At 39.4% G+C, this 72089-nt stretch overlaps 2 protein-coding genes and 1 long non-coding RNA gene across 3 annotated transcripts in view; all 3 read right to left on the bottom strand.

Moving 5' to 3' along the window:
• The window catches only part of LOC309491132, a 1281-nt gene extending 921 nt beyond the window's left edge, over positions 1–360 (bottom strand). The window contains exons 1-2 of the long non-coding RNA XR_014202925.1: positions 151–360; positions 1–64 (exon numbers count right to left, since the gene is read on the bottom strand). The exon at positions 1–64 is cut by the window's left edge and continues 17 nt beyond it. This is a non-coding gene — a long non-coding RNA (uncharacterized lncRNA). The remainder of the gene's footprint in view (positions 65–150) is intronic.
• A 20627-nt stretch (positions 361–20987) lies between these two features.
• On the bottom strand, positions 20988–46799 carry LOC309490740 (harmonin-like). Its single transcript, XM_082159980.1, has 21 exons — positions 46669–46799; positions 43772–43839; positions 39949–40092; positions 38815–38953; positions 38241–38349; positions 37983–38007; positions 37810–37867; positions 36828–36931; positions 36568–36652; positions 36410–36469; positions 36270–36326; positions 35811–35953; positions 35052–35117; positions 34533–34678; positions 34252–34283; positions 28586–28627; positions 28385–28438; positions 28193–28292; positions 27819–27928; positions 25195–25250; positions 20988–21249 (listed from the first exon to the last, which is right to left on the bottom strand). Exons 1-21 carry the CDS (start codon positions 46702–46704, stop codon positions 21237–21239), a joined length of 1647 nt encoding a protein of 548 aa, XP_082016106.1. The 5' UTR covers positions 46705–46799; the 3' UTR covers positions 20988–21236.
• LOC309490741 (uncharacterized protein) lies at positions 30453–34239 on the bottom strand. Its single transcript, XM_082159981.1, has 6 exons — positions 34022–34239; positions 33695–33859; positions 33315–33431; positions 32572–33213; positions 31945–31998; positions 30453–31441 (listed from the first exon to the last, which is right to left on the bottom strand). The coding sequence occupies exons 2-6, from the start codon at positions 33827–33829 to the stop codon at positions 31241–31243; spliced, it is 1149 nt and encodes a 382-aa protein (XP_082016107.1). The 5' UTR covers positions 33830–33859; positions 34022–34239; the 3' UTR covers positions 30453–31240.
• Positions 46800–72089: the final 25290 nt, after the last annotated feature.

Consider the following 72089-nt stretch of genomic DNA (forward strand, 5'->3'; position numbering starts at 1 on the left):
AAACATTCAGCAACTACTGCTCTTCCAACTCATTAACACGTGAAGGCTTTTAAAGTACACTTCTCTAAAAAAAGAGAATAATTTGTCGTGATACATACAAAAAGTTTGCAGCTAATCATTTCATTCGATTTTAATACATCGTAAACTCACGTGCAATAGTTCGTGCCAAACATTCAGCAGCTACTGCTCTTCCAGTCCAAATAATAAGTTTTCAGCACACATCTACAATCAACTAGGAAAGAAAACAGCCAAAATGATTACAGCTGTGAATATCCTGTGCTGTTTGCATCAAAGTATCAACTCAACATGGTCAAACACTAAAAGCACAAAAAATCTACTCAGTGTCACTTTTCATTAAAAGAGACCTACCAGAACTTGTTCTGCCTTCAAAGGAAGTGCTGTATTTAAAGGCCCAGCGTACCTTTTAGGGCTCTTACAGAGTCAAAGAATTGATACGCATACGTGCCTGCAAGTCTACGCATCGCTACGCTTCGGCCGCCATTATGCGTCTATGCGTAGCAAAATGTGTCGTCCCAGTTTTTGATACGCGACGCACCGTTGCATGCAATACTATGCGTTGTTGGTGGGGGCGATACTGCAAGTTGCTTGCGTCCTACGTGTAGACTATGAAAGGGAGCACGTCGCTCAGGTTGCTCGTGTTGACTCTGTCAGAGCCCTTACAAATATGCCCAGCAGCGCCCCCTGTTGACTTGGCTACATATTACTTACTGCTTAGTTAATATTGCTTCCATATTAGTTAATAGTATTAAGTTCGGTGTTAATGCAGTACTACCTATTACTTCCTGCATAGCTACTTGTTAACTACGGACCATTATTCTAAAGTGTTACCCAATTATCCAGATGTGTTGTCAACAGACGCTTCCAAAATAACCTGGGGCACTGTATGCAACAGGTGTGCAGCCTCGGTGTCCTGGACAGGCCCCGACTGCACTGACACATAAACTGCCTTGAGTTGTCGGCCGTGCTACTAGCCCTGAGGAGGTTGCTACCATTGATCCAACAACACAGCATCAGGGGCGTATATAAATCACCAGGGCGGGGTCCGCTCTCGTCACATGTCACAACTTGTAACTTGCAGTGAAGATGCTGCAAAGCCACTCACATCCCGGGCAAAACTCAATCTTACAGCCAATGCACTTTTGCGACAGGCTAAGCTTCGTGGAGAGTGGAGACTCCATCACCAGGCGGTTCAGCTGATGTTGAGTCAATTCGGGGAAGCACAGGTAGACCTGTTTGCTTCCCAGGAATCCTTCCACTGTAAGAACTGATTATCCTGCTAAAAAAAAAGCTGAGATAAAATTCACCATGAAATAAAGCAATAGAGCAATAAAATACACCCTGGACAGAAGATCGCAAAGAAGGACCACAGGACATTGTCTTGTCCAAACTTATCTCCTTGTTTATATATGCATCCCCCCTCTCCCGGAGTCGAGTAACCAAAAGTTCACTGAGATTGTCTATATAATCACATATGATGTACCTTGTGAATCTATTGTTTTTCCTTTTCATGTTTGGTATCATTTTAAATGATTGGTAAAATGGTTTTAATTTCATTGCAGTCATTGGTATTATGAGAAAGATTGAAAACATTGGAGAATTCTGTCCTCCTCTTTGGGTGATGTCTCTTCAAGATATTTCCCCTCTCCCCCGAAACCAGGTGCTACCCCCTGGGGTACATGAATTGACCCAAAACAACTCTAAAAAATATTGGTATAACCCTTTGTTCTGGTCTGGGTGTTTAAGGGTAGGTGACAGAGCAGTCTGTGGAAACCTGTAACCAGGGAAAAAACCCATGCAGTGCTGTGTCAGTGTCTTCCACACTCACACACCACTGTGTGTCTCTGTCAGGAATGCATTGCTTACTTTTAGAGTCATCTTTAAGTAATTGATGTCATGTATTTATTATTTCTGAATTGGCTTTTAATCATTTACTTGTGTAATTGGCATGGTACATTTTTACCTGACAAATAAATGTTACATCTTGATTTATTCTGAAGCATTCTGAAATCATTATTTTAGTAGATAATAAGGAGGCTGTGCTACCGCAAATCTTAGTTAGGGTAGGTTAAACTAAAGGTGCATGTATGAACGGAGCAGTAGGCACGTCATCGGAAGACCTTTGATTTCTGTCTATCACTGATTTAGCAAGTTGTATGGAAGTGGCTAAAATAAACTACACTTTTTTGTACGAGTGAGCAGTAGGCAACCATTGACCTCATTGCACAGACACTGCAAAATCAGGCAGGAAGAAGAACAAGTTCTAATGGTTGCGCCATACTCATGCTGATGCCATCACGTTACCACCTCAGAGAGGGCGCCCATGCCAGCGCTACATCCAAACAGATGTCTGAGTTTTACCTGTTATTGCCCAAGACCTGAGACAAAACTGGTTCCAGGCAGAAATTAAAAAATCTCACTAAGGTGTTCAATGAAAATAATCTGACAAAAGAGACTTTGACTGATGGACAGACCTCCCTGGCTCATGCCTGGACCAGTAGAGGGCCTTCTTACAGTCTTTAATTGCAACATCCTTAGGTGTTGTTTATGGGTTGAACATGTCCTGGCCACTTTTAATAAGGCTGTTTATGCATTTCATGACTTTGTCTAAAGCAAGGCAGGTTTGTGCAGTTGTGAAATTCTAAGGTTTGTTGACATAGATTAAGACACAAGCTATGTTTCCATCCACACGTTTTTATCCGAATTAAGTGATATCGAATGAAAAATGCCTTATGGAAACAGTAAAATTCGATTGAATTTCATGAATATCTACTCAAATGAAATATGTTCGGTCTCATCGGATTTTATCTTGATCGATATACGGCTTATGCGATAAATGCGATTATTTGTATAAATCCATTTTGTCTAGCAAAACTTTGTTCGCAAATGTTTGCTTGAAAGTTGTGCGATTCAGTGCGAAAATGAATGGAAACACCTTAAAATGTCTCAAATCAATTCGATATACCAATTTGATCGCAAAACAGCATGTGACGTCATTACGCACAGGTTTTTATTCACTTTAAAGCCGTTGGATGGAAACACACTTTCACCAGCTTTATTCACATGAGGTTTTTTTTACTGAACTTCAGATAATTCGATTGACAAGTGGATGGAAACTTAGCTACTGTTAAGCAGTTTGTCTTAGGTAAATGTAAGAGATTAGTCCACTTTAATAAGCAAGCAGTTATTATGCAACACGAGGAGGAAGAAAGATCTTTCTGAAGAAAAAAAAGAATGAAATTGTGCAATGTCTTGCAAAAGTCATGACAATAATTAATATTTTGCCAAAACCGAATGGAGATGATTGAACTTCCAAAATATTTGTGAGGGACTTAAAGCAGAAGAACTCGGTGAGTTAAAGACTCATTAAGGGAAGTTTCTGTCAAATAAAAGAATTGTGTTAAAGCTATAGGTATTTGATTTTACAGTCTTACTGTCAGTGTTGCTTCGATCATACCTCTGTGTGCTCCGGCACTGGTGATGGGTCCCATTTCCTGAAAGAGCAACACGGGTGTGTTTGCGTCTTTTTCAAGATGCCATTCCATCCGTGTGTTTCTGGGTAAGGTAGAGTTCTGTCCCCCTCTGACACTCACAATAGTTGTGTCACGTGTTTGGACTAAAAGCACGCTGAGGCAGCTGGAAATGACCCACTGTGGGAAAATGGCCAACTTCCCAGAAGAAGGCTGGAGTGCCATGTGGGTTGGGTGATCTGAGGATCACAGTGAGGGGTTCCCCGCCTGGCAAAGCCCTGTGGGTCCCTCACTCCTCCTTCGCACCACAGCAGGTGGAGCTCCCCGATGAGCGCGCTGGTCCCTCTGTAGTGGACCGACCAGCCATTTCGTTTGGGGCCCCTCTAGAGGACAGGATGTCCATCACAGCATTGGAGGGTGAGCTTGGCTCTGGAGATGACGACTCGGCTGTGCTGCCTCCCTCTGGGAGAGCAGCGTTGCCCGAGCCAGATCCAGAGATTTCCAGTATGCTAAAAAGGGCAACCTAGGCGGTAGGACTCGTGTGGAATCCTCCACCGTGTTCTGAATCGTCTTGATTGGCTGATTGGTTTCTCGGGGCGGGCCGGGCTGGTTCTCGCCCTCCGGGGCACGAAGGTTGCAGCTTGCGCGATCGGTCTGGCGATGTCCACCTTAGTGGTCCAGGAGCGCCATATCTGTACATACTTTGTACAACATATTTAGATTTTTCTATCTATTGTCATTTGCTAGAATCCATGATACCATGTATCTGAACAAGATGTCCAGGACCTTCAGCAAAAAATAGGCCCCACAACATTAAAGATCCAGCAGAATATTTAACGGTGGGCATGGGGTATTTTTTATCCTGCAAAAAAGCTATTTTTTTGTTTCATCTGATAATAGAACCAGGTCCCTTTTAAAGTTCCAGAAGATCATGAGGATGCATCATCACATCATGCACCAGCAGTGCTTCCGTGAACGGAGAAAAATAGAATAAAATCACATAATGGGCCCTATCTTGCACCCAGCGCAATTGACTTTGTACACCGACGCATGTATCATTCCTATTTTGCCCCCGCGCAAAGCGGACTTTTCCCTCCACAGAAGCACGTCGGTTAACTAAGAAATACACTTGCGCTCCCGGGGGCGGTTCAGCGCAAAGAGGAGGCGTGTTCCGGCGCAAACGTTCCTTCTTGCTATTTTGCAGGTTTAGAAAACAATTGCGCCACTAACCAGGAAAAAAATAGTTTAAAGTCAGTGGCCCGTTGCGCATGTTATTCATATGCTATTTTAAGGGCGCATGCTTGGCCATAATCAATGTAGCGTGTGCACAACGCGCACTTTGATTCTCTCATCTACACAGAAGCAGCAGTTTTCATTTTTGCAAATCATACATTATTACGATAGATAGATAGATAGATAGATAGATAGATAGATAGATAGATAGATAGATAAACAGACAATTTATTATAAAAGCATACATCTAACTTACACATTTACCCAAATTATCATACGCCTGTTTAACCGAAGTTAATTTGGGTGGGTTTCTCCATCCCCAATGTCCCTGACGAGAACGTCGGTCTCCTCGGCTGTGAACCGCTGCTGGCGCGCGTCTGGCAAATCTGCCGTTATAATAGGAATCCGCTATAGAACAAGCGTGCCTGCTCTTAAAGGGAATGTGAGATGTCACTCTGATTGGTTTATTTCACGTTACGCCCAAACCACACCTATGAATAATGAAGCTACTTCAGACCAACCCATTTTAGATTTGCGCCGGGCGCAAGAGGCATTTATCCCGCCGGTATAATAGCAACAGCGCCGAGACCCGCCCACAAAGTTACTTGACACTTGCGTTTCAGATCGTTAAAATAGGGCCCATAGTGTGCTAGTTTCTATTTATGGAAAGTAATGCATTAAGTTACTTTTGCATTACTTTTTTTCTCACCTGGGCTGCTTGCTTTTTTTTTCTTTTTTTTATAAATAAAAGTTCTGTCTTTGTCAAATGTGTACATTGTGTTCCAAATGATTATGCAAGTGACATATCAGTAGGGTTTCAGTAAACGTTTAACTAAAAGTTTAACTTGTTTTTGTTTTATTCCTCATATCTTTTGGAAAAGTAGTATCAATCTCAGACAGGTTTGTTAAGCAGTTTGTCAGTTAAGCATTTTGTCTTAGGTAAATGTAAAACCTACTGAAAGAGGTTAGTCCACCTTAAGCAGTTATTATGCAATACGAGGAGGAAGAAATATCTTTCTGAAGATAAAAAGCATGAAATTGTGCAATGTCTTGCAAAAGTCATGACAATAATTAATATTTTGCCAAAACCGAATGGAGATGATTGAACTTTCAAAATATTTGTGAATCATGCCACAGCAGCTGTCTTCCAGTTCCCTGCACAAGTCTGAGCGCCCTGTCGTGAACTAGCAAGGACGAAGGGCTAGGCTTAACGCAGGAATACCAAGGTACACTGAGGAGCATATCCCACGTGGAATTATGCAACACAATGCCTGCCCGCAGGGAAGTCTTACAGAATACACATATGATCCGCAAACGGGATACATATGGAACACTCTGAGGTATCCAGCCCGCAGGGTGGAATGTTTCAACCCCAGGGGTGGCAAGGTGGTCTTGCCAAGGGAAGACCCCTGAAGATGTCCGATCAGAGTCGTGCTTTCTTTCCTGCAAGATGGGTTGGAGCGAAGGCTGTCTCCCTCCACCCTCAAAGTGTGTGTTGCCGCTATCGCTGCACATGATGATGCAGTTGAAGGTAAGTCGTTGGGAAAGCATGACCTGATCGTCAGGTTCCTGAGGGGAGCGAGGAGACTGAATCCGCCTCGCCACCCCTCTATACCCTCTTGGGACCTGTCTCTGGTGCTCAGCGCACTGCAGAGACCTCCCTTTGAACCACTGCAGTCAGCTGAGTTAACCCCCTGGGGTCGGCGATCACGCCGGCGTGACGAGCTCGCTTTTTTTCTTATCAGTGCAAAAGAGACTCAAAATACTAAGAGACTTAAAATGCGTCTGAAAATTAACTGTACCTCAGCAAATACTTGTCACACAGGCACGAGAGATATGTCTTTATAAAGCTTGAATTCTCTTCTTTTAGATGAAGTAATTTATATAAAAAACAAATATTCTCAGTTTATGTAATCCGTTTGAAACCAAGGAGAGGTACAGTTTTTCATTATCTCTAATGAGCTGAGGCCGCCACGCACCAGGCGCTTTTCACATGGTAAATAGTTTAGCTGATCTATATGCATCGTACACACGCCCCCGATCAATGCCACAAAAACACAAAGTTCCTTCATCAGATTCACGGATATTTCATAGCGTTTTGAGGATGGCATGCTACTCCGGTAAAGAGGCCCTTCAGATGATTCTGGACAGTGAGGAAGAATTCACCTTTTCCGCAGAGGAAGATTGCAACTCAGATGACGAACGGCTGCATTTTGAAGAGCGAATTGATCCCGCCGGGGATACAAGTTCAGAGTAAGTTGTTTAGTTCTTTTTCTGATAATATAGAACTTTCAGAATTTGCAGACTATATTTTGCTTAGTTTTGGCTAGCTTTTGACATCTTACAGGAAAGGTTGCCTTACAGTATCATTTGTGTATATGCTCAAGTGTAAACTTTTTCAATGTGATTTAACTCTCTAAACATTTGTATATTAAATACATTTCACTCAGTTTTGATTAGCTTATGACACTGATTATCATGCAAAAATACTGCCTTATGCGTAATGTAGCTTATTTGCGAATATCTGCTTAGGTGTAAATATAATGTGATTTAGTGCAAATATATTTCAGCCTCCGATAAAATATGTGATACTGTCTAAATACTAGACATTATATTTTTATATAGGCTATAAACGTTCAGTTTTGGTTAGCCTATGACACTGCTTATTTTGCTAAAATACTGCCTTATACACAGATGTTTGTGAATACAGGCTTAAATGTTTGAAATGGTCTAAATGCGTGCGGTCTCTATGGCCCATCAACAGATACTCGCGGTGACACGGTCTATGGCCCATTAATAGATATTTCTACGTCCTATGGCCCATCAACAGATATATGCATACATTCTGCGTCCATACCCATTAATTGCCCATCAGTTTACTTTGGAGAATGTATGCTAAAAAAAAATCTTTATTTTTTTTAGGAATGTGGCTGCATCAAGCTCGCCTACACCAGCACCTCGAAGAGGGGCACGCAGGTGTCGTTCAGTTCTCAGTGCGATCGATAATCATACTGAGTAAGTGCACAGACGTAATATTTTACAGATGAAATGTAGCCTAATTGTGTTTACATCGTCATAATATATAAGTACCTATTCTTGTGTGAAATTACAAAAACCGTTGTCTTTTTTTATCCATGTCCATTAATTGTGTTATCAGCATGCTCAGGTTTTTTTTTTTTTTTTTTTTTTTTTTTTTTTTTACAGATGTGACAATGAACATGTCCAAGCACCTGTCCCGAAGAGAGCCAAGGCTAACAAGCAGGCAAGCAACAGGCAGTCCACTCTGTCATGGAAAACAGAGACTGATGTTGACATGGTTCCACAGACTGTGCGATTCCTTCCTGCACTGGAAACTGGACCGCAACTGAGCTCTGTAGACTCACATTCGCCCATGACTCTCTCCAAACAATTTTTTTCTGAAAATGCTGTGGCAACTCTGTGGCACAACACCAATGCTCAGGCTGCCAAGGCAACTGCAAAGTGCTGCAAATATAAATGGACAGATGTCAGCATCAGTGAGATGTACCGTGAGATTGGCCCTGACAATATTACACGATCTACGAGGAAGATGGCACCATGTATATGTGACCTGCCATCTGTCACTGCCAGTGCTGTGTGTGTTTATGCTGTTTGTTTTGCTTCTTGCTCTGGATGTCGACTCTTTACTGGTGTATGATCGCCAAACACTGCTGGATCTTCGATTTTCTGCCGAAGAGGTAGTCAAATTGGATGATGGTGGACGTGAAACTTTGCCCCCGCTCCTGGCAAGGCTCCCGTCTCACCTTTGGCGCAACCCGGCCCCACCTTCTCGGCGTAAGCGCCGACGTAAGCGCCTCCGCCGCCGGGGAAAACACAGCGGCCGGCTGGTGAGGTTGAAGGCCCATCTTGGGAGTTGTTCTATGCCTTCTTGGACTGAGTTTGGAGCCGTGTCTAGCCTCGTTATTCCTCGACGCTCGCTGGACCCTGTCGACGCCTGGCTGATACCTGTCGTCGGCCCGGAAGAGGTGTTCCAGCCCCGTGGCCCCTGCTCTCCTCGTCCCCACTGACGCGGGGAGCATCACCGCAACTTGCGGCCTCTGTGTAGGGCTTCCTGTGTTTTCTCCATACCCTTTCCAGCTACAGTCATGTCTAGGGACAGATACCGCACCATTTCATGGAATGTGCACATGAGTCACACAGAAGCAGATAAGGATAATGACAGAAAGAGGGGCTGAACATGACCGTCTTTTCAGGGTCAAACCTCTCATGGACACTATTCATCATTTATCATCCTAAAGGAGACTTTTTTTGTAACAGTATACACTACCTTTCTTTCTTTCTTTCTTTGAAAGGATGTAAAAACTTGTATTGTTATGAAAGTTCCCTTTCAAGGGAACTCGTGTTGCGTCGAGATTTGACGCTATGGGAACGCTTTGCGTGATGATGTCTTGAAGCACATGTAAAATCAGTCCAATACGTGGCGGAACGTCAGATGCGGGTGATGTCACGTACCAGGAAACTATAAAGCCTGCTTGAAAACAGAGAGCGGCAGCTTCTGTGTCTTCAGTAGCGCTCTATGTGAAACTGTCCACGTTATTTGGTGTTGTCTGTCTATATCTCATTATATATATTCAGTATAGCGAGCAAGCAGCAGTATAGGTTGTGTGTGCACCCCTGCCCGCGTTATTTAATGGGTGGGGACACTCACATCCTTTGTGTTGCCTGTTTGGGTGAGGAGCATGCCCAGTCAGCACTCGAGGGTGCTGGCTGTTTGCATTGTGACGCGCTGCCTTTGCGTACGCTCCGATCCCGCCTGGCGTTCTTCCAGAGCGCTCAGGATCGCGTTCCCCAGGGCTCTGGTCCCGCCGCTGCCGAGGCACGGCGTCGATCACAGACCTGGGGTTCGCAAATGGATCTATCAGTGGATGCTGAGACGGGCTCTGCCTTATCTCAGTCTCCTTCTGATAGACCCAGTGCCTCTCATCAGGGTTCGGAAGCACGCGCTGCGGTTTCTTCCGCCCCGATGGAGGCACCAACACTGCAATTGTCCAGCTCTGAGGAGTTGGATGTTGTTAGTGTTCACGCTGAGTCTGAGGATTCGCCACCTCAGTCTCATGCGTTTGAAGAATTATTAGAGGTTGTGACGAGAGCTGTCGAAAGACTATCTATTGAGTGGCCAGAAGATCAGCAGGACGTTCGCTCGAAAAGCAAGCTCGACGAACGTTTTCTGCCATCTCGTGCACAGCCTCAGCGCAGATGCCTTCCGTTTTTCCCCGATCTCCACACCGAGGTGTCGAGATCGTGGGGGAAACCCATGTCATACAGAGTTTACAGTGCACAAACATCACACTACTCCACAATTTCCAATTATAAACAGCATGGTTATGGGGAGATGCCGAGGGTGGAGGAGACGCTTGCGAGCTATCTCTCTCCAGCAACGGCATCTTCCCTGAAGGCTCCTATGTTACCCACCAAGCCAGTCAGAGTCACTTCTTCCCTGGTTAATAAAGCATATTCCGCCGCTGGTCAGGCTGCAGCGTGTTTACATACAATGTCTTTGATGCAAGCTTACCAGGCAGAATTACTGGGTGATTTAGATGAGGGCGGGGGGATTGGTCCCGATGTGGTTTGCGAACTGCGTAGAGCCACAGATTTGTCTCTCAGGGCCACCAAGGAGACGGCTAAATCCATCGGCCGCTCTATGGCAGCCCTGGTGGCCACTGAGAGGCATCTGTGGCTCAACCTCAGCAACATCAAGGATAGAGAGAAACATTTTCTGTTGGATGCGCCTGTTTCCACTTCGGGATTGTTTGGTGATGCGGTGAATAGTGATGTAGACAAGTTTCAAGAAGCTTCTAAACAGGCAGCCGCCCTTCAAAAACAACAACAAAATCCAGAAGCCAGTCTCGAGAGGCTGGTACCTCTAGTAGAATATTTGACAGCGTGGAAGCTACTGCCAAATGTTTCTCGATGAGTCCTGCAGACCGTAGAAAATGAGTATCAAATACAGTTCAAGAAACGCGCACCTCGGTTTATGGGGGTCCTTCCCACAGTGGTGGACTCCGAGCAGGTTCTGGTTATGGAACAAGAAGTGAACACTCTGTTAGAGAAAGGGGCCATAGAATATGTACCTCCCTCCAACAGGGAAACCGGATTTTACAGCCGGTATTTCATAGTTCCAAAGAAGGACGGGGGATTGCGTCCCATTTTAGATCTTCGAGTTCTGAACGAGTCAGTCATGCTGCTCAAGTTCAAAATGTTGACGCTGAGACAAATCGTGCCGCAAATCAGGTCCGAGGACTGGTTTGTCACGATAGATCTCAAGGATGCATATTTCCATATTTCCATCCGTCCGTGTCATTGGAAGTTCCTGAGGTTTGCTTTCGGGGGCAAAGCATACCAATATCGAGTCCTTTCATTCGGTCTAGCTTTATCACCCCGCACTTTCACCAAATGCGTGGATGCAGCTCTGGCGCCCTTGCGCCTTCAGGGTATTCGCATAATGAACTACATCGACGATTGGTTGATTTTAGCTCAGTCGCATCAGTTGGCGATTCGGCATTGAGATGTCGTCCTCGCCCATATGAAAGAGCTGGGGTTACGGCTGAACACCAAGAAGAGTGTGCTTTCTCCACTTCAGAGGACCACTTTTCTAGGCGTGGTTTGGGATTCAGTGTCGATGCAGGCGCGCCTGTCACCGCCACATATAGAGTCCATCCTTACAGCAGTAAAAAGGATAAAGCTAGGCCAGCTTCTCACTGTCAAACAGTTCCAGAGACTGTTGGGTCTCATGGCAGCAGCTTCCAACGTGATACCTTTTGGACTGCTGCACATGAGGCCCCTGCAGTGGTGGCTCAGGACCAGGGGGTTTTCCCCAAGGGGCAACCTATTTCACACAATCAAGGTCACGCGGCGATGCCTACGTGCCTTGGTTATGTGGAAGAAACCTTGGTTCCTGTCCCAAGGCCCAGTGTTGGGAGCTCCTTGTCATCGCAAACTGCTAACGACGGATGCTTCCCTCACGGGTTGGGGAGCGATTCTAGAGGGTCGCTCATCTCAAGGTCTGTGGGAAGACCATCATCGTGCATGGCATATAAATCGCCTAGAGATGTTAGCTGTCTTCCGGGCTCTGAGGAGCTTTATCACAGATCTCAGGGGACACCATGTGCTAGTACATACGGACAACACGTCGGTAGTCGCCTATATAAATCACCAAGGGGGTTTGCGCTCACGCCCATTGTGCAATCTGGCACGCCATATCCTCTTGTGGTCCCAGGGGAAGCTGTTGTCACTCAGGGCAGTTTACATCCCTGGGGTCCAGAATATAGGAGCAGACACTCTGTCGAGACAGGGGCTGAGGCCCGGGGAATGGAGGCTCCACCCCGAGGTGGTGGAGCTGATATGGAGGGAGTTTGGCCAAGCACAAGTGGATCTGTTTGCGTCTCGAGAGACGTCTCACTGTCCACTTTGGTTCTCCCTCACGCATCCAGCTCCTCTGGGACTGGATGCTATGGTACAGACGTGGCCGAGGCTACGTCTGTACGCCTTTCCCCCAGATGCTCTGCTCCCGGGAGTTCTGGAAAGAGTTCGCAGGGACGGGGTCCATCTACTTCTTATAGCCCCGCGCTGGCCGGGCAGAGTATGGTTTCCCGATATTGTGTCTCTCCTCGACGGGCCTCCTTTGGAGCTACCTGTCAGGAGGGACCTTCTGTCCCAAGCAGGGGGCTCGATAGTTCACCCCCGACCAGAACTGTGGAAGCTGTGGGCTTGGCCTCTGAGGGGGCCCAGCTCATAGAGTCAGGTCTCTCAACTGAGGTTGTTGAAACCATTCTACAGTCCAGAGCTCCCTCCACGAGGAAACTTTATGCCCTGAAGTGGAGAGTATTCACTTCTTGGTGTAGTGACCGTCGGTTGGACCCAGTTAACTGCTCAATTGGTACAGTGCTGGAGTTCCTGCAGGACCGGTTCACTGCAGGTCTGACCCCGTCCACTTTAAAGGTTTATGTGGCGGCCATAGGTGCTTACCACATTCCTTTGGGTGGAATGTCTGTGGGGAGAGACCCCTTGGTATCTCGTTTCCTTCGTGGCACCTGGAGGCTGAGGCCTGCAGTTCGCTCTAGGGTGCCACCTTGGGATTTGTCCATTGCGCTGCAAGGCCTTTCCCTGGCCCCCTTTGAGCCTATTGAGGAGGTTCCTGAGAAATTCTTGACTTTGAAAGCTCTGTTCCTTCTAGCTATTTCTTCTCTCAAGAGAATAGGGGATCTTCAAGCATTGTCGGTTGCTCTGTCATGCTTAGAGTTTGCACCGGGTATGTTTAAGGCTTTTCTGCATCCAAGACCGGGTTATATCCCCAAGGTCCCCACTAATGTGGCTAGACCTATTGTTCTGCAGGCCTTCTGTCCTCCTCCCTTTCAGAATGTGGACCAGGAGACGAATAATTTGCTTTGCCCAGTTCGGGCGTTAGACGCTTATGTCCACAGAGCTGCCCTGTGGCGTAAAAGTGATCAGCTGTTTGTATGCTTTGGGTCCCCTAACAAGGGATCTCCAGTGTCTAAGCAAAGTATGAGCAAGTGGGTGGTTGAGGCTATTTCGCTTGCTTATGAAGCGGCCGGGCAGCCTTCTCCTATGGCTGTCCGGTCGCACTCTACAAGGAGTATGGCGGCCTCCAAGGCCCTTATTTCGGGAGTTTCTCTCCAGGACGTGTGTGATGCGGCAGGCTGGTCCTCACCGCACACCTTTGTCAGGTTTTACTCCTTGGACCTGGACTCTACACCAGGGTCTCAGGTCCTGTCATCCTAGTGCTGCTCTTTATGATTTCACACAGGACAGACACTTGTAGCTATGGTGGCGTTGGTATAGACGTTCCCATAGCGTCAAATCTCGACGCAACGCGAGTTCCCTTGAAAGGGAACGCCTCGGTTACGACTGTAACCTCGGTTCCCTGAAGAGGGAACGAGCGTTGCGTCACCTTGCCATATCTCCTTCATGCCTGTCAGCTGCTACATCAGACTTTACGAAGCTGCCGCTCTCTGTTTTCAAGCAGGCTTTATAGTTTCCTGGTACGTGACGTCACCCCCGCATCTGACGTTCCGCCACGCCATTGGACTGATTTTACATGTGCTTCAAGACATCATCACGCAAAGCGTTCCCATAGCGTAAAATCTCGACGCAACGCTCATTCCCTCTTCAGGGAACCGAGGTTACAGTCGTAACCGAGGCGATTTCTATTTTGTATAAATGCTGTTCTTTTTAACTTTCTAATTATCAGTGAATCCTGAAAAAAGTATCACAGGTTCTAAAAAAATATTAAGACCTAATATTAAGATAAATAATATTATTTCCAACATTGATCATACCTGAGTATCAAATCATCATATTAGAATGATTTCTGAAGGATCATGTGACACTGAAGACTGGAGTAATGATGTGGAAAATAGCCTACAGCTTTGATCAAAGAAATACATTATATTTTAAAGTATATTAAAATAGAAAAAACATTATTTTAAATTGTAATAATATTTCACAATATTACTGTTGTTTTTGTATTTTTTATCAAATAAATGCAGGCTTCTTTCAAAAATGTTAAAAATAGTAATGTGTTCAAACTTTTGACCGGTACTATGTGTTTATATATGTAGCACTGTGGTCTTGTGAGGCACAACATTTAGTTCCTCCGCATAGAGGAATTACAATAAAACAGATTGAAAAACAAAACCTTTGAATCTCCTCTCATTCTTTGTTCAGGCTGCCTCACAGGACCTTGATGGGACATTAGCCATTGGGGGAGTGTCTTTTGTCTCCATTGGTGTGAATCACATTAATATTCATGGGCATCAAAACTCCCACACATACAGTGCTCCTGACTGCTTTGGCTTCCATCAAGAAGGAAGGGGACCTGCAAGCATTTTCGGTCGACGAATCGTGCGTAGAATTCGGGCCGGCCAACTCTCTCGTTGTCCTGAGACCCCGGCTCGGACACATGCCCAAGGTTCCTACTACTCCGTTCAGGGACCATGTAGTGAACCAGCAAGCGCTGCCTTCGGAGGAGGCAGACCTAGTCCTGGCTTTTCTCTGTCCAGTCCGTTCCTTGCGGTTATACATGGACAGAACGCAAAGCTTTAGGACCTCAGATCAGCTCTTCGTCTGTTACGGAGGCCAGCAGAAGGGAAAGGCTGTCTCCAAGCAGAGGATGGCCCACTGGATAGTTGATGCCATCGCCTTGGCTTACGAAGCCCAAGGCGTGCCTTGCCCGTTCGGGTTCTGAGCACACTCAACTAGAAGTCGCCTCGCTGACAGATATATGTAGAGCTGCAGGCTGGGCGACACCTAACACGTTCGCTAGATTCTATAGCCTCCGTGTAGAACCGGTATCTTCCCTGTATACTCGCCCCCAGTGGCCAGTATCGCGAAGGACCCGTTCTTAGTGTCGGCTTGCAATGCCACTCCCGCCCCCATGGGCCATGCGTATATCCAATAGGGATATCCAAGGGATTTGTTTCTAAACAGATTATACAATATAGTCCTACAAGATAGTCCTTGTCAGACGTTTAGGCTCTGTTTTGCAACGAATCATCCGCCATCGTCACATGATCAGTGAACCATGCTGAGCAGACTTTTACATTAGTTTATATGTTTTTTTATTTATTTTTATAAAAATAGCAAAACGACAGTTGAGGCGAATGTGAGTGTAGCGGTGGAATATGATATGCTTATTTCACCCTCACGCGTTATGACGTTATGCGTTTACGTTATGCGTAAATTTTAAAAGGCTGATTCACGCTGCAGGGCAGTGAGTGACGAGTACATATGTCGTCCAGTGGTTGTCCAGACACCTTAGGCACAACCTTAAGCAATGGCCCTGAACGGTGGTTTAATGTCAACATTGTGACAACGCTGTAACAACCTTCACCACAAAATGTACTTTTTAGTCATGTTGTTAAAACGTTGTTAGAATGTGCCAACATTCTATGTTTGCTGGGCTGTATGACTAATTATCGATGTATATATTTTCTACCGGGTGTTCAAAATACTTATTTTTGTGTTTTATATTGTGTAGGTCTCCGGCTAACTGACTAACTCACATCATTACTGTGAAATACTTATGCTAATCAGCTGTGGGCCCACTATTACCTATATCTGTATCTATTAATGCAGATTGTCAGTGGTTCTTACAACTTTGAGTAAAGATAAAGGATGGATTAAGATTTGTTTCACCAACGTTTATGTTACATCAGTCATTAACTTTAAAGCTCGGCTAACCTATGCACCGCTATTGATATAGTTCACGAATGTGCACCGCAATAAATCAGAAATAACACATCGATTTGTTTATGGACACACACTTGTTAATGCTGATGGTGAATTACAGTTGAAACCTCTCATTATGTACCTCAAACTGAGCAGTGTATCACTGAGAAACGTCCTGCTCAAGTTGTCCTTGTGACGGAGGTTTGGCAGACCGCCATGTAATGTAGCCTACGTGCTGCTAAATCTGGGGAACGAATTCTTCATTCGTGGCCACAATATATAGGCTATATAGCCTATATTTACCTAGGTCTATATCAAGTGTCAAAATGATTCGTATAGCGCTCAATTCACATCGTTTTAAAGCAGCATTACCAAAAGTCATTTAGGCCTATATAAGCTTTAATATTGAGCAGTTCAGGGCTGGGAGATATAAAGCAATATGTTGCTTATATAAATAATACAATGTTTGAGATTTAGCTATATTATATTTATCAATTTACCCATCAGATAAGTCAGTGCCACTTTAAGTGAGCAATGAGCATGACTATTAAATTACTAGCATTGCAAGGAGAGGAACCCTGTTAGGCTGATAGTAGACAATATTTTCTGAATGTCATGCAGGGCTCCGTAATTTTACATAATTAATTTATGCTTCTTAATTTTTCCATTAGGATCGGTGAATAAAAACAAACTCTGGATTTTACACAAATGATGATAATTCACTGTATTTCAGTAAGACACAGTTCCGAAAGTGTGTTTTATTTTATTTTAAATCACACGTGGCAAATAAGACAATAATAGGCTACCAAATAATACAAGCCCTGGCCGTTTTTTTATTTTTATTTTTTATTTTTTTGCATACAATGGGAATTAAAAACCCTGCAGTGCTGAAAAGTGGGGGAACATTTTTTACTAAAACATATTATGTCGACCTATAGCAAATATTATTATTTATGTGCTCAAGAGCGTATTTAAGTAATAAATATTCATATCACTTCTCTGCTGGGTATTTTAATAAAATTTTTAATAGGCTACTGTTATATTGCACAGATTTACAGCAGTGATTTTTTTAATAGTTAGGCTACAGCTATATGCGCGTTAATATTTGAAACTATGTTTATCCCGTAGACGCAGATTATAACATGAACACACAATGCGGGGGAGGATAAATAAATAATTCGATTTTTAATACCTGGGGCCTATACCATGAAGCCGGTTTAGGTGGCTAGCCAGCTATGTTTCAGTTTAGTTTCCGCCAACCCTGGGTTTTAGGTACTATGAAAGTAGCTTGGCTTTAATCGGAGTTCGTCGCCATGGTATCTTACGCTGCACGGCTAACCTGCTCCGGGGCAGGTTATGTTCTGGATTCAAGATCTCAGACTGAAGTTTGACCAATCAGCTGAGAGCAAAGAAACATAGGTGACGTAACTTATTCCCAGTGTCTGTTGCAATGACTTCACCTTTTCTTCCAAATCCTGTGACATCTCAGCGCAAATTGTTAGACGAGCACTTCGTAAAGAAAGAGTTTTTAGCCAGACAAAATCCCCTTGCTTTTCCTGATAGTTAATTGTATGAAAGATACAGATTTTCCGCGGAAGCAATGTCTTATCTTTGCGAACTTTTTGAGCCGCACATGAATAATTTAACACGTCGAATTCATGCACTTACTGTACCGCAAATATTGCGTTGCGTTTTTTTGCAAGTGGTACATACTTGCACGGTGGGTGACGCACAGAAGCTCGGGGAAAACACGGCAAATTTCAAATGTACTATACAATACAGTACATGTTAAGAATTATTTTAAATCTTTTTTATTATTATTCTGTTAATCTCATGATAGGATTCCCGAGAGTCATTGGAACATGTATGCAGTCTATTGCTCCAATCTCCACTGCTCTAGGGGAACATGAGGCAGATTATGTTAATAGGAAGTCCTATCACAGCCTTAATGTTCAGGTAGAGATGATGTGAATATGTGAGATGATTATTTTCTGTGAGATGAATCTTTAAATTAATAGTAACATTAACAGATATAACAATGATCTTCTAAACATTTCATCTGCAGACGACTTGTGGTCATGAACCACAAGTGATCAAGTTTGGATGCCAAATGGCCTGGCTCCGGTGCTTGTCTCACACATTTTCTGTGAGTCTGTGTTGTGTCAGCGCTTTGAGGAAAGCAAGTTAAATTTGGTACAGTACAAAACACTGTTAATTTGAACTGAAATAGAAAAACCAACACAATAACCCCCTATCATGACCCTCAGACAGGGCCACAGCACCGCTTCAATGTGGCCCTCAGTAAAACCTGAGTGAAGATAGAGATGACCTTTGGCATCCTAAAGGCACATTTCAACTGTGTTCGGCACTTAAGAGTCACCAGAGCGGGCATCACAGATAGTGGCTGCATGGGCCATTCTGCACAATATAGCCACCAGTAGAAAGGAGCGAGAAACACCACAAAACCAGCTTCTCCCCGATGAAACTGACCCGATCACACATGACCACCCAGCTGGTGCAGATGCAGATGCAATCACCATACAATATTACACTTAATAAAAGCACATTGAAACTGCAGATAGGTCTCAAACTGTTTTATTGGTTTTGTGGGATGGGAGGGAGAAAGAGAGCAAGAGACAGTTACATTAATAAATATTCATACTAAAGTGTTACTTGGTTAAATAAGTTCACATACTGAGATCAGTTTTATTCAGCTGTTTGATCTCCAATTTTATTTTATTTTTTTGGAGCCTCCTCAGCTCACAGTCCAGCTCCTTTAGTGAACAGTCTAGTTCAAGACTCCTTTTTGTACAGGGCCCTGACTGAGTCTGTTTCCACCTGAAACATAATTCTACCACAAACATGATCATTACAAGTTTTCTGAAGGCTCATCAAATCAAATTTTTATGCCACACATTCAAATGTTTGCCATAATAAAAAGCCCAGTGCATTCACATCAGCAACTGTCTGAGAACACACAGACAGAGTGTCTTCATCATTTCCTCCACCCTAATAAAAATAGGCCAATGTAAAGCATAACTGTTGTAAAGCAGGTTATGTTTGGTGTTCTGTCTGCTGCATACTGACCTCTGTGTGGGAGACTGTGTGTATGTGTGCTGGCTTCAACAGGGACACTGTATTTCCCTCTACTGCAGAACATACAGTCAGCCATATTTAAAAGTAGTAATATATTGCACACGTACCCAGTGTTACTTGCTTAGAGGAGCCAGCAACAGGGTCAGATTGTAAAGCACCTGTAATCACATCCATAATCGGCCGTCGCTTATTGCCTACTCAGAGCCAACTACTCCGCCACAGTGTATTCTGGTTTTCTGAATTTAACTCTTTATTTCTGTTTGCTACAAACAAGTGTTTGTGATAAAATGTTCACAAAAGTAATAAAAGGTTGTGGTAAATACTCACCACTTTGAATAATATTTTTATATTTTGTCTTTATCTGCTGCCAAGAACATTCGGATCTAAAAATCTAAAAATCAATGAATATTAATCTTTCTTAGTACATACATGCACATTTTTTATATATTATAAAAATAGTCTATAGGCTATATTACACATATAGGCTACACATACATAATTTTACATAAATATAGAACATATTTGTTTAATTTACACATTAACAATGAGCAATCTTTCTCCAACAGTCTTCTCTTGCTTTGGCAGCAGAGACCGTATTGTTTCGAGCTTGAAAAACATATTTAAATTCATCGTAATTATGAATGATTATCTCTTGTTCCTCCGCGGAAAAATATATCGCTCTCGCTCTACCCGCGATTGGTTGTTCAGCGTCGACGTCACTCTTTTATGTGCACGCGCGCGTGTGGAGTAATCATAGCTTAAGGGTAAAAGCCTGAGTTGACAGAGAAAGTTGATGAGCTGCATCATGGTACCAATAAAGCCTGATTGCATCGGTTTGGTTTTGTCAACTCAAAACTAATCCTGTAACCCCGAGTTTGTTCAGCTACCTTCATGGTACAGGCCCCAGATGTCACAGTCACAGATACATGTAGCAGGCCTACATGTTAACCTGCTGACAGCCTATTACAAAACAGGAACCTTTAAAGACTATAACATAGGCCTATATACAGAACCAATATAGGCACTGGCCCTCATATTTTATTAACAGGTAAACAACAAGGAAAATGAGTTAAATATGCCATTAAACATTTTATTTTCCTTTTATAAATTAAAAATCAGCTGCTGGCGTTCAGGTTTGTCCGATGTCTTCCTTTAATACAGTGAATTATCATAATTTGCGTACAATTCCGAGTTTTAGCTGATCCACCGATCCTGATGGAAGTATGAAGAAGCCAAGTGAATGACGCGCTAATGTAAAACAGCTCTATTAGCCTGAAGTACACTGAGGTGCTGTCACCAAGCGTTCGTTTTTAAACAATAACTTAATCTATTCTGTGTCTTTAAGTACAATACAACATTAGCCAATAGATCTTAACTAAAATTACCATGGTAAACCTATAACAAGATACGATTAGAGTTAGCATTTAATAGTTCTTTAATACGGCAAAATCATTCACAAAATAGTACATAAAGGAATGCGCATGCTCAGGCTTGAATCGTCTAGGCCAATAAGATTGCTGTAAAATAAACCAATTAAATTGGGGTGGACAGAGCAACATGTGTTGCCCCGCCCCAGTGTGTTGCCACGCCCCAATGTGTTGCCCCGCCCCATCATCCAGACTGCACTCTGGGGTACTACTCCAGATGGAGCTGTTGTTCAGTTATGGTTATGGAGGTTTTTGTTTCCGACACACACTGTACACGGTAGACCAATCACAACAGACTGGGCCATCTGGCCAATCAGAGCAGAGTAGCTTGTGGAAAGGAGGAATTTAGAGAGACTGATTCATCAGACGAGTCATTTGAAAATCATTGAAAGATGTGGTGATGTGCAACGTATATTATTAGAAAATGAAACTTTTGACCTTTGATGCATGTAAACCTGTTGTAGGAGACCTCCAAAACAAAATTAAGAGACTTTAAAATAGCATAATGTGCACTTAATTTGCGAATGATCAGAAGTTATACAAACAATACACAAAAACAGCTTTTTGTTTATGCATATTTATTGTTTTGTCAAACAACAACAAAATAATGCCCAAACAGTAAATTATGCATTTATAAAACAGATATTTGATTTATAAATCATGTGAATAATTGCATTTGCTTCACTTACAACATATATACTAAATTATGTTCTTGCTGCAAAATTACTAAGGAATGGCTCTCGATCGATTCCTCCAGTGGTCCGTCTTAAAAGAAAGTCCTGTAAAAAGAGTGACAGAAAATATAAAAATAAGATTAGTCTGATAGATATTTAAAAGAGGGTTTCCTTCCGAGGGGAACATCGGCACCGTGTCATGGTGTTGACGCAATGGGAACGCCTTTAGAGCGTGCAGGTGTCCGAGTCACGTGTAGTACAGGCCAAAACATTGGCCTAGAACAAAGTCAGGTGAGGCAACTCAGTGCGTAATCAATTCTATAAATAACACCAGCGCAAGAGCGTCACCAGCTACTTGTCTTCAGAAGCTGCTTGTCAGTCCCTGTGTGTGCAAAACTGTTTGTCTGTCTTTAGAACAGGAGATGTGTTTCACTGTGCCCCCGTTACATTCTTGGGGACAACAGACACAAGCTGTGTATTCTTTGTTTGGGAGCAGAGCTCGATAAACTCTCGGAGGAGCTGATTATGTGCACTGCAAGCATTTTAATTTTAGAAAGCTCAGCTCCTGCCTCGCCCTCTGATGATCAGGGGAATTTTTTTTATACACCCCATGGGTGGGGTCCCGTGGCTGGCATCGAGCATCGAGTCAACTTCACTCATGGGGTTCTCAGATGAAGCTCTTAGATGAGCCTGAGTGAGGCACCACCCTTTCTCTCACTCTATCGATGGACTCCGAGGGTCCCGTTCTGGATATGGAAGCTCGCTCTGCAATTGCAATTTTATTCTCTCTCTAGGTCATGGAAAGCCCCATGTTTCTTGTGTGTTTATAACCCAGACACGTTGGAGTCATTGCCAAGGGTAGAAGAGACGCTCACGATCTACCCCTCTACCGCTTCGGCTTCATCAATAAAGAGGCCACCCTTGCCCACGAGACCCTGCAGGATCACATCTTCTTTGTGGATTATGAGGAAGCAGATCAGGCTGGTCGATCCCTGCACACCACGGTGCCGTTACCAAGGCCTATCAGGCTGACCTGCTCAAAGAACTCAACATTGGCAAGAGCCTTCTCCCTGAAGCAGTGAAAGAACTCGCAGGGCCACAGATTTGTCTCTGCACATCACTAAGCAGACGGCCCGTGCTATCGGCTGTTCAATGGCTGCTGTGGTTGCTATAGAGAGACATCTGTGGCTCAACCTTTCAGCGATCAAAGAAAAAGAAAAATCTTTTCTTTACCCGGTGGGTACTTTGAACTAGGGATGGAACAATTACCAGTTTCACGATAAACCACGATAAAATGTCCTAATGGTTAGTATTATAGTTTAAAATTTAATCATTAAAACCGTGTTTGATTATCAATTTTAGCAATTTTGAAAACTCACTGTAAATCCGGTCCATGCCTCAGTCTGACGCAGCATGCAAGTTTTTTTTAAAAGTTTTTTTTTTATACATGGCCGAAATCAGTGAGAGTCCTCGGGAGATTCATTCTCCAAAAATCCTCCCAGCCACGGCTGCAGCTTCTCAGTGACGTCTGATATTGTACAAACTTTCCTTTGTTATTGTTAAGCCCCACTATAAGACATAAAAACATTGTAAAGCACCATCAAGTTTTCGTGCACTAAATTCCAAGACTTCTGAAGCCATTCGATAGCAGCTCAGTCATTCTCCATTCAGCAATCAAACAGCGCGCCGCGTTCGGTTAGTACAGTAAAATTAGGAAACTCACTCCAAGATCAATGTTCCCATTATTATACTTTATTCATAGATAAAGGTCTATGGTTTTGCATAAAAGTCCTTTATCTTCCATCAGTAGATAAGTGCTACTTGGTAGGGAGTGGTATGAGAGTGCTGTGGCGCTCCACTCTCTCAGTAAGCCCCTCTGAATCACAGTGGAGGTAATTGTCAAGTCAAGTCAAGTCAAGTTTATTTGTATTGCGCTTTTCACAATACAGATTGTATCAAAGCAGCTTCACAGTATTAAATTAAAATAATACAACAAATTGTCAGACGGTTTTGTGTCGACTAGTTCCCTAGTAGAGCCGATTTTGGTAGAGCAGGCAGTTCAGAGAACGGTGTTCTCTCCTGAGGCCTCTCTTGGTCCGGAATACATAATACTTGCTCCCTCTGGAACTAATGGCAAAGGGTCCGGGTGGCAGTCCTCTAGTCTGCCCTGCCTTATTGGTGGCAGATGAAATGAGCCTGCAATCCTCCTAGTCAGTTCTACCCCTGGGTCATATAGATCAGGTAATATGGGTGGTATTGAGCTGCGGACATTGCTTTAGGCTGATAGTTCTTGGTTACTAGGTGTGCTGTATGGCAATCTTTAGTGACAGCTTAGCTCGCTGGTGATTTCACAACACAGTGAGCAGGCATTTGGGGAGTATGTCATAGTGGGTATTATATTACCATAGTGCAACTCCATGACACAGTGTCTCGTTCCCCTTTTGAGGGAACCAGGGTTACCTACCTAACCTAACGTTTTATATCTCACATCCACACGAGGGGTGAAGAAAAAAGGTTGCACTCTTAGCAAGGAAAAGGAATTTTACAACAAAGACTATATAAGCTATATATGAAAGTGACATATCAAATGACAAAGAATGTCACTGCATTGATTCACAGAATGTGCAAAAAGACATGGTAGAAAAAAAAAAATCAAAAGGCACAATTACTATCTGCTGCAACCAGCGGGCCATTACTGGTAGTGCAAATATAAATGCATTTGTGGCGAGGGGGGCGTGGTAAAGCGAAGGGAAGGAATGCCGAGTAGAGCGGTAATAAGAAAGTTAACTGAATGATGACTAACATCGGTCTTTAATTCTAGTGTTTGGCGGAGAGACGGATCTAAGCGTGCACCTGGGATGGGGAGAGAGAGACTTATTTTTACACTTACACGGACTATTTTAAAGTATTTTTGATGTTGTTCGGCTGCCCGGCGTCGCTGAACCAGGCCATCCAGCTGGCTGAAGATCATCTGGTTGCATGCCCCGGGGTCAGGAAGTCCCTAATTAACCTCTCTCTCTCTCTCTCAAACCACTCTCCCTCTCTTCCTTCTCTCTCTCATCCTGTCCCCGTTCCCAGGTCGCGCCTCTACAGTGGTTCTACAGCATGAAGGATACCAACGTGTGGTCCACAGGCCGGGGGCACAGATGGCTGTAGCCAACTTCCTCACTAAAAGTGGGGGGCAGGGGATATTTTGGAGTGTTTGTTTTGATGTGTGAGGCAGTGTTCCCGACTCAAGTGATTTTCTTTCTTTTGTTTCTTTATTTGTGATAAAAAATAAAGACTTGGTTTGCTCGCCACTCATACTTCTACGTCATTTCTATCTTTGAATGGTTTACAGCCGTCAAGTACAAATATTATACCCATCTATACATTTCTAACTCCCTAGTTTGCTCCTAGTGAACCAATGGCAGTATATTTTCATAATTCCACATGCAGTAGTGCTGTAGACATTTATAGTAACATGCAGTAGCAAAAGGACAGATCAAAGTTGCAATAATCAATGCATGAGTCATGACATGTAACAGTCCCTTTGAACAACATCAATCAGAACGACTGCACAGCCTTGTGAATAACAGTTCACAACAATTGATATTGCATTATTGAATAATTATCACAACAAATCCCCAAATGAAAACATCTGGTTGAGTTTCCAGATTGACAAAGAAAAGAGATTGTCACATGTACATGATGCACACTGCAGAATAGTATGGGGGGGGGATATGGGCCCCTATTACCACTGGGCTATGGGCCGATCAGGTTGGGGGGTGGGGGGTCCTCATCTGAAGGACGTAGCCCTGTCTGTACACAGGGGCACTGCCTTGGAAAACCTTTTTCTTTGCAGTAGGTCTGACTGATGCTGCTTTAGGGCTGAAGACATACAGCAGAGGACAGCTTCACCACTGAGAGCCATTTACCCAACTGATTGCTTTTTTCATTGGACATAATTGAAATAGACCACATAAAGCATAATACTATAATTGAGTGAATTGAATTTAGAGAGCACTGGAGCTGTCATTGTATAATGAGGAAGAATGCAACTATACGTACACTTCATCTTCATATTCCTTCGGTGGAGACACCGCAATGACCAGGTCAATCCAGTCCTGCACACAAATACACAGAAAATTGCCAAGAACATGCACATGAACAAAAGGATGGAAGTCAGATCAATTCTAGCACACAATAAAATACATTTTATACACAATAAAATAGATTTTTCCTCCTACACGTTTCATTTGCATTAAGGAAATGAGTTAACTGTGAATAACATTAGCCTACTTAAATCCCTACTGTCTTGATGTTTGACAGGCACATTGGCAGAATTTTATTGATACATTCTGCTTCACTTCTGCTTGATGTTTGCTGAAAAAAATCATTACAGCAACAGACCATGTGCATTTTCTTGTGATTTATGTCTACCAGGAAAAATAAGTAAATAAAAAAAAAAATAAACCTTTTAAAATAGCATCTATGTAATTCTGCAAAATTGGTTTAATGCAGCATTATGTGGTGTCAAAATTACCATAATTACTGTAATTGTGCAATGAAACCTTAGAGATTCCACACTGTGCTATTCACATCATTGTACTCTGAAATTATTCATTTCTAGGGTAGTGCTGATAAGATCCAGTTTTGTTGATGACATACATACATAAATCACTACATTTCAGTTCACCTCTATATTCATCCAAACCAATCTTACTAAACAATTACAGTTTGACAAAGTCATACAATTTAAGTCATATGAAAACGTAAGATTTTTTTAGAAAAATAACCTAAGCATGAAGGTCACCCGTAAACCAAACCTAGATCGTATTAAAATGTAAATCAGATTTTACGAATTCATATGAATTCAATACCAATGTAAAACGCCAAAATGTTAAATAGTTATGAATTGCTACAAGAGTGTGTTGATTCATCTGTAAAATCTTGAAGAACAAGGAAACTGCACAAGGACTAGAATAAGACTACATTTGAGACCGACAGACACAATGCTTTATAAGTTAATTTAAAGGGATAGTTCATTTTGAAATTAAATTTTGGTATGTTTTAGCTTACCTCAAGGGCATCCAAGATGTAGATGTCTTTGTTTCCGCAGTAGTTTCAATTTTTATATTTTTAAGTCAAACCGTTCTTGTCTGTCAGTCATATAATGCAGGTCTATGGTCACCACCTCAAAGAGCATGCACAGAGAAATCCAAATTAAACAATTCCCCATCGTAATTACACATTGATGGCCTAAGACACGAAACGAGCGGTTTGTGTGAGAAAACGAACAGTATTTACATCGTTTTTACCTCTACACAACCACGTCCAAGTGATCTGAGGGCGCGCGCGCTTCCTGGTATGTGACGTGTGCGCGTGTTCTGGCTTAGTCTGCGCAAGCGCAGTGTACAAGAGGTAAAAACGATATAAATACTGTTCGTTTTCTCACACAAACCGCTCGTTTCGTGTCTTAGGCCATCAATGTGTACTTACGATGGGGAATTGTTTCATTTGGATTTCTCTGTGCATGCTCTTTGAGGTGGTGACCATAGACCTGCATTATATGACTGACAGACAAGAACGGTTTGACCTAAAAACATAAAAATTGAAACAAAGACACCTACATCTTGGATGCCCTTGAGGTAAGCTAAAACATACCAACATTTTATTTCAAAGTGAACTATCCCTTTAACCGATGAAGGCTGAAAAGGCTTGGTTGATTAAATTTAGGACATTATGTTAATGTTTTTTATGTTGTAAATAGCAGTTATTTCAACATGATTTGAATGCTGAATATGGTAAGATGTAAGATGAGAGCAAGACTCTAATTTGTAGTGGAAAGCAATATCAAATTTGTCAAAATATTCACAAACGCAAAGAGGGTGGGAAATGTGTTGAATCTGATGAAGGACGGGTGTTCTTAAAAGTTAAAAGTGTTATTGACAAAAGTTGTATTTAAGGGTGTGTTCAACTTCACACTTGGCAGGTTTGGTTTGATTAAAATGAACTCTGGTGCGATTGCTCTGTTAGTGCGGTTCATTTGAATCTTTATGAACATCAGAACCCTGGTGCATATCAAACAAGAGGACCAAAACCCACCTTTTCAGGGGGTCTTGGTCCACTTCCAAATAAATTCTGGTAAGGTTCGACTGAAATATGAGTGCAACACAGACCAAAGAAATCTAGAAGTCACGAGATGCGACCCCAAAAAGGACAGAATGCTCAAGCATAACTATTTTTTTCTTGTTATATTCACGATGTTGCGGAGGAATTCCTGTTGCTATTTTGACTCATCACAATTTATAAGCTATTCTTGAGTTTTCAGCTGGTAAAAATACCATCATATGTACGCACATACAGCGAGCACGTTTAGCCCAGCACACAGCAGTGTTTTGGATTTTCGGTAAGTTCCGTTTTTGTGTTTTGTATCTTTAGGTTTTGCTCTTAAAAATAACAGTGTGAAAGCTAAGCAAACCAGGACTAAATGAATAATTTCCTTTTTTGATCCAGGCCAACAACAAAAAAAACAAGACAACTGAACTACAAGTGTGAATGCCCTAAATATGCGTGAATGCAAACCATTTGGCTCCAATGAGCTGCATTGTCTTCTTCACCCCAGGACAATCTGTTCAGACAGATCAACTGATTTAAAGTGACTGGCTGTTTTAGTGTAATGAGGGCCGTACCCCTCCACTGTTCCAGGCCTGAGCCATTGAGGTCTGTCCTTCAGCTAGAGTCACATCCGTGAGGATCTTTCCATTCACAGCCATGATCTCATCACCAGACACAACCCCACCTGAGATAACATGAACAAAACCATAGAGAATTAACAGTAATATATTGAAAACACTAAGCAGGTAATTTTGAAACAAAACTAAATGTTTTATTAAGTCAATATAATCAATATCACAAATGACTGAGAAATAAACTAGACTTTTGCATGATCATCATTAGTTTTCAGAGTCCGGTTGCTAAGGTGTTTGTTAAAGCCTGAAGTCAAAAGAACCAACCCTCAAATATCTCTGATATCTTGGAAACGTGTTATGTTTGTATGACTTACCATGTTTATCTGCTGCACCTCCCTCGTAGATAGATGACACCACAATCTTTCCCAATGGGGAGTCGATTCCTCCCTCTATGGCCAGATCAAGCTTTCCTTCCTGAAGAATGTGAATAGAATACATTTTTTTTTTCCCAATTATTAGTTTACATTTTACAGATGTTGCTCACATTTCTTTTTTTTTTCAATTACCTTCTTAATTCTCAAAAGTCGCACATCTCTGCCAGCTAGCTGCTCAGCCGTGAACTGTTAAATCATACACAGTTAGAGCTAAGATGGTAAAAGTAATATTCCATAGAGAAACGCTCAGGGAGTGTGGCATATCTGTGTTATAAAAATATAAAAATGGCAAAGGGGTGCAGAAAGAACTGTTAATGTAAAGGGTTACAGTACCATGGAATATGGATCAAAATCATCCACGTATTTCTGAAATCCCTGCAAAAAACAAAAAAACAAATAGGAAAAACTGACAGTATAGTATAGTCTGTAAAAATATGAGGTTCGTTCTAAGGACATAATTTAAGCAAAAACAAATTAGTGCTCATTGATTTCCAAGAAGAGTCAAATGAACACTATATATCTGGATAGTTGTCACCGCTAATCCAATCAATGGCAGGCTGTTTAGTCTTCCAGATCAGTGCCTTAGTAGTTTGGCATGACCACTAAATCAATCTATAAAAAGCATCTGATCTTAAAAAGTGAACTCTGTATTTCTTCATTTAAAGTAATTTAAACACAAAAACTAATAGCATATTTTGAATATATTTAAAATAGTGTACAATCATATGAGATAAACATATCATTAGTCTAAAAATCTGTTTAATTCTACATGGTTGCTTCATGGTGGCCAGCACTATTTTGAGATCACATGACCAGCTTAATGCTACTTGCTTTATTTTTGTAACCCCCATTTTGCTGGACATTTTCGCTATCAGAGTGAATTAATCATGGCTGAATGTGTATTTATATGATGAAATTGGTAACCGAAAATACTTGCTTATGCGCAATGATACATCCACACCTATAGGTGTCAGTATAAATTCCAAGACAATTATCATATCAGCCGGCATTGCAAACAAAATTTTGCCGAGTGCACATTTAAACAAATATCTGTTGCTTACCTTGCTTATTGTGTTCATATTTGTTAATGCATGAACAGGTTCGATTTGACTAACTTTCTTTTTAAATACAAAACTAAACAATATAAAAAGTCAATAAATCAAACATGATATAACATAATAGATGAAACAGTATAACACACTGCATAATATACTACAGTACCGTACTGCATGGTGCACATATTAATACTGAGAAAGTATGCATTTGTTTTGTTGGATCCATTGGTAGCTTTCTAGTTGGATAGTGTCAATAGACAATCATCTGCAAAGATAGTTACAATATAAAGGGTCTCTGACAACCACAACACACTTAAAACTGAACCAACAAAATGGAAACACACAGAGATGCCATCCGTTGCATATTCACTCTAATATTATATAAACTTCAGTTTGTGCAGTGCAAATGATCGACTCAGAGGCTGCTTTCACAACAAACAAGATGGAGGTATGATTGCATGGAAATATATGGGTGTGACTGGAGAAGAATTCTGAGAAATTTGAGTTAATTCAGCAGTTCAGTGTCATGGAAAGGTGAAAATGTCATGTCTTAACTGAAAAAAGTGTAATATTGCAATCATACTTCTGATGTCCTTGAGTATTCATAACATGCACGTTTAAACTCAAGAAATGCAGTAGACAGAATAAAATCTACACTTCCACAAACAAACCAAAAATCAGACCTTAAAGGGGTCATATAATGTATCTTCATATAATTTAATCCACCAAAAGTTACTTTTTTAAATGTATTTTTTTGGGGGGGTTTTTTTGTGCCTTTAAGACTTCTATGTAGACACCCATTTACAAATAAACAACAGCACTTTGGTTCAATCACACATTTTTTTTTTTTGTATCCCTTATGATATGACCCCTTTAATTATTGTCAAGGAAACAAAACTAGTTTTAAATCAGCTTAAATGGATACATTGTACCAATATCCTCAGGGAAATATTGTTAGAAATGTAGTATATACTTCACATGCAGATGTATACACTCAGACAGCCGAGACTTCACTCAAGGGCCAGAGAGAGAGAGAGAGAGAGAGAGAGAGGAGGGGTGTAACACAAAATAATGATGACAGTTACTTGTTTTTTGTTGGATTTAAAGGACATGTTGTACGTGACCATCCGTTTGAGCATCTCTGGGGGCTGAAACAAACATAATTGTGACCGACTCTTACAAACACCTCAAAATAACACACATTAAATGCTTGCACCATTTCATTACGTGCCATATAAGGTTCACCTCAGCATGGCAAATAGACCTATTAACTAGTATCTATGAATTCAGGCATCTGTGAGATTTACGACGACACTGACTGCGTGACTGAACTGAAAATCCATTATATACAGAACAGCAGTGATGGTGATGCTACAAGGTACTGGATCATTTGAGAGAAATGACACCTGATTCTTTAGATACGAGGGAACAAGATAGACAATCAGGCTTATGCATTATAGCAAACACCTTTAACAATAATAAAGAAAGACTGAATACTTCCTCAAGACAGCAAGGTATTGTCCTCTCTTGACCTTCTTGCTACCCTCCTAAAATAACCACAGAATTGGCAAGCACCCATTCACTTAAATTAAGGAGGCACAAGAACAGGGCAAAGTGATTAACTTCCTTTGTGATCTGATAAAACAGGACTGGGAGTCTGATGGATGACAGGGACAGCATGTCTAGGTTTGTCATGTTGATCAATCAAAGACATTTTAATTCTGATAATCTATCTCATTGTGCACGCAAATGGAAGAAGCATCTCTCTTTTAACCTCTTCCCTTCTGTCCTTCTCTTTCTGCCTTCTGAATCAGTGCAATCAGTAAAAGCTGCATCTACCTGGTCCTCCTTGAGTTTGAAAAACTCAAATTATAATCAGAGCCATTGGCGCAACAATCAAACTAATGAGTCAAAGCCATAAAGATATAGTAGCTTATTTATGCATCACCAGCACCATCATCCTCCTCCTTCTCCTCCTCATCATCATCGCACGTACACACACGGGTTCTCCCTGTCTTACCATAGTCTCAGAGCGGAGTGTGGGTCTGTGTGAGGTCTGACTTGGCAGCATGACAGGTTTGGACATGACAGGGTTCATCTGTCTCCGCTGGTTTGGAGGGCTGGGGGCTATTTGCTATGCAGATGTTAGCAGTAAGGGACACAAACTTAAGGTCAGGGCGGGATATACCTTCAAGAGTTATGCAATCCTAATCACACAACACAAAATATTGTAGGAACATTTCATTAAGGACATATATAGACTGTCTTTTTAGTAATAATTATGTTTTTGTGAATTGGCTTTTTAAATGTTCTTACTTCACAAATAAAAAAGTGGTGTGCATATTTATAATACAGTGCAAAGAGTTACGGTTTCAAAAAATGCCCCTTAAATAGGATTTGTGGCAACTATATTCGTTTCGAAATGGTGTTGTTATATTAAAAGCAGGAAAACAGAGTAATCTATTGAAACATCTAAGCACAAAGAACTGTTGGAAAACTATTTACGCTGAAAAAGAGATGCCGGCTTGAATTAAGCTTTCATTACATTTGTTAGACAAGGGTGGCAAGTCTGATTTGTGCTAAAAATGGAGCGGAAGGTCCAGAGCAGCATGTATCATTTACAAACTAAGGACTCACCAGTGGATTATTAGAGGTGGATATTCTGCTAGCATGAGATGTGTTTCTCATCACCTGGACCACAAGGACAAGGTTTTCAACAGTCCAACAAAAATAGAAATCACAGGTACTGCAAAGTCGTCAAACCAAACAACATGCGTTTCACCCCAAATTATGATATGCATCCTAACAAACATCTTCAATAAGAAATTAAAAGTGGGTATTCACATCTGCAAACCAACAAACTCAAGGCATGCATGTATGTATGACATAATTGGTGGGTAAAAACAAAAAACTATATTTTTTGGGGGTGACAGTACAACGGCACCTATATGCATGTTCAGCTTGCTGCTAGTTCCACACACACACACAAAAAAACAAGCATCTTAATTTCCAAAACAATAGGAAAAGTAAACAGAATTACCACTGCTTCTCTATGGGTTCTCTTTGTATTTACTTCTCTATGGGTTTTTGCTCAGTGTTGCAGATGCAACATTGGCGCCACTTCAGTGAAGATATCAATACTATGTATCATGGATACAATTTGGAATCAAATTGGAATGAATTGCGATGCGACAAAAAACTCCCACTATGTATATGACATACATAATCAACTCTCACACCGCTAAAAATGTTAACTATGCTAACCGTCAAGTTGCGGTCAAACTTCGGGCTGGGTGGGCGGGAGAGATCACTGGGGATGGTGGAGTAGAAGCCCCCTCTCTGCCGGTAACCATTGTCCCCAAACCTACTCCCTTGTTCGGATAAGCTTGGGGAGCGAGGATAGTTGGATGACCCTGCATGGTACTTGTCCTCCATGTGGACGGGTGGAGGGGGTGGCGGAGGAGGAGGCGGTGGTGGTGGAGGAGGAGGTGGTGGGGGAGGGGGAGGCGGCTGAGATGAGGACAGACCCCTGGAAGAGAATAGTGGGGAAGAAGGGTGTTGCCGGCTTTGACCTATTGAGGAAGAGGGTACCCAAGTGGCTGGTGGGGAAGGTGGGCGTTGAGGGGATGGTCGGGAACTTGGTTGCATTTGGTGCTGTGTTCTTGGAGACGGAGGGCGATAGTTGGATGTCTGGTAAAGTCGGGGTGAGGGTGGAGGGCGTGGTAAGGGAGGTGGAGCTTGGTTGGATGTTGGTGGAGTTGGGGCTAGTCTTTTCAAAGGCTGCCTTAGACTTTGGTCCACATCATCTAAGTTTATGTCATCAAGGTCAGTAGTGGCCAATGTCAAGCCTCCAGGGAACCTCCGTCTGGTGGGACCAGTTGATGCAGGAGAACGGGTTGGAGACATCTAGAGGTACACTTTAATTGCTTAGAACTCTGAACTAACAAACTATGGACTAGAAGACCAACAAACATTAGGATACTTGAGTGAAATGTGATAGACTTTACCTCTGGGGACTCATTTTCAACTGAGGAGATTTGCTCTAGTCTGGTTTGACAAAGCCTTTCCACCCAATGTTGCACCTTTTCCGACTCTTCCAGATCTTCCCTCTCAGTTTCTGACACCTAGTTGAATTAGTAAAGCCACACCCAAAGATGGAAACTTTGATATACTAATGAGAATGTGGTGGACTGCCATTGGTAAGGGTACAATAGTGCAGTTACCTGCTAAATTTAATTTAGTCTTTGTTCAAATGGGTACATTTGACCAATCAATGAGAGTCAGAGGGCCAAAGGCCAAGGAGACAGAATCATTTACACACATTAAACTGGGAGTACAATTTAAGTCAGCAAACCCTACTGTAACCTCACTAGAACCAGTCTGATACCTCTTGCAGAAGTCTGCTGATTTTCATCTGCTTCTCTCGCTCAAGTACTTCTTCCTTCTCCTTGGCAAGTTTCAGCTCAAACTCCATCTCTTTCTTGTTCTTTTTCTCGGCTGGAAGAGTGTCAGTCTTGGACATCTTCTTCTTCTTTTTGGTCTCTTTTCCTTTCTAAATATCCAAAGTGATTTGAGAAAACCTGGTGGACTTTTCACCAATGTCAACCAAACTATCATGCAAACCATAACTTCAGACATATCTCCAAGATGAACAACATATTCAATAGTTCTAGGACACCAAAACAGCACAACAATCTTGCAGCACACAATGTACCTTTTTGAGTGTAGGCAACTTTCCTTCGTAACGGTAAAACCAACCGAACGCTAAGATAGCAAGAATGATATATTAGTTTCATGAAAAACTCTGCAGATTCATTCATCCAAAAGCTACCAAAAGATCCAACCAAACAAGACGAGTATAGTCTACATGCAGTTGAGAGTCTTAAAAAAGGGGAAGTTTGTCAAAGAATGCTGTCTATAATGCCATTTGAATACTTCACTTACTTCTCCGCTCTCTTCTTCATAGGACTCAGCAGCTGATGGAACCAGGAAGTGACAGACACGGCACAACAGAAAGGCAAATAGACAGAAAGACAAAGAGCACACAAAGAGAGATGATGCATCCAACATAAATGCACATCCGTTCATGCAGAGGAGAAAGGAGTAATGGTGCATTACGTGTACCATTTTAGACATGGTAACATACTTGTTTACTATTAAGAGAATAGTTTAGTTTTACAGAGGGCATTCAAAGTTCATGCACTGGAGAAGTGCTGTCAACTTACTGGAAGTTTTGGGTTTGGGTGAAGGTGTGAGGCGGGTGGGTGGTTGGGGCGAGGGAGAAGGGGAGGGGGAATGAGATTTGGATTTTTCCTTGGAGCCCCAATCTTCTTCCCACTCTTTGTGATGCTTACTTTCCGATGCTTCAATTCTGACACACACAACACATACATTAAATGGACACCTATTCAGACAAGCCTGCTAAATAATTTCTGAGTTGATATAAATTTGTTTTGAACATCAACACAAATGTCAAGAAGTTGGCCCCTTTTGCAGTAAACATTACATTTTGTGTGTCACATTTATTTATTTGTCGTATTCCTCATATATATAATTTGAACCCATTTTACTGGACAAAAAAACATTGGTTGTGAAAATTAGAAGTGACTTAGGACATACGGAACAGGACAATGTACTTTCATCTCACAACATTGCTTTCATCCACATCGATTTGCTCTACTCTGACATCTGAGGTCTGTTTTCTTTGAAGATATTTTTGCTTGGCAACATTATACAAGTGTTACCTCTCCATCTCTTTGCGATGGCGTTGTTCTTCCTCTGCAGTCTTCTGTGATATCTCCATCTTTCTCCTGCAATAGAACAATACAATTGATAACAACTCATGAAGATTTCATGCAGGGATTTTAATTATATGTCTTTAAAGTGAAGAAAATGTTTCAGCATTGGTAATGATTCATCAGATTCATTACTGACAACATGAAGAGACAAAAACAAACAGATAAAGCATGATTATAATGGCAAAAAGAAGTATTTAAGTACAAGTGAAAACTCATTTTTGTTTTAACCACAAGAGAACAGTACCTACAATGTTTATAATAAAGATACAGTTAAAGAATAACTGCATAAATGTATTAAAAAGTAGAATTTAACTGAAGTTAAAGAAGTTAAATTTGTGTTTTGTCTGTTGTTGCACGAATGTTTTGTAGGTTCTTCGATGTTCTTGTACATTGTAATGTCTAGAATCCTAATTGTTTTACAAGAGAATGTGAGGTAATATCAAGGTTTACACATGATAGTCTGTGATCTTTTTTGACCAATTCTTAATTCTGCTGTAGCTATTTGACACTTATGCTGGTAGAATCTGGGTATTTGACATGCTGTATGTGGCCTATATAAGTAAACTTATATCACAAAATTATGTTATCTTGAGTTATATCTTGAAGGAGCCAACCAAATGTTCTTTTACAGGCGTTTGCATGTAAAAGAATACAGTGTGAATAGGTAGTGTAGTGTAGTGTTCAGTTGTGTGTTTTTTCACTGACTGGCGCTCTTTCTCCTGCTGTTCTTTGACGATTTTGTTGGTCTCTAATGCCACCCTCTTCTGATGCATTAGCTCCTGTCTATCTAGCTCACGTCGAGCTTCAGCCGCCAGCCGCTCCTCATCCGTCATAAACAGCTCCCTTCCCTGAAACATACAGTTGACAAATCAGCACTTTTGCACAAATATACACACAAATACAATCCATTATATACTGTACAGGTCGCATAATTCACATACATTTACCAATGAAAATACCAGTTAAATAAAAAAGACAAATGCACCAATAAATAACATAGAGGTTAACAGCATAATACAAACAACATCTCCACAATGTATAACCTTGTCCACCGCTGTCAATTGCAACAGCTTTATACTAGGCAAATGGCTTTCTTTTTTGAGAGAGTTCGGTTCGAGATGTTCTGATGGCAGAAATATATTAGTGGGCTTTCAGTGAACTTACAGCTCCAGTGAGGACAGTAATAGTTAGACTCCTGCTGCTCTTTAACACTCGCACTGCCTGAAAACACACACATTAGCAGTTTAAATACACAGAGAGGTTCTTAATTAATTGGCTGACTTTTTCAGCAAGCTCCTACTTACCTCTTGATGACTCAGGTTGGTGAATTCCACCCCATTGACCTCCACAATCTGGTCGCCAATCTACAAGACACACAAACACACACTCATGTGTTACTGCAGTTGAACCAAACAGCAATGTTCTATTAATTCAGTTTAATCTAGGAATTAAATTAAATGACCTGTAAGCCCACTTCAGCAGAGAGTGAACCCGGCTTCACATTGCTCACATAGATGCCTGGTTTCTGTGTTGGTCCACTCGATATGCTACAACAGAGAGTATTTCTTTGTCACAAGGTGTTGCATTAAATTTATAATAAGTTCATTATGGCAATATGCATCAATAAACCTTAAAAAAAAAAAAAACTTTTTCAGTGTAATTCAACTGTGCACTTTAGTGTATATGGGTGGTAGAATCAGTTTCTTCCAGTTTCTTCCGTACCTGATTCCCATGCCTTTGGTGCCCACCAAACTAAGGAATACTTTTTTTTCCTTGATCTCTTTCCCTCCAATTGAAGTCAAGCCAGCAATACTGGTCTTCTTCTCCTGGGAGGGAAGAGTCAGAAAATGTGGCTAAATTAAATTAGCTTCAACTGGTTTAACCAGAAAAGCCTGGTCTATAAAAAAATAATAATAATAAAAATAAAAATAAAAATAAATAAATAAATATATATATATATATATAAATATATATATATACATTTTTTTTTTTTTTTTTTTTTTTTTATTATAAAAGAAACAGTATAATACATTTTCTTAGACCAAAAACATATAGTATGATATAGGAGAATATAAAGCTTATGCTTGAGGACGAAAAAACTAATCTGAGCAAAAATATGCTCAGATTTTGTTCTCTTCCTGATACTTATATGGCCAATTTATAGACAGCTGTTGTCACTCTGTATCTCCCAATAATGTCTAAGCAAGATTATATTAAGTTTTATGTTTATAGCTGTGTAGTTTTTACTGTGGGGGCAAAACATATAATGAAATGCAACACAATGATGATTGAGAGACGAACAAATAAACGTTCCTCAAAGGCATCATATTTGATAACTCACAATTTACATGATTTTTCTAAAAATGATGTATGGCTATTCAGATAAACCTATGTTGCCTCAGTCCAGTAAGTGTTCATCTTGAAAAACTACAGACAATTTAAACGTTGTTCATGTTTACTTTATAAAATGCAAAATGTAACCACAAAAAGACACGTTTACCATGAACTGAAGGGGAATAATTTTTTGAATTATACTAAAAGGCCATTTACTTGCTAAAAAACTAAACTATCAGATGACAGAAGGCATGTGTAAGATTATGTATAACAGGTTTTCAGGAAACTTTTGATTTAGAGGTTTTGGAAATTTGCGTATCAGATATGATACAGCTTTATAGTGTTAAAATATGGAGAAGGAAAATCTTACCCCTGACTCAGACACAAACTGATCCACAAACTGCCACTTCAGAGGCTCATCAGTGGAGCTGATTAGGACAATAATACCATGACAATATTATTATGAAAAAATAATTAAAAAAAGACGAATGAAAGTGTTAGCAAAAGTTCCTCTAATTAGAGTGATTGATCACACCAAATTACCTCTTGAGAGGAATCATTCCCACATCTGTAAATAGAGTGTCACAATGGGAATAATCAAAAAACACGTCAATAAATAGTCAATAAATAAGATATTTAGCTAGTGGCAATCCCAATAATGAACTCTTCTGAAGGAAGACACTGTTTCCTAATGAATTGCTCGACTGTTACATCAATCACCATTCAACTGTGAGTGAATCACTGTAACTGACAGCTAAATCAAGATGCCATAAATGTGTATATAGAAATGAAAAATCTTACGGCGGACTTTCAGAGAGACCGTCTTCTTGGTCTTGATAAGGTTAATAACCTCCTCGTGAATGCAGGAGGAGATGGAGTAGCCATTGATGCGCACAATCTCATCGCCAACCTGAAGAAGACACAGCAAACCACATTAATATTACTTTAAAAATGATAATACAATACTTTTAATTAGACAGAATAGTTTCATATTTCAAGTCTCTGTCATAACAAAGTTAACACATGGTCTGCATTTGAATGGCATTTATCTCCAGGACAAACATTGATCATGGAGATTATAGTAGAGGACAGTAACTGTGTTTGGGAACAGAAGACAGGAAGACTTTAAGAAGGCTTATTGCTCCCTCTAGTGGAGAGAAGGTGCACTGATCATGACGGTTTGCCATGTAAAATACACACATCTATTTGAAAGTTTAAACATTTTTGTTGTCAGATATTTAATATAAGGCAAAAGAGTGTCTGCTTAGGGTCCAAATATGTTCAACATGCTCATATATATAAAAGTATGCTGTATAAATGTTATAAAAGCAGCCGCATAGCCAGGCATCCTTGAATATTGTCTGGATTTTCGTACCTGCAGGCCGACATTTCCGGCTTGTCCATCTTTGACTATCTGTGATATGAAGAGCCCAGAGCCGAACTCCAGCCCCCCTCGAACACTCAAACCCAGACCCTCAGGGTGTGTGCGGTCCAGACGCACTTCCTTCAACTTCCTGCTCATAACAGAAGTGGACAAAAGAGTGGCATCTAAAATCAGTAAAAGTGAGATTTTGTGAAATGTATTATGTCCCACAAATTACAATAATATTTTAATTATAAAGGAAAAATTTGACAAGTCAAATTTTTATGACTTAAAGCATTGCCTGCAAATTTTCAAATACAATTTTCAAATATTTTTTTCAAACTATTTAGCGGTTTTGGAAATAAATCAATAATCCCTAAAAAAAACGATATAAAAATCCCCCCAAATTAAAACCAGTACCAATACAAAAATGACTTATAATATATGAGCAAAATGACCAATGTAATGTTTAAAATATTTTATATTAAGTAATAATAATAATATATGAGAGTATACACCTTTATTAATATTAATAATTATATTTTATTATTCATTTACTTAATAAAAATAATAAAGTTTGTATTTGTGTATATATATATATATATTTAAATATACACACATACACTTTTTGCCACACCTGCCAAAGGCCAGTGACTTAAGAAAATGTAATTTATTATTTATTTATTTTCATAAAAATGTTACCGGCCAACGCCGATTTTTACTTGCATTGCTTGGCGAGTGTTAATTTTAGGCCCCGCAACATACAGTGTGTGTGTGTGTGTGTGTGCGTGTGCGTACATGTTTTTAAGTATATAATATAATACTTTTATAATTTTTTCTCTTAGAAAGGCACAGCAAGAGGAAACAGAATCCAGTTCATTAGCGCTGTGCATCAGACACGGTTGAATAAGCTTCTTCTCTCTGTGCTCATAACCACGTCTGACCGAGCATGAGGGAAAACAATGATTCTCTTTGGAGACGAGAGCAGCGGCTGTCATTCTACCTCCTCCTCTGATTTCCACTGCACTCATTCTCTCGGTCTTTATTGCCTTCTCTGTTATTCATGCAGAGAAAGATGGCCATACTGCACAGAAGCATCACACCCTATCAGCCCTTTTTTAACACGTCATCATCCTCTATATTCACCTGGATCTCTTGGGCGTGAGCTGGTCGTACTGCACCTGGTGCTTCAGAGGAATCAGGGGTCTGATGGCGTCGAACAGAGGAAGGCGTTTGGGCTCATTTATCACCAGTTTCAGGTCACCGACCAGGACAGGCAGGTCCATGGATCTAAAGGGCAGAGCAGAGACATTTAAACAGGACCTGATTGAGAACATGCAAACAGGAAAGCTAATTCAGAAAAGCACAAACAGTTTGTGCTCTTGATACTTGATCTTAAATCATTATTCAATCTTTTGTGTCAAGTCAAATGAGAGGTCAAACATAAAGCGTAAAGCACTTGTTCATAAGGTTAAGTTTAAAGTTAATCGGAAATTGCAAAAATAATGACTGTTGTCATACATGTTGTCATTTTTATTTTTATTTTATTAAATCATTTCAATTAAACTCTTTTTCCACCAGTTCCCATTACTGTATTGCAAAATACAGCCTCATTCCCATATCTCTATCATTAAAGGTCCCATGACATGAAATTTCCACTTTCTGAGGTTTTTTAACATTAATATGAGTTCCCCTAGCCTGTATATGGTCCCCAAGTTTCTAAAAATTTTAATCGGTGTAAATCAAGCTTTTGCTATTTTTCTCTGCCTTTGAGAAAATGGAGGCTCAACCGGGCTGATCTTGAATCTCCTCCTTATGACGTCATAAGGAGAAATGTTACCTCCCCTTTCTCTGCTTTGCCCGCCCAGAGAATATTTCTCGCCCATGAGAAAATGATCTAGGAAGTAGAACGCGCGCGCGCGATTTTAGTTTGTCCACGAGAGATATCATGGCTTTTGAGCGAATAATTGCTCAATAATTGGATGTACAAATGAACATCGAATGGTCAATACAGAGCTGGGCTTGCTGAACGTCGGACAAGTAAGTCAACAAATTATATATAAGTGTGTTGCTTTACTGTTTATGGTTACCTAGCTTCTTACACGTAGGCTGTGTCTCCCTGTCACATTAGCTATGCAGCTATGCAGTTACTTGCGCTAATGTAAAGATAGACAGCATCAAGTTACATATACTGTAACGCGAGTGTTGTACATTTCTTTGTTATTTGGATAACCGTTTCCCTGTTGGTTATATGGCGCGCGCGATATCCGCATTTCAAGATCGCAGAGCTTGATGTAATTGTAATAAGATAAATGACAGACGTTACAGATCTCTCATGAAAAGGCAACAGTAGGTTCGCGTTAGCTACATGATGATAACTGTAAACCATACGAATAAAGTACCGTATCCAGACATAATATTTTAAACTAACCATTCGGAAACGTCCTGCTGGAGCCGCTGAGTTGCAACTTCTTCATCCGTTGCTTCTCCATCTGGATCAGATTCTGGGTCAAACTGAAATGCTTGAACGACTGCGTGTCTTCGTGCCATTGCAATATATCCAACATAAACAAACATGCATGGTACCGTTGCCGCAAGATGGTCAAGGCCACACCCACCCTCCACCTTGCGCTGCCCAGAGCCATAGAGAGAGAGAGTTGCGACACTCCCATAGACCTCCGTTGTAAATAATGGCGGCGCTTTTAACCGCCTACTTCCGGGATATGAAGATCGGAATAGTTCCAAACACTGTCATGTGGGCGTTGGACACCATTCACTTACATTGCTGCGCGTCGAGTTGTTCCAGAGTTAAGTTGCCGAAATATCGACCTCTTTTGAATTGTCAACTGTCTATATTGTATCAGAGGCCCTTTGCGATGCTTATACTGGTCTTCATTTGTACATGCACAGCGTAATTATTTATATTTTATGTTGGTTGTTTCAACCAATTTTCAAGCACTGCCTGCTAGCTAGTTAGCTAGCGCGACTTCGTCAGCTAAGAGTTCGGTAATGAATCGCTACCACCTTTATAGCAACTTTTATTTAATTTAATTTTTTGGGATATACTAACTTTTCATTATGTTATTATTGTCTTGAGTGAAGCGGCTTGTGAGAACAATGCTGGACCTTTAGGATTGTTATGGCCATCACCAGTCCTGTCTGTTTCATGGATCACCTGCCCCTGGTTTTTGTTTTTCTTGTTCACACACACAAGCACACATTTTTGTTGTCTGTCATTGTTTAATAAAAAATATTTTATTTGAAAACCTTCATTTGTATCAGCCATGCTTAAATTAGTTTTTAATCTGTTATAGTTTTGATAATGTGTATGGCCTTAATCTTAAAATAATATTCTTAGTCTTAACATGATCATGTTTCACGTTGTGGTCCTGGGGGTGGCCACTTTCATCAGAAGAAGTGAGCTAGCTTCTAAGCGAATTCTGAACGGACCGCCACGGCAGACCTCTTTGCGTGATCACGAAGGTAGGCTAATGGCTGAATCAAAATTTATAAGCAAAATCACGGGAATCAATAGCCTAATACAGCCCAGTTGTGCTAAAATAAATATCATGAGACGTCCATCATCAGATGAATGATATGGAAAAGTTAAGTTAGAGCCGCTAAAGCCAGTGCTACTACCCATGCGAACATGAACACTAAGCTTTTCCCTCCAAAAATATAGCTTAAAACTTGTCTCCAAATGCAAAACTGACATTAACAAAATGCAATAATGCAATAACAGCTGAAAAAGTACTTGGGTGTGTGTTTTATTTTATATTTACCGTTCAATAATGCAATCGCTGCTGTCTGTCCCATAGAAGAACATGACAGCCAGCGTACGTTTTGGAACTATTGGGGCTTACATGAACCACGTGACAGCCATAGCGGCGACATCAAAGAGTGTCGCAACTCTCTCTCTCTATGGCTCTGGCGCTGCCTTTCTCCTCCTCATTAGTATTTAAAGCTACAGACACCGAAACGGCCCGTCTGAAGGAAGCTCATTCTGGGACTTGCTTGTAGTGGCTATAATTCTGCACCGAGGCTGAATTTTTGGAAAGAGATTTCAGATACAGTACTAAGGACCACTAAGGACTATATTAAAGCCTACAAAAAGTAGCATGTCATGGGACCTTTAAAGAAAATATATAAATGTAGTTTAACATATAAAATTGAAACTATTTATACATCATGATAGCATTTATTATTCTGCCTCTGAAACATTATTCATTTAAATGTTGAAAAAATCTTTGTCAAATGTTATGTTTTCCTTTTATATCCTGGCATAGAAACCTACATTAAAAACATTCTGATTTGTTGCTTGTTGAAGAAAATGACACTTTATACCCACATAAAATCAGCTTATGAATTTAGAGGCAGCTGCTCTATGAATCATTGATATTTCACTCCTGACTCAGATATCAGAGACAAAGGGGCGTCAGAGAATGGCTGCCCTTGAAAGCAGGGAGAACAGTGGAAATGATCTGATCCAAGTTACTTTTCCATCGGATTAAGCCTTTTATTTCTGTCCAGCGGAGCAAAGACGTGTTGATTTACACACTATATCACAAATAAAGACCTAAGGGAATGTATTCAGCATTTCCTATTATTGCACACAGATAAACAGACACCGAATACGTTTGTCCTTTTGAATGTGCAGATTGCCAGCACTGCTGATGGAAAATTACATTATTTATCAGTAACGAAAACTTTCCAGACACCCCATGCTGCAGCAGAGATATTATGTAATGAGGAATTATGTAATATCTATAAACTGCAGTAAAAGAAAAACAAATGTTCATGTTTTCTGTGCAAAATTCACTATGTTGTCAATGCTGTGGTTGCTAGATGGATTGTTCAAAACCTTAAATCTGAGCAACAGCAATAACTAGGATTGAACCTGCAACCCTTATGTCAGCACCCAGGGTCCTTTAATATTACGCATCCAAAAAATGGGTAAAAAAATACTTACTGATGATACATGCGGAGAACATCATAAAGATAGTCCTTCTCTGCTTCATTATCAACTAGCAACTCCACCTGCACAACACAAACACACAAACCTCTGATCAGACCATCATTAGTAATCAGAAGATCAGTCGCATGCACATCTTTTACCTGGTGGTGGCTAATCTGCTGGAGAAAAGTTTTGAGGAAGCGTTTTGGCCAGTCAATGATGTAACACATCTCTCTCTCACTGAGTGAGAGACTGAGACGGAAGGTCAGCGAGGAAGAGAGGTCGTGGGAGAGAAAGAGAAAGAGGAGGTGGACGAACTATTGTGCGTCTGTAAGTTAGGCCTCTCTCAGATTGGTTGGGTCTCATGTTGTTTATGCTTGAATGGTTTTTTCTGTACTGTGAGTGTCATTAGTTCAGATCTGCTCCACTGGACCTGTTAATGTTCCTGGCCTCGGATAAAGAGGTTTATCATGCTAGCAGTGTCACCTTACATTAGTGTGCTGCCGCGTTATTGTTATCATAGGAATGCTAATGAAGTTCATCTAATGTGAGACCAGCATGTTAAATGGAAAAGCCAAACTTCTTCGTTTTTTGGAAGAGAATGAATGAAGAGAATGAAGGTTATTTGAAAGAATGAATGAATGAACTAAATAAATAAAAAGAGTGAACAAATGAACAAACAATCAAACAAATACAGAAATAAAAACATACAATAAGTGAATGAATGAATGAATGAAAAAATGAACAAACAAACAAATAAATAAACAAATAAGTGGGTAATATAAATGAATGAATGAATGGACGGATAAATGAATGAATGAATGAATGAATGAATGAATGAATGACTAAATGAATGACTAAATGAATGACTAAATGAATGAATAAAAGGAGTGAAAAAATGAACAAACAAATAAATAAATAAGCGGGTTATGTAAAAGAGTGAATGGATGAATGAATTAATGAATTATCATATGAAAGAATGACTAAATGAATGAATAAAAGGAGTGAAAACATTAACAAACAAACAAATAAATAAACAAATAAGCGGGTTATGTAAAAGAATGAATGAATGAATGAAATAATGACTAAAGGAGTGAAGAAATGAACAAACAAATAAATAAACAAATGAGTGGGTTATATAAATGAATGAATGAATGAAGGAATGATCATATGAAAGAATGACTAAATGAACGAATAAAAGGAGTGAAAAAATGAACAAAAATAAACAAATAAACAAATAAGCGGGTTATGTTAAAGAATGAATGAATGAATGAATGACTAAAGGAGTGAAAAAATGAACAAACAAATAAATAAACAAATAAGCGGGTTATGTAAAAAATGAATTAATGAGGAATGACTTAATGAACTAATAAAATGAGTGAAAAAAATGAACAAACAAACAGGCTGTTTATATGAATGAATGAATGAATGAATAAAATAAATAAATAAATAAATAAATAAATAAATGGAGTGATTAAATGAACAAACATAAATAAATAAATAAATAAATAAAACAATAAAATGAGTGAGTGAAATAACTAACTAAATAAATAAATAAATAAAATGGTTGAATGAATGAATGAATGAATGAATGAATGAAAAATAAATGGCTGGATGAATGGATAAATAGCAAGAACAATACAATTTACATATTCAAATAAGTTAAAAAGTTAAACATGAGTGCAGATAAACAGTTGTGATGTTTTTATTTTAATTTAGCATTAATAAATATATTAGTATATGGTTGTTTTAATTATTAAAAGATATAGCATATTATTACTCATAATAAATGAATAAGTAGGTAAACTACATGAACATTGTTGAGAAATAAAAAAGCATATCCACATTGTTCCAAAATCAATACCAATAGCAGGCCACATGTGATAAAACAGTGACGTTGTGTTCATCGGTTATTGAAGGAGTCATAAACATTGTGACCAGCCCAGATGACAGTCCACCTTTGGACTTTAACATCATAAAAAGCAGATGTAATTTGAAGGGAGCAATATAACAGATTGTCATAGAGGAGAAACCAAAATAAAATGCAAAGCTTTTGTGCAGCGTTCCCACCCGTCTACAGGCAATAAGAGAGGCGAATGATTAATGCAGCAATCATTTACGCCTGATCACACATTTCTGACACTTCAGCTAATGCTGTGAAAAACTGTCCATCGTGTGCCTCGTCCACCACACAACAGATGCTACACTTCTACACTTACACACACTTCACAGGGGAAGCCTTTGTGTGGTGTCTAAAAAAATAAGCATGAGCATGTTAATAGGTAGCCTATCAGAATAGGTCAATCATAGCAAATTAAAATATTTAAAAGTATTAACTTTACATTTAGGAGGCAAAAGGTAAATAACACCTGTTGTATTATACATAACATCTATCACCTGCTCAGCCAATCAGAACGCGTACATCGGTTGACGTCACTGTGCAGCCTACCTTTCTACCTGTACATTACGCCTTTATCTGCACCTTTGGCTTACGTAAAGCAATAAAATTGGACGAAATAAGCCATTACGTCGAAATGATTAAACAAGTAACATGTTTTACATGTTCACTGTAAAAAATAAAAACGTCTAAAACATCACAGAGCAGAAAAACTGTCGTGATGCTAGGTGTGGACATCTTTTAGGTCTTGGGTTTGGACAATTTTACCGATCAAATAACGACGGATCCTATGGATATAATACTACTTTCCTTGTCCGAAGCTAGGCGAATATTAATTTGACATACTTTACAAATATTTTATAGCGTAAAAATGAAGTAGCCTATGTGTGCTTCTCCGCCATTGGGCACAGTGGGCAGCGACTGCTAAATAACTAAGTTAGACCACTAATAACTAATGCTAATAAAAACAGTCAACACATATTTAAAGTTAAACAGTAACGGTTTAAAAGCTCACCTTATGCCGAAATTCTCTCGCCACTTTTCTCTCCATGCTGAGCAGCGGGTGTTTAGCTGGTGTTGCTGGTTGTGCTGGCGTCTCTACCGTCAGTCAGTGAGTCAGTGAGCGGAGCACTGTCTCCGTGGAGGATCAGGCGTCGGTCAGAGGTCGATCTCTGCTGTAATATTGCTGTTAGCTTTATTAGTACACATCGAACGGGGATTCAAAGGCATTTTTTCCAGAAAAAGGACGTTATCTATCTATCTATCTATCTATCTATCTATCTATCTATCTATCTATCTATCTATCTATCTATCTATCTATCTATCTATCTATCTATCTATCTATCTATCTATCTATCTATCTATCTATCTATCTGTCTGTCTGTCTGTCTGTCTGTCTATCTGTCTGTCTGTGTAATATTAAACATCTTTAGTATTTCTGTTTCAAATAATGTAGTGTTTGAGCTGCGTGCAATAATTATCTATCTATCTATCTATCTATCTATCTATATGACTGTCTATCATCTATCTATCTGTCTATCTATCTATCTATCTATCTATCTATCTATCTATCTATCTATCTATCTATCTATCTATCTATCTATCTATCTATCTATCTATCTGTCTGTCTGTCTGTCTGTCTGTCTGTCTGTGTTTATAATCTATCTATCTATCTATCTATCTATCTATCTATCTATCTATCTATCTATCTATCTATCTATCTATCTATCTATATGTATGACTGTCTATCTATCTATCTATATATATATATATATATATATATATTTGTCTGTCTGTTTATAATAATCTATCTATCTATCTATCTATCTATCTATCTATCTATCTATCTATCTATCTATCTATCTATCTATCTATCTATCTATACACTACTGGTCAAAAGTTTTAGATCGGTACGAATATGTTTTTATGTTTAAAATAAGTCTCTTCTGCTCACCAAGGCTGCATTTATTTGATAAAAAACAATAAAAATAAAAACATTACTCCAGTCTTCAGTATCACATGATCCTTCAGAAATCATTCTAATATGCTGATGTTATGCTCAAAAAACATTCATTATTATTTTCAGTGTTGAAAACAGTTGTGTATTTTTTTTTCAAAGTTCTTTGATGAATAGAAAGTTCAAAAGAACAGCATTTATTTAAAATAGAATATTTTCTAACATTATACATGCCTTTACTGTAACTTTTGATCAGTTTAACTCATCCTTGATGAATAAAAGTATTGATTTATTTTATTTCTTTCCCCCAAAAAAATTAATAAAAATTCTTACTGACCCCAAACTTTTGACCGGTAGTGTTTAATGTTACAAAAGCTTTAGATTTCAGATAAATGCTGTTCTTTTGAACTTTCTATTCATCATAGCATCATGAAATAAAAATGTAAAAAACTGTTTTCAACATTGATAATAATCATAAATGTTTCTTGAGCATCAAATCATCATATTAGAATGATTTCTGAAGGATCATGTGACACTGAAGACTGGAGTAATGATGCTGAAAATTCAGGAATCACAGGAATAAATTACATTTAACTATATATTCACATAGAAAACAAGCTGTTTTAAATTGTAATAATATTTCACAATATGACTGTTTTTGTCTATCTATCTATCTATCTATCTATCTATCTATCTATCTATCTATCTATCTATCTATCTATCTATCTGTCTGTCTGTCTGTCTATCTATCTATCATCTATCTGTCTGTCTGTCTATCTATCTATCTATCTATCTATCTATCTATCTATCTATCTATCTATCTATCTATCTATCTATCTGTCTGTCTGTCTGTCTGTCTGTCTATCTGTCTATATGTCTGTCTATATGTCTGTCTGTCTGTCTATCTATCTATCTATCTATCTATCTATCTATCTATCTATCTGTCTATCTGTCTATATGTCTGTCTATATGTCTATCTATCTATCTATCTATCTATCTATCTATCTATCTATCTATCTATCTATCTATCTATCTATCTATCTATCTATCTGTCTATATGTCTGTCTATATGTCTGTCTATATGTCTATCTATCTATCTATCTATCTATCTATCTATCTATCTATCTATCTATCTATCTATCTATCTATCTATCTGTCTGTCTATCTATCTATCTATCTATCTATCTATCTATCTATCATCTATCTATCTATCTATCTATCTATCTATCTATCTATCTATCTATCTATCTATCTATCATCTATCTATCTATCTATCTATCTATCTATCTATCTATCTATCTATCTATCTATCTATCTATCTGTCTGTCTGTCTATATGTCTGTCTGTCTGTCTATCTATCTATCTATCTATCTATCTGTCTGTCTATCTATCTATCTATCTATCTATCTATCTATCTATCTATCTATCTATCTATCTATCTATCTATCTATCTATCTATCTATCTATCATCTATCTATCTATCTATCTGTCTGTCTGTCTATCTGTCTATATGTCTGTCTGTCTATCTATCTATCTATCTGTCTATCTATCTATCTGTCTGTCTGTCTGTCTGTCTGTCTGTCTGTCTGTCTGTCTGTCTGCCTGTCTGTCCGTCTGTCCATCCATCCTTCTAATATAACATCATATTGTTATCGGGGTTATAGGCTGTAGTTTTCATTTTTGTGACTATATAGCCCATTTAAATGAAAATAATTGAACCCCTTATCCCTTTTTGCAATGTACCATTCATAGACAATTATGGGTAGACATAACAAGACACCAACTGCTTACAGTTCCTATCAACTCCTACCAGTACCGTTTTTATCACACAGTATGTTTATCTACCGTAATTCACAATATTTTACCCTGTGTGTGTTCTACATCACCGCTCTTTGGGGGAGCTTTGTAATTATCATTATTTATCACCATGACAAAACATTAGGCCTAAGACCACACACGTTCACAGGATAATGTGCGTGCTTGTATGTGTCCTGAGGTCAGTGCTGGCATATTCTCGTGTGTGTGTGTGTGTGTGTGTGTGGGAGACAGTGTATGTGGGTGTGTACATGTGTCCAGTGCTCATTTTCAGGGGAAGACGCCAGGTTGGCCCTGCTGGTTCAGCTGTTGGCAGTGTGGTGCTCTTGGGGGGTTCGAGCCCCTGCACTGACCCAAAGGCTTACAGAGAGGGATTACAGCCTGTAATACTATCTCATCAACCCACCATCAAAACACACGGACGGACAAAACTTTAGAGGGCCAGGACAGAATAAAGATTCGGACATAAATGAATTCAAAAACACTGTTTAAGCATTTCATTTAAAAATACCTTTAGAGTTGAATATGAGATGATAAAAGACTATGATGCTAAATCACTCTTCCACTCTCAAGTTATGCAGGACAGGCCTATGTCAACTGGTTATTAAATATGTAACTTTTCCTCTTTTACTTGAAAGGGTACGCTAAAAACAGCATTTGACTATTCAGAGGTTTCATATTTATATTGACACCTTTCATATTTAACATCATATTATAATCAAGAAATTCTAGTTGCATAGCATTTATTTAAGATTTGTACATTTTCACATGTGCGTTGTATTGCATTTCACTGTAATGTCTCATTCTCACTAGTGATGATGTTCATCATTGAATGGGGTTCTATTTAAAAATATTAACCTCTAGACGAACTTTACATTCAATTAAATCGTGACAAAACAAAACAAAAACAATCCTTTACTTGGGAATAAGATCAAAACATGCTTTGCATCGAGAATATTGATGCAAGAGGTAATATGAGCACTGATCTCTAGGTGGCAGTATGAGAAAGCAAGTCTTGATATTCCACCAGTCCACTCACTCTTCCTGTAAGTCATCACAGTTATGCATCATAATGCAGTGACTAGACAGTGTCATCTGCATAACCCTGTTTTATAACAAGCTTTACTAATCAATTCAAGGGATTTTTCACCACGCAATTCAAAATGTGCCAGTTTTGACTCACCCTCATGTCGTTCCCAACCCATAGTTTAAAAGTAAATGTCTTTATTTCCACCGAAAAGAAGTTTGAAACAACATGGTGAGTAATGATGTCAATGAATTTAATGTATATTATTATTATTTGTATTTTTTTTCTTTTCTTATAAAGTTGTATCGAGAACCATCAAAGCTTTGAGAGTATATTTTTCCACACACCTCTGCTACACTTGCGATCGGCCTCCAGAGCCCTTGTCCTTCAAGCTCACAGGAAGAGCCACATTGTGAAGGTGTTGAAAAGGAACAGGCAAATGTGTTAGTCTAGCACTTACACTAAATGCTCTGGCACCTACCAAAATGTGTGTGGTTCAAGGTGTGTGACTGCAACAACTGAATACCGCGTGATTAAACAGAATAGAGCTACTTGTGTAAAAACTACAATTCTAGTCTTTCTGAATCTGAAGAAAATGGAAGTGGTGCTAAAGTCAATGCCACGATTGTCATGGTGTGAGTGGTTGCCAGGGTGTTGCTATGATGTTGCTAGGGTGTAGTTTCTCTATTGTTTTTTTGTTTTGTTTTTTATCCCATTTTATCATCTGCCAGGCCGAAATCGAAAGTCTGTTTTTTTTTTCTATTCCCATGCTAAAGTAGTTTTACACCCAGTAATTCAAAAATAGGTCATATACTGTGTATATATATATATATCAAAAATTTTTTTTTTTTCATACTATAGCCTATGTGTGGTTCTCTTTTGCTGAGCGATTCATCATACGATTCATTTTTTGCTTTTGTTTTAAATTCTCAATACTCTCACTAATACTTTACTGGAACGAGAACAATCTTGCCATTTGTTAAATATTATTATAAAACAATAATATAAAATATATTAAAAATAATGTTTGTGTATATGGGCCATTCTACAGAATTGATTCGAAGTCAGAGTTGGAAACATCTTGAAAAAAACGGCCTTTTTCCACAATTTTTTTCATGTATACAAATTGTATAACATCCATGGCTCACATTTCTAGTAATTGTGCAGTTAATTCTCATATTCAGAAAGTTTTGGAATATTTTTCCTCTCCCCAAATTTGTCACTGCTAATAAATAATTTATTAACAAGGGTTAGGCTATATTGACCTATTAAGATGTTGTTTACATCTACCTTGTAAATATATATTTGTGATATTTTATTAAAAAGTTTCAAATCAATAATTACAATTTTAACAATATTTCTTTGTAATTTTTGAGATTTGTATTTTGAATCCAATCTTTCTTTGTAAAAGGCATAAAGGTTATCATACTGATTTCAAAGTTAAGGATTCATTAGTTTGAATATACATTGAACCAAACACTATCATAATATCTTAGTTGATTATTAAATATACTTAATTTTTGACAAACATCCCATGTTCCGGTCGTGACATTTTCGGTAGTGACATCGAGTTTTTATGTGTGTACAACTGTTCAGAACTGTGCTAGCTAAACATTTCGATTGTGACATCATTGTTTTGGTAGTGACAAAAAGGAAAACATAATCCTTTATTTGGGGGAAACAAGCAAATTTTAGCACAGTTATGCAAATCATTAGTATATTTTAGTATGTTTTAGTATGCGAGTTAAAATTCTGTAATGTCTGTAAATTCTGAAATGTTCCATTTCAATTCCACGAGGTGCTGGTAGTCTGTGAGGGGACATGTAATGTTTTGGTAGAGGCCACATCACATTTCAGAATTTACAGACATTACAGAATTTTAACTCGCATACTAAAACATACTAAAATATACTAATGATTTGCATAACTGTGCTAAAATTTGCTTGTTTCCCCCAAATAAAGGATTATGTTTTCCTTTTTGTCACTACCAAAACAATGATGTCACAATCGAAATGTTTAGCTAGCACAGTTCTGAACAGTTGTACACACATAAAAACTACATTTTATGGAATAACACCCAAAAAAAGTTTACTTAATTGCAGAAAAAAAGGTGTTTGGTAGTGACATTCCTTAAAGTTACACACAGATTTTCAGATTTTTCCCTCAAAATGATGGCACCTTTCTACAATGAAAAAAGGCTATGAGAGAGAGTGACATAATATTTCCTGATCAGAAATGTAGTGAAAACGCGGGACACATTTTTTAACATAAAGTTTCAAAATTGACAAAGAAAATATAAAATAAATATCTTTTTTTTTTACTTCACTTAAAAAAATAAAATAAATTTTTTTTCATAACAAGCATGGAAAAATTGCAAAAAATATTTCAATATCATTTTCCTAAGTTGACATTTAGGGGTTAGGGTTCAGGACAGCACCTCCCAATTGAAAGTACACAATAAATTATGATTTTATATATATTAACCTTACTGATATTTTATATACTATTGTGGGTTTCAATAGATAATAGAAGGATCTTTGTAAACATCTAAGATTTGAATACTGAAATTATTTTTAAATGTGTTTTTGGGTTGTGGGTCAGCAGTTTGCACCAATACTATATATATATATATATATATATATATATATATATATATATATATATTATTTTTTTTATTTTTTATTTTTTTCTCCATCAAACAAACATCATCTCTATCAATATCATCACAATTTTTTAATTTTTTATTTCACAATAAGATCAAAGCAAACTTCACATCTCTAGATTATTTATCTATAGGATTTTATTCCCCAATTTATTGTAAAGTGTAATGTGTATTCTCATGCTAAAGTAGCTTTATAGGCAGTAATTAAAAATAGGTATATACATATATTCGTATGTGTGGTTATCTTTAGCTGAGCGATTCTTGATATTCCCCTTCCACGAGGTGCTGTTAGTCTGTGAGGGGACATGTGTCCTGGAAGCTTGTTGAGGAGAAGTGAGGTACAGTATTCACAGTAACTCATGGTGGCCTGGAGATCAGGTTCCTATTCATGGCAATCCAACCCCAATTCCTTCATCCATCTCGCTGTGTGACAAATCATGAGCTGCCTATACTACTGCTGAACAGCAAAAGCACTTCACAAAACTGAAGGATTTACAGCAATGTTTGTGGCAAACACGTTGAGAGTTGCGTGTTAAATAACACATTTCATGACTGCAAAATTAAATCAATGACCAGTATGAAAACGTAAAGTTAAAGTAGGGGACTGACTTGGACTGACTGACCCTGGCAAAGCAATTTACACACATATCTGACCTTTTGACATTTACCTTGGTGACACTTTATATAACAGTTACTCAGCTGCAGTGACTGTGTGTCTACTGTCTGAATGTGAGTGGACTTCTCAGTCGCACTCTATTTTTTATGTAAGTTGTTACAGTACGATATGACCTGTTCTTGCTATGATCTGGTTTAGACAATATCTTCTGAAATTAAACATCTTTTCTGATGCTGGTCAATCTGACCATCGCAGACTTCACACATAAAAAGGCTTAATAATTAAAATTGTACTCATTTTGTCAGTCAGTTTATATGAGTCCAGTGTGAAATATGTCATTAATTTAGCATGAACAGTAAAAAAAGAAAAAGAAAACTCATTAGCAGTTCATTGTAGTACAATAATTTGGACCCCAAAATGTATGTATGTATGCATGTATGTATTAATTAATTAATTAATTAATTAATTCATTCATTCATTCATGAATTGTATATGTATTTATAAATTTATGTTTTGAATCATTTAGTCAATCATTTATTTATTTATTCAACTTATTTATTCATTCATCATTTCAGTCATTTATGTATGCTTTCATTCATTCCTTCAATCATTCAAACATTTATGTTTTTTCAATATTTATTTACTTATTTATTCATTCATTCCATCACTTGTTTGTTTATTTGTTCATTTGTGTTTATTTATTTGAATTGTGTTTTAAATAATTTATTTATGTTTTAATCTTTTATTCCATTTATTTATGTTTTGAATCATTTAGTCAATCATTTATTTATTTATTCAACTTATTTATTTAATAATTAATTCAGTCGTTTATTTATGTTTTAATTTGTTCATTCATAAATGCATTCAATCATTCAAACATTTATTTATTTTTTCAAATATGTATTTATTTATTTGTTCATTCCATCATGTTTGTTTAGATTGTTTTCTATTTATTTATTTTCTATTTCGAATCATTTATTTAGTTTTGATTCATTTATGTATTTATTTATTTAAGCTTTTAACACATTTACATTACGCTTTTTCTCTTCTAGTCTAGTGTCACTAGTTTATGCCACGTGGAACTGAGCTTTTGGGGCCAGTCGATTTCCCAATACTACTTACCAATACCCAATACAGTAAAGCACAAACTACTTTTAAATGGCTTTGAAAACTATGTGAAGTACATAATAGACAAAGTCTGTTTTATAAGTTATACATTTCTAAGTGAATTAAATGAATATTATATAACACCTCCTGCATTATCCCATTGATCTCCATGATCATTGGCCATGCCTGGGTCTGAACAATGGCTATGTTATGGGACATGGGCTCTGCAGTGCTCAGCGCCGCCCCTCCACTGGCCTCCCAGCCGCTGGCGTTTCATGGGCAGGCGTCAGGACTGCGGGTAAAGGCATGAGTCCTGCAGCTGTCAGCTGGCACACTCCGACCTCACAGAGAAATGACAGCTTTTGTCAATGCCAGACGCCTGCTGGGGATGAAAGCGCCTTTAATCACAAACTAAGATGGAAGAAGGATATCGCGGTGAAGCTGTTATTTCTCCCAATCCAGATTACAACAAAAAGTTTTGTTAGCTCTTTCTGGAGAACTAATTCTGAGTGTTTTGCTGTGCTTTGTTAAAGTCCTCATGAACCGGAAGTTGCAAACGACTTTTCTCCAGTGTTGTGACGTATTTCCAAGTGAAACGGAATATTGAACAGAGGGCGGGGTTTTACTTCAGCGCTCCTCCTCTCCATCTCTGCTCATAGCAGACTAACGAGTGGTTAAGCATTTTCAACCCAAGCCGTCAAACTGACGTCATCAGAAAAGGAACGCCATTCCAGACCGGAAGTAACTTTCCAGACTTTGATTAAAGATTACCACGGCAAACAATTTATTTCTGTGTATTAACTTGCACGGATTAATTAGACTAGTAATATGCGTTAACAAAGTAAATAGGGTAAATTTTGATTTCATGTCGACTTTAAAGGTACACTGTGTAACTTTTGGCCCTCTAGCGGTTAAAACTGCATGCATTTTGCGTAAGAAATTTTTTTTGGTTGTGCTTCGGCTCTGCGTGACCTTGCGGATGAATATGATTATCCTACTGCTCATAAAACATTCACGGCAAGGCTTAAGAGATATAATTACGTTCCTGTAGCTATTAGTCCGTGAGGCAGACCCCCAAATTTCAGAAATTAGTATCATAAGAGGGCACCAATGTTGCTCTTTTTTATTCAACAGAGGGATGTCCCTGGACCACAAAAATGCATGATAGCAATTCTTAGTAAGTAGCTTAAGGTACAAAAATCACCAATTTTATGTATGACCCTCCCAAAATTTGGCGAATTCCACGTAAGGTCAGTTATCTCTTTAATTCATTATTTTTGGTACCAAAACATTTATACTTGGTGATATCTAGGTTGGAATATTGTCAAAACTTTAACTTGTCTCAATAATATAGTTATTATGATTATTTTTCTGCATAAAACATAGTGGTGTACAGCTTTCACTCATTGTTTTAAACTGAAGACCAGTCTGTATATGCTTCCATGTAACAGGCAAGAATGGATTTTGCAATGTTATATATTATACAATTATTGGTTAATCTATTAAGTCAATTCATTGTATGCTAATTACCATGGATAACTAAACAACAAGTGAAGTGAATGCTAATTGCCCAAATTGTACATTTGTTGACTGTCCGTGTACTGGTGCTTGAGATATCTTTATAATAGATGCACACTATATGCAGAAACACACATAAGCAGACATTTACTATATTACACTCCTGAAGGCAGACAATAAACATAAAATTAATTTACTGCTTGCAGAAATATGTATAAGGCTCAGGAAGAGAGATCTCCTCAAAAGAATCGGCCTAAAATTGAAAACAAGTGTTTAATACATTGCACTGAAGAGGACCCAGAGAAGAATTTAACAACACCAAAAGAATTGGAATTTGTGGACAGCAATGGTTAAGGCACAGCAATAAGAAATCATAAAGACATATTAAATTTGGCTGAGAGTTGTTCTGAAGGAGAGGTTCCACAAATATGGTATCACAGGAGGTGCCGGAGTCTCTTTACAATGAAAAGGGATTTGGAAACACTCAAAAGCAAGCCATTAGATACTACAACAGAAACAATGGCTAAGGGCCATACGAACTCAGAGCTCTAGTTCATTGGTGTATGAAAAAATCTGCATCTTTTGTGAGAAGTCTTCAAAGTTCAGACCAGGAACAAAAAATAGAGAGCCGTTAATGCAGTCTGTGTCTTGGCAGTCTGATGCTGCAGTTAGAAATGCAGCTCTAGCCAACCAGGATAAAAGAATGATTGCAGTTACTAGCAGAGAGCTGATAGCAGCAGAAGCTCACTACCACAAGAGTTGTTACAGGAACTATACTAGAGTCCTTACATCTCGTGATGCCCCTTCAGAGAGGTCAGAAGTGTCTGATGAACAAAACAGGTATAAAGCCACAGAAGCAGCTGCATTTGACGAGTTGTTTAAATGCATACGGGAGGAACTGATGGAACATCTTTGTGTTATAAAGATTACAATTCTCACATGTAGAATCAGAGAGTATATGCACAAACGTGGCGTTGATACTCTGATGGAATCAACGATCAAGAACCTCAGAAGAAGACTAGAGGCAGAGTTTGGTGATTCCCTACATTTTTGCTAGTCTAACAATGGCAGGATACTGATGTATCCTGACACTTTGTCTATGGAGCATCTTGTTGTGGAGAACAGTGAAATACGTGACAAGCTTAGTCAAGAAACAACCTATACAGACCGCATAGAGGAAACCGTTTTGATTCTACACACGGCCATCAAGAAAGAGTGGCCGTCAGTATCATGGCCACCTAATCCTTCAGAACTTGATCAGAAATCAGTAAAGCTGGCTGGTGAAATCAAAGAGTTTTTGGCTGTATTGCTGAGTGGCGACTCATTTGAAAAGGCTTCTGAAAAGGTACGAAGACTTGTCATGTCTTTTGGACAAGATACAACTTATGCAGTGACTCAAGGAAGAATAATGGCGCTTTTCCACTGCATGGTACGGCTCAGTTCGGCTCGGTACGGTTCGACTCGGCACGGAACGGTTCGGCTCGCTTCGCTTTTCCACTGCGTGGTACGACTCGGCTCGGTACGGCACGGTTCGGTTCGCTTTAGCTCGGTTGCTTTTCCACTGCAGAGTAGTACCGCTTCAAAGTGGGTGGGACTGATCGTTTTATAGTTGCCGTCTCTACTGCCATGACATCATCATATTAAATACAAATTTTTCATTCTGTGTTTCCCCATCCGCTCCTCGGCAACCTACGAGAGGAACGTCTGCACCTCGTCCACTGACCACGATTCAGCCATTTCTTTTTTTTTAAAGCATTTTTGAAGCAAATACTTTTAAAACAGGCGCTGTGTTGGCTGTTGTCTACTGGCTATTTAAATCTAGCGGGTTTAGTGTCTCGTGTTGTAAATACAATGACGCTGGTAGTGATGATTCTGTCTGACCAATCAGTGATCTGCAGTGTTTGCACGTCACATTTTAGTATCGGTACGGTGCGCTTGGAACCTCAACAGAGGTGGTACCATTTAAAGCGAGCCGAAGCGAGCCGTACCGTACCGTACCATGCAGTGGAAATGCGCCATAAGTGAGCCGTACCGAACCGAGCCGTACCGTACCATGCAGTGGAAAAGCGCCAAAGCGTGCCGTACCGAACCGAGCCGTACCGTACCATGCAGTGGAAAAGCGCCATAAGAATGCCCAAGCATATTTTGATTCCTTATGCTTAGCATATGCTTAAAATTGGCCATGGACCAATTCCATGGTCTCTGGCTTCTTCTGATGGTCTCCTAAGAAAAACCAACAAAGCTGCATTAGCGTCTGTACTACAGAAGAATGTCGCCCCAGCTGAAACAATTCCACAGTTTTCAGCATCAATTGTTGATGGCATGGCTATCGTCAACAGACTGAAATGTGACAACAAAACCTTTGGGGAACTTGCAGAATATTTGCTAACAGTGGTTCTGCTTCATTGTCCCAACAGTCACAGAATTGATGTTGTGTTTAAACCGGGGCTCACAAAGTGGTACCCAGTTTCGCAACATTGCAGCAGGACATAGCATTACCCAATGGAGAAAGTTCCTTGCATTACCAAGTAACAAGAACAGTCTGGTAGAGTTCATCCGGAGCTACTGGAAAGATCCAGTACACAGAACCAAGCTTGAACATAGGACTATGTTTATTACCTGTGGTGAAACCTGCTGGAAGCTATTCAAAGAGGAAACCACCTGTGTGGAAATGTTGGGAGATATATTGAACCATATTTGCAAAAAATATTATTTTGTGTTAATACAATTTCAAAATTGTGTTATATTTTCCTTAGTTTTTTGTATATTTTCTGTCCTAAAGAGCCTATATATGATTTTATTTTACTCTAATTCCAGAACAGCTCTACAACAACCGTAATGAAACGACCCTTCACAATAGATAATGCTTTCCAGTGAACTCTGTTAGAAAGCTACATATGGCAATTTATCTGTTGAATAAAATACCTGTTGAGTAATAAAAATGGCATCTCCACGTTGCTTGAACAACATTTCAAATCCCTCCGTTCTCGCCATCTGCAAAAAAGCTAAGCCAATGTTGATTCTGGTTTTATTACACGCTCTGTTGCGTTCTCTTTGCCAACAGACAAAGTTGTTCTTCTCTGTTCAGCAGTTTTTTTGTTTGTTTTTTCAGCAGGTGATTTCACTCGAGATCGAATCACTACTAATTTAATGTCACAAAGTTTTCTTGGAAAACCATAGACGTTGCTTTTGACTTTTTTTGCCTGCATACTGTAAGAGAACTTAAAATTAGGTTGAATTTTAACACAAAAGATCTTAAGCAAAACTTGGTCTAAAGCGCTAAAGCAAAAACACTAAAGCAAGTGCACTTAGGGCATGTCCGAATCCACTTTTTCTAGTTTAATGACTGGAAAAATGGTCGGCGTGCCCGGCGCATGGTCTAATAGGGTTGTCCTATTCTCTTAATGAGTAATGGGTGTGTTTTGGGCATAACGTGCAATAAACCAATCAGAGTCTCATCTCCCATTCCCTTTAAAAGCCAGTTGTGCTTGCGCCATGTTGGATTCACTATTTACATGGCGGAATTTGCAAGGGGAAAGACTGAACGCTTCTCCAGAGAGGAAACGGATCTGCACATGCGCGAGGTTAAAGCACAAACAGAACATCTACGGGACAAGCCGGATTCCACCATATCCCATGGGCGCAAATACATTTGCTATTTAAACAACGTGGCGCAGGATGTGAAAATGATAACTGCGTCAGGCTGAAACTAGCATAAAGCGTTTGTGTCGCGCCTGCTGTTGCATCGCACCGGGTGCATGATAGGGCCCTGAGAATCTAAACTGTCATCCAATCTAGATTTTCTTAATTGCTCCAGATGGAAAAATCCCTCCTGAAACTTCTAGCCCACATCACAGGGCCGTCTGCGACTCTCTGCATCGTGTTAATATTCTTAACCTGAGTTCATGTTACTGGGTGGGGGTTTGGGGTGTATCTGTGCTTCTTCCAAGAGCTGGATGCTGAGACAGGGCAATTACTGAAGCTAAAAATATGGCAGCATTTGTTTTAGTTAATGGCAAAGTTACACCCAAGGCCAAACTCCTATGGCAAAAAGCAGATAGAGTTTCCCTGCTGACCATGCTGGATGCCTGGCATACTGGAGTGAGAAGAGGGGGAGGGGGAGGGGGAGACCATTCAGAAGTGGGGAGTCCTGTTCCCCGCATTATGATAAAGTGACAATTTTGGGAGCGTACACAACAACAATGTACTAAAAACGGAAAATCTTTTTCTTTTGCATTTATTTTTATTTATTTATTTTGCATACAGACAACATTGTCAACGATTGGCATTCCCACGGATCTGCAAAAACAACAAAAACTCTGTATTATTCATGCCAGGCCAGTAGTTGGCAATGTCACTTTGTAAAGAAACACTACACGCGTATAGACTGAACACATAATATGCATGCGCATGTCATCACTATTTTCACAAATTCACGTTTTTGTAGTTTACACGGAGACGATAACGGTTTCGTTTTCAAAAACTTGCACTTTGAAACCGGAAAACCACCAAAACGCTGCTGTCGTGTAAATTAATGGCCAAAACGCATAAAAAGTTGTTCATTTTTAGTTATAAATGGTATCGTATAAATGGCTACTGAGAGCTAAAAGTGTTTTCAGTGGGATTCAGTATTGATCATCCAATATAAAACATTAATAGTTTAATGTACAGTAAGAATCTCAAAAAAAATAAAAAAAATCTCATTAAGCCCTTCAAGAACACATTTCACAACAAAATCCAAAGAAAAGTATTTATTATTGCATTTAATTATTAAATTTAATTTATTTTGTGCAATTTAGAATGCAATCATATTTATATTATCATAATATACAGTACATAATATAAAACGGTACATAATACAGTACATAAACAGTACAATATACAGAACACACTACTGTTTACTACACTAATTTTTAAATGTTTTTGAAAGAAGTCTCTTATGCTCACCAAGGCTGAATTAATTTTGATCAAAAATAAAGTGAAACATTAATATTGTGAAATATGACATTTGAATATTTGATTTCAATACATTTGAAATAACTGTTTTCTAAATAATATTACAGTAAGGACAATTATTATTGAGGGAAATTGGAATTAAAAACAAAACAAAAAAAGACACATTACAATAAAATGCATTAAAATGCAATGTAAAATGCAAAACTTTGAAATGGGAAATGCTAAACAAACTAAAAGTAAGTGTAATGATGCAGTTTGAGTAGAAAAAAAGTAGATTTTTCTGACTAGTCACCAGTTTATAGTGTCAGAAAAAGACAATTTGGGTGTTAGTCACTATGAAATCAAAATTGTCATTTTTTATTTTTACAATTTGTATTGTTTATTGTAAATGATTTATTCATGCAGGCCTACATCAATGCATGTGCTCTTTTAATTTGTAATCCAAATCACTTCCCCTCCCTCTTCATCTCTTCTCTTCTCTGATGACGTGTTTACTGGCACGAGGGCGGGGCAACCTGTCACTCACTTGAGATCCACCAATAGCAAACCACAACCATCCAATCAATTCCCAATAGACAAAATCAAGCCGTTTCACTCAGATATACATCACAACAGGGAAAAAAAAGACTATCTCAAACTTATGTTTCATACCGATTTTAAGGTAACGGCTGGTCCAGGATTGTGCTCTAAGGTATTAATGAAGTGTGTCCATACATTGATTCGCGCACACACACACACACACACACACGCACACACACGCACTCACACGCACACACACGCACACACACGCACACACACACACGTTAGCGTATTTGAGAAGTGTGCCACCAATACAGACCCATTATCCCAAACACATGGTGTGCTCTGTGCCTTATTTACTGATCCCACCATGCATTGCATCAGCACATGCCACTATCCTGTTTCTCAAAAGTTGAAATATTCATCGCAACATCTGTTTAATTAAAGCCCTGGACATAATCTCCCATGCCAAAGTTTGCAGATTTAGAGCTCCGCCACAAGTTATGCATTTGCATCCCCCTCCTCTTGCTTTCTCTCTCTCTCGTTTTTTCTTGAATAGGCGTTCTTATCTAACAGTTGTTTTATTATTTATCCTCCTGGCATTAGGCTAACAGTTGCTGTTGGGCCCTCTGCTCCCCCCGGGCCCGTGTCGACACCTGCAGCTGTCATTTCTGCGGTCCCCACGGCTACCGCGGCCCTCGCGCTGGCACGCTCCACCCCACACCCCTCCACCGATGGGCCCCTATCTGAAGAGCCCCGACCCGCCGCTACAGAAGGTCAAACATTCACCCATACTTACATGAGCTGCCTGACACAATGAATGACATTCACACTTAACTTGAAGAAAGCCACTTTTCTAATGCGTAAAAAGTCATTCACTTCACTGTCAGATGGAAAATATACCTCAATGCAGTGTATTATATTTGACCTTTTTACATATATTTTATAGATTTACTATTTAGAATTAACACACGGATACACACACATGCTAGATATATACTCAATATATTCTTTATTAAGAAAATAATACTTTTATTAAGCAAGGGCATTAAATTGATAACAATTTGAGATTATGTTACAAAAGATTTCTATTTAAAGTAAATGCTGTTCTTTTGAACTCTCTATTCATCAAAGAATCCTGAAAAAAAAAAATCCACAAAAAACATGAAGCAGCACAACTGTTATTATACAAAAATTATACAAATAATTTTAAAAAGATATATATAATATAATGTTTTTGCATCATATATTGCAGTGCACAAATAGGCATTTTAGATCTTTCTTTTTTACTTGTATTCATTATATTTAACACACTATACACTATGCACTTACACACTATTTTGACGCACTTTACACTATGCACTTATGTACTCATTCGTGTATAGTATATGCGTTTTATACAATTATTTTGTCATTCATTATCAGAGTCTGATAGCCCCACCCCCTCTACTACATAATTAAAGCTGCAACAGAGTGCATGAAGTGTGTAACATTCCACATGTAGTTTTTTCGCTTAATTAAGTGAATTATCCAGGTATTTAAAGTGCACTTTTTCTATTTGAAATTTTCAGTGCGAACACACTAATAGTGCATTAGTATCTGAAGTACGTGTGACTTTCCCTGAATTTTGAATAAACTGAATTATATAATAATGTTAAAATGTATTCTCATACTTTATATGGAACAATTTGGTTAATTATACAGTATATGACTCATTTGCATTTATATGTATATGCAGTATGTGTAACTTGGACATCTAGAATTCTTTTGTATGACATACTGTTGCTAAAGCTATGTATTCGTTCATAGCCATTTTGGCTTCCACAAAGCACTATGAATGACTTGAGCACTTTCTGAAGAACATTTGTGGATTAAAGGCTAACTCTCTCTTGGACTGGAGTCTCGTACATCCGCAGGTATAGGGCTCTTGTTTCTGCAGCTGCCACTGGGCCTGAATTCCCCGGTGGAAATCATTTGCTAGGAAATGTTTGGTTTTTGTGCACTGCTGTGTCTCCATCTGATCTCTAATGACCTGTCAGCTGAGGTCAAAGGCAATGTATTTGACCAGAACAGATCACACAGAATGTGATAAATCTCTAATATATAATAATAAAATAATTATGTAATAAATAATGTAAATAAAACAATTTCTCCAACCCTAGAATCAGTGGTGTGGTGTGTTAAAACTAATGTTGAAAAACGCTTGTAATGTTGCAGATGTTAAAAATTCCTTTCTAAAATCCCTGTTGCATAATGCTGATTAAATGGGAAGCTTTATAATCAAGTTAAATTACATTTTGTTTGTTAATACAGCAAATAGGCCTATATATACACTATAAATTATTGATATGTAGCTACATTTTGTACAAGAAACCAGACAAGCACATTTAGCAAGCTATGGCAAGGTTAGCTATGATCATCTCCAAACCAGAAAGTATCTCCTGAAACCACAATTTTGGACGTCAAATAAACTTTGAGCAAGCTGCATGTGTGGGCACTAATAAAGCTTTTTAAGTGTCAGTCAGGCACTGTCACTTACCATAAACATAAAACATCCAGTAAAATCTACCATTAGCCCTGATCTGGCCCTACAAAGAGACAACAATGCCTACTCATAGATGTTTTTCTACGCATTTAGGATTAACACACATATTCTACACAATTCTACCAACTCTATACACAAGTTTAATTTATCTTCCTGCAATGCTAATGCTAATGCTAATACAAATACAAATACAGACCTCTTCTCAAAACTAGAAAGTCTTTCCAATCCTAAAAAAAAACAATCACGATAATCATTGAAATGTGATAAAAGGTCTAGATTTTACCCAGCTAACAGGTTATGTTCTCAGAACTTTGGCTTATGCTATGGCAAGGTTCTCTCAAAGCTTCTCTTTCGAGCAAACATTCTTCCAGGAACATTAATAGAACCACCACGCCACATTAGAAAATGTTAGCAAAATTGAATTAACCATTTGATTTTTATTTGATACATCGTACATGAAACGTTTTTTTTCTGAAACATTTTAGTTGGACGTTCGTCTAACATTTTTTGAAATGTTACTAATTGATTTAGAACATTCAGAGAACATTTAAAAGTAATGTTCCCATAATGTTTGAAAAATGATAACATGGAATGTTCCCTTAATGTTTGCATAACAATTTATTTAAAAATGTTTAAAAAGATGATGTTTTGAATGTTCAGAAATACTGTTTTCTTAACTCAAACAGGAACGTTAGCAAAATGTTCGGTTACACTTTATTACGATAGTTCACTTCTATTAACTATAAGTATCTTTGCAACTACATGTCAACGATCTCTCATTAATTTGTAACTACATGCAAACTAACTCTTAGAGTATTAGACTGTTAGTTTAGGGTTAACGTTAGGGTTAGTAGAATATAAAAAAAATAAAAAAAATAACCAAATGTTCTTTTAGAACATAAGTTTGTTAGCTGAATGTTCACATATCAGAATAATTGACCAAACATTGTAAACAAAGACCTAGTGGCCTTGAATTCATAACTCAAACCAAAAGTACGTCTTACTCATCAGGCCACATGGGATTTCATGGTCACAATTGAGGTAAGAACTCAGACCACAAAACACATGGAGACAATCTCCTGCTCTCTGACAAATTGACCTTTGCATTTTTACAATAGGTAGAAACCGAATTCTTCCATTCTTACAAAGATCGAGAAACGTAACCTCAGTTACCGTGCAGAAGCAATGACATGGTGTTCTGGGATTTTTGTTCACTGAGTTGTACAGTTTGTACTGGATGATGAAAACAGGTTCAGTAGAAAGGTTTTGTTTTGTTATAAAATTTGTTCATGTCATGTGATTCCCTGTTTCCCACTTGTGATCTTGTCACACCAGAGTCTGGCATTGCGGGCGTTACATGACGAGACTCTGGCGTAGCGGGCATGACGTGATGAGGTGGCAGTGTCATAACGAGGCTCTGGCCTGGCGGGCGTTACATGAAAAGGCTCTGGCGTGGCGGGCGTTACATGACGAGGCTCTGGCGTGGCGGGCGTTACATGACGAGGCTCTGGCATGGCGGGCGTTACATGACGAGGCTCTGGCGTGGCGGGCGTTACATGACGAGGGTCTGGCGTGACGGGCGTTACATGACGAGACTCTGGCGTGGCGGGCGTTACATGACGAGGCTCTGGCGTGGCGGGCGTTACATGACGAGGCTCTGGCATGGCGGGCGTTACATGACAAGGCTCTGGCATGGCGGGCGTTACAAGACGAGGCTCTGGTGTGGCGGGCGTTACATGACGAGGCTCTGACGTGGCGTGGCGTGCGTTACATGACGAGGCTCTGGCATGGCGGGCGTTACATGACGTGGCTCTGGCGTGGCGGGCATTACGTGACGAGGCTCTGGTGTTGGGGGCGTTACGCGACGAGGCTCTGGAGTAGCGGGCGTTATATGACGAGGATCTGGTGTTGGGGGCGTTACACGACGAGGCTCTGGAGTTGCGGGCGTTACATGACGAGGCTCTGGTGTGGCGGACGTTGCATGACGAGGCTCTGGCGTAACGGGCGTGACGAGGCGGCAGTGTCGTAACGTGGCTCTGGCGTGGCGGGCATGACGTGATGAGGCTCTGGCGTGGTGGCAGTGACGTAACGAGGCTATGGCATGAAAGGCGTTACATGACGAGGCTCTTGCGTAGCGGGCGTGACTTAAGGCGGCAGTGTCGTAACGAGGCTCTGGCATGGCAGGCATGAAGTGATGAGGCTCTGGCGTGGTGGCCGTGACATGACAAGGAACTGATAACAAGATAACAACACAATGTTCTAATGAGTATATGTCACATGATGAACAAAAAGAAGACACATGTCACCATGTAACGCCCAGTGGTATCAGCGCTTCCAAGTCCAGTGGTCTCAAGTCTTGTCATCCATGATTATGAACTCACTGTACCCCTTCCAGTGATGCGCGGGTCAATGTATAAACAACCCGGACCCGACCGACGTTTTCAACTAACCCGCCCGCAACTCGGACCGCAAAAAAAAAGAAAGAAAATATTGTACCCGACCCGCTTCCTGACCCGCATTTTTTAAAAGTAGGCTAGTAAATGCATAGCAAGAAATACACATGACATAGCCAGCACTTTGGTCATTATCTTTCATTATTTCGGCAACTTTGCTCTTTCTGTTTGTGTATTTGCGGAGCTTCCACTCCCCAGTCTTCACCTTTTCTCTTGCCGCCTCCATCTCTACCTGCAGACTGAGCTCGTGCGTCATCTTCGCGCCAGTTATTCAGCCAATAAAGTGTAGGCCTATGTATTTCATAGAAAATTGCATGTGAGCGGAGTGGAGCGGGAGCAAGCGGGCGGATCTTGGACAGAACGCAGAGCGGCATTTTTAAAAGGATGGAGCGTCGCCCTATTTCCCGCTCCAATTTCGCTCCGCGCACACCAAGATTCTGAAGCATGCTCAGTCAAGCCTGACTCAGTCTACTGTTGATGACTGCAAGATGGATTCTATTTTCAGTCAAAACTCGGCTCAATAATGGAGTTCAAAAAGTAGGCTACTTCAAAAAGGAAAATAAGAAGTCATACAGGTGTAAAACTAACTATTATGTGGTAGAATAAAACGACATTGTTTCAGTCAGTAGGCCTAAAGATTAATTTTGGAATCTAAAAAGACACATCTCTCGAAAACATGCAGTGTGATATGTGAACACGCTGGGAAGAAAGCAAAAGGTTAGCAAATTGAATACGGTAACTTAAAGTGTAGCCTAAATTAAATACAGCGTAAAATGCAAACAATTGATACAAGCCCATTTAAATTTTAATCCTGCGCGCTGCGCACAAGTTCAGTTATAAGAATGTTGTCCTAATAGTTAATTTAGCCTAGGCCTACTTTTAAAACGTTTATGTATATTTATTTTATATTTTTGTTTATATAAATTTTATTTATATTATTAGGCCCATTTATTCGTTTTATTTTACAGCAGTTTGTGTGTACAATGGATATAAGCCCATTTAAATTTTAATCGTGCGCGTTGCACAAAAGTTAACTTATCAAAATTCTGGCCTAATAGTAAATTTACTTTAAAAATTTTTATGTAGGCTATATTTTTGTTTATATAATTGTTATTCATATTATTAGGCCCATTTATTCGTTTAATTTTACAGGACTTTGTGTAGGCTATATTCCTTCTTACATAGGCCTAATTTGTCATTTGAAATAAAACATTTCTATTTGAAAAATGTTGTTGTTGCTCATTAGTTCTTTAGGAGGTAAGGCTGTGGTCTAAGCTACAGTGATATAGGCTACATGTAGATTTTTTTTCCCCTTTTTGGAGCGAGCGGGGGGCGATTTGAGTGGAGCGCGGATCAAACTGCGTTGAGCGCTGATCGAGCGATAATGAGCGGAGCGGCCTGATGTAGCTTTGAGCGGGGGAGCGGAGGGGTGGACAGTTCCGTGAGCGATGAGCGAAGATTCTCACCGCTCCACTCCGCTTATGCTCTCTATACTACTATATAAATTACAAAGGTTTAATTGGCATCTTTATTTCAAACGACCCGACCGACCGCGACCCGAATATCATTAAAAATATTTTTGGATGACTCGTAACCGCGGGTAACCGCGGGTGACCGCAGGCACCCGCTCATTTCGGATCAACCCGCGCATCACTGACCCCTTCCCATGTCACAGCCATGGAGCCCATACAAGAACTCACTGTGTCTATGAATTTGTTGTCCCCCATGCCAGGCCACGGAGGCTGTCTATGTGCACTCTGTCACAGCCAGGAAGGCCGCCCAGGTCTTTGCTCCGCCAAAGTAGCTGGAGCAACTTTTCTCTATTTATGGATATGATGAGACACACACGGGTGAGTGATGTATGTACACAATTTCCAGTGAAAACCATCTTGCTAGGTCTAAAATATACACACCATTAATAGGCTTACCATAGTGAATCAGGGTAAGACAAAAAAAGGACTGATGATGTATTGACTACATGATATGATATATATGATGTGATATATATATATGCACTGCACAACATCAGGAAGATCAGGCCTTTCCTAACTGAGCATGCAACACAACTTCTCGTCCAGACCCTGGTCATCTCTAGGCTTGACTACTGCAATGCTCTTCTGGCTGGACTTCCAGCATGTGCAACTAAACCTCTACAAATGATTCAGAATTCTGCAGCTCATCTTGTCTTCAACGAGCCCAAAAGGGCCCACGTCACTCCTCTGTTCATCACTTTGCACTGGCTACCTCTCGCTGCTCGCATCAAGTTCAAGGCATTGATGCTTGCTTACAGATCTGTCACAGGCTCAGCTCCCTCCTACTTTCACTCACTCCTATGAGTCTACATCCCTACCAGACACCTACGATCGGTCAACGAGCGACGTCTCGTGGTTCCATCACAGAAAGCCACAAAATCACTTTCCAGAACATTCTCATTCCAGTTCCATGCTGGTGGAATGCTCTCCCCACCCTCATCCGGAATGCAGAATCCCTGGCAACATTCAAAAGACAACTGAAAACCCATCTCTTCCATGAGCACTTAACCTCATAAAAAAAGAATAATCTTTGCTTTTCCTTTAAATCCTCGCTCGTCGGGCTTATGCTACTCTGAACAATGCCTGAACTTCGTATTTTGTATTTTGAGCACTTCTTGTGTTGTTTTTTGCCTCTTTACGATGACTCGCTTAATTTAGTCCTAATTTGTAAGTCGCTTTGGACAAAAGTGTCTGCTAAATGACTAAATTACTAAATGATATGATATAATACATGATGTATGGACTAATGATGTATAGCCAGCTAGCATATAGCCATATGGTCTATTTTGTGGTGTTTTTTTGTACTATTGTATTCTATATGATTTCATTTAGTAAATAAATAAGCAGCATGAACATTATTCAAAACATATTATCTTTTATTCTCCACAGAAGAAAAAAAATCCAGATGGGACCAATATGAAGATGAGTAAATGATGACAAAATGGGAACTATTTCATTTTTGGGTGAACTATTTCTTGAACATGTTAACTTTGGCAGCCAAACTAGAAACACCGGTGTCTCATAGATTCAATTTGAAACCGAGCATCGGAGGCAAGGTGGAATCATAGTGAAACTTTGGCATTCACCTGATGCAGCTGTTAGTAAAGAACCAGGCAGCATTCATCACACTAACTCATGGCTCAACATCAGTTGAGAGAGAATAACTAGTAAACGACCTCACGAGTGCCACGGCACGCAGATTTCAAGTGCAACATGTGCACACAAAAGTCTTTCAGTGCTGCAGAAATCCCTCCGCTCCGCTGCGAGGGCTTGAGTTACCCGCACAATTTTCAAGGGGGTTTAATGTCTTCCTGTGGAAATCAATATATTCTCTGTGTTAAAATGATTCAATTCCATAATAGAAGCAGAGAGAATGTTGAGCCCCATGCCATGCTTGATGCCACTGCTGAAAGGCTGTACTTCAAAGTGCTCATCCAAACACGAAACATGGAAGTTAACACTGTTTTGACATGGGCTGGAAGGATGAACACCATCTTCCTCATTTAAAGAGTTAACCTCAAAAAGTTATATAGTAATTTGCTCACACTCATGTTGCTCCATACTTAAACGATTTTTATTTTGAAGAATCTTTATGCAGCTGCACAACATCATACAAAATCAGTTTTTTTAGTTACTGTGTCTGTCGAGCAGGGCCGGTGGAAGCGCTGGGCAAACTGGGCAATTTCCGAGGGCGCTGGACCATGATGAGCACAATCATTGAATAATCGATGGATGGCTTTGCCACAAAGAGCAGAGAATTCGATTTTCATACTCTGAGCAGTGGTAATGGGTAATCACAATGAGATGTTCAAAATGGAAATGTTTGGAAAGCTGTCCAAAATGAACAAACTTTTTCCCGAAAGGGAAACCTTAAACCTAACCTTAGTCTAGCTAGTTCTAGTGCAGCAGAGACTAAAGAGCAGAGGGGTGGAAAGACGAAGGCCGACGACGAGGAAGGTAAGATGCCGGTAACTGTGGCATCAGGAGAGAGGAGTTTTTCGCATCTCAAACTTGTGAAGAACTATCTGCGATCGACAATGTCACAAGATCGTTTGAATGGATTGAGCACCAAATCTGTCACAAATTGGATTAATCCAAGATAATTAAAAAGTTTGCAGCAGCCAAAGCAAGATAGGTCCTCTTTTAAATGGTGAGTCAACTGTTAATTCATTACACCTGTCTTAAGTCAATGGTAGGGTCAATCTCTTGAATTTGAACGTAGGGGGTGGCATATTCCTATTTTGCCCAGAGCGCTTTATTGTCTTTCCCCAAATAATACAATAAAATGAATAAAAATTAATCTTGTGCAATATATGATAGATTTATGTGAGGAATGTTTTTTATTTTTTTTATTTTTTTTATTAAATATAATATAACAACTATATGAGGGTGAGTAAATATATGAAATTATTTTAAAGAACATTAAAAGTATGTTGATCTCTGTGAGACGCCATTCTTACTTTGTATATTCTAAATGTAGCCTATTATTTGGTACTCTAAATAAACCCAGCGTATAAATGTCAGTAAACTGACCAACAAAAACGATAGTTCCATGTTTTGTTCATCATGATAATCTTCACAAATGAACACTACTTTTATGAATTTTAATGCCAAAATGTTAGGCATGTAACCAAAAACCCATTTAAGAAAAAGCAATTGACTTCCAGATGATGGAACCAGAAGTACAAACAACGTTAACTCGTTTCTGTGTTTTAGAAATAATGCAACTCACTTCCTGTCATTTCAGTTTAACTTCCTGTGGGATGCAGCCAATCCATATTCCATCTAATGATTTGAAAAGGGACCCAGTGCTATAACATTTCATATGACATTTGAAAATAAAACTCCTACAGATAAAAAGATAATAATGTGAGAAAAGACTAAATTATGCAATTTCCTGTAACAGAACCACTCATTATACACAAATAAAATTCTTCGTTATATAAATGTGCTTTCAAACAACAGGCCAATTAGCCTGTCGAAAACTCTGATTCTCTCCTTAATGGTCAGTTCGTGACTCATGGTCGACTTCTAAGTCCACGTCAAAAGAAAGTACCGGGGTACGTGAGGACTTTTGATTGTGTAGGGTTAATATGACCCAAGGGGGAGCTTGAACCCCCTGCATCCACTCCACACACACTGTACCAGCCTAATCCTCCCAAAGCAAACGGATTAAGTATAATTTGCACCACAGCTGTCCGTCCTGGAAGAATCAAGAAATTGTGCTGC

This window comes from Leuciscus leuciscus, assembly GCF_965113295.1.
Source record: "Leuciscus leuciscus genome assembly, chromosome: 25".
In the NCBI taxonomy this organism is placed as follows: Eukaryota; Metazoa; Chordata; class Actinopteri; order Cypriniformes; family Leuciscidae; genus Leuciscus; species Leuciscus leuciscus.

Bases quoted from the DNA above. Each gene is read 5' to 3' on its own strand.
- LOC309490741 (XM_082159981.1), bottom strand. From the start codon at position 33,829: ATGTCCAAGACTGACACTCTTCCAGCCGAGAAAAAGAACAAGAAAGAG. The intron at 33,214-33,314 runs GTAAAGTCTATC...GTGTACCTCTAG, and splicing joins TTGAAAATGAGTCCCCAGAG to ATGTCTCCAACCCGTTCTCC. The intron at 31,442-31,944 runs GTGAGTCCTTAG...ACATCTGCATAG, and splicing joins CCACCTCTAATAATCCACTG to CAAATAGCCCCCAGCCCTCC.
- LOC309490740 (XM_082159980.1), bottom strand. From the start codon at position 46,704: ATGGAGAGAAAAGTGGCGAGAGAATTTCGGCATAAG. The intron at 38,350-38,814 runs GTACGAAAATCC...TGTCTTCTTCAG, and splicing joins CCGGAAATGTCGGCCTGCAG to GTTGGCGATGAGATTGTGCG. The intron at 28,293-28,384 runs GTAATTGAAAAA...CACATTCTTCAG, and splicing joins GACTTTTGAGAATTAAGAAG to GAAGGAAAGCTTGATCTGGC.